General features: G+C 43.2%; 2 long non-coding RNA genes across 2 annotated transcripts; one reads left to right on the forward strand and one right to left on the reverse strand.

The window, feature by feature from the left end:
• Positions 1–43,836: 43,836 nt before the first annotated feature.
• LOC146025414 (uncharacterized) lies at positions 43,837–44,508 on the reverse strand. The gene is made up of 3 exons (XR_014454117.1): positions 44,453–44,508; positions 44,265–44,358; positions 43,837–44,087 (listed from the first exon to the last, which is right to left on the reverse strand). It is a non-coding gene; the product is annotated as an uncharacterized LOC146025414 (long non-coding RNA).
• Positions 44,509–46,268: 1,760 nt separating this feature from the next.
• Positions 46,269–47,045, forward strand: LOC146025403 (uncharacterized). The gene is made up of 3 exons (XR_014454106.1): positions 46,269–46,324; positions 46,419–46,512; positions 46,690–47,045. It is a non-coding gene; the product is annotated as an uncharacterized LOC146025403 (long non-coding RNA).
• Positions 47,046–60,948: the final 13,903 nt, after the last annotated feature.

The raw sequence follows: 60,948 nt of genomic DNA on the forward strand, positions 1-60,948 counted from the left end.
ACAGTGATCACCTCTATAGACAATGACAGTGACAATCTTTACAGACAATAACAGTGATCACCTCTATAGACAATGACAGTGACAATCTTTACAGACAATAACAGTGATCACCTTTATAGACAATGACAGTGATCACCACTATAGACAATGACAGTGATCACCTCTATAGACAATACAGAGGAAATAATATTGAGGCTCAGCAAAATCAAAACAAATAAATCTCCTGGGCCAGATGGGATTCATCCTAGGGTACTAATGGAATTAAGGGAGGAATTAGCTTTCTCTCTACATTATATATTTGATAATTCAATATCATCAGGAAAGGTACCAAAAGACTGGAGAATAGCAGAGGTAGTGCCATTATTCAAAAAAGGAAAAAAGGAGGATCCCGCTAATTACAGACCTGTTAGTTTAACATCAATAGTTGGTAAACTATTTGAAGGATATTTAAGAGATGGTATCCAGGAATATTTAGACCTTCATAGTGTTCTCAGTAATAACCAGCATGGGTTCGTGAAAAATCGTTCATGCCAAACTAATCTACTTGGTTTCTATGAGGAGGTTAGCAAAAACCTTGTTAATGGAAACGCTGTAGATGTGATTTTCCTAGATTTTGCTAAAGCCTTCGACACAGTACCACACAAGAGGTTGATAAATAAAATGGAGGACATGGGATTAGGGGCAAATATCTGTAGATGGGTAGGGAACTATCCAACTACGCATGGAATTGACTTTATATAGTGTGGCGAGCGAGCCACCGAGCCCGAAGCGTGACGAGCGCAGCGAGCCCTGCAAGGGGACGTGGATTACTTTACATGTATTCTGCTTCCCCTCACGGGGCTCGCTGCGCTCGCAACGCTTTGGGCTCAGTGGCTCGCTACACTATATAAAATCAACTCCATGCGTAGTTGGATAGTGGGGGTATGAAATCACCCATGGGTGACTATACAAATAAAAATCTGGTCTTTACAATGAAAAATCACATTGCATGAATTGTATGCCACTATATTGCATGCGATGTGATGCGATGCAATGCAATGAAAAAATCGGGCGCCCAGATATTACACAAGTACCCAAAATTCTTGCATGTATTAAAAGGGGCGTGGAAACTAGGGACTCAAAAGTAATTATGCCTCTGTACAAATCATTGATTAGACCGCACCTCGAATACGCAGTGCAGTTCTGGGCCCCGCACTATAAAAAGGACATCATAGAATTAGAAAAATTCCAAAGAAGAGCAACAAAGCTTGTTAGGGGAATGGAGAATTTAAGCTACGAGGAAAGATTAAACAATCCTGGACTATTTAAACTAAAGAAAATACATTTAAGGGGGGATATGCTCAACATGTATAAATATATTAGGGGCCAATATAAGGAACTGTCAAACACCCTTTTTTCTACTAGAAAGGAATCTAGGACGCGAGGGCATGAGTTTAGATTAGAAGAAAAAAGATTTTGTTCATCTAGAAGAAAACATTTCTTTACAGTCAGAGCAGTCAAACTTTGGAACTCTCTTCCTGGAGACACTATAAATACATTTAAAATAAGGTTTGATAAACATTTATTGGTTAAAAACATCCACGGGTATGAATAAGTAACATAATCTGTCTTTATAATATCAGAACATACTATACAACAAGTGATAAGCTACTATAAACATAGGTTGAACTAGATGGACGCAAGTCTTTACTCAGCCTCACCCACTATGTACAGTAACTATGTAACTATGTAACTACTGTATGACAGTGATCACTATAGACAATGACAGTGACCGCCTTTATAGACAATGACAGTGATCACCTTTATAGAATATGTATTTGTTGTTTTACCCCCACTAATTGTGCCAATGTATTAATGAATGGAAATCTAGGTGAAATGTAGTCAATATAATTTAAATGTAGCTTTTGCATTTCCTCTAAGATAAGACACATTGTATTTATCAGTAATTTGTATTGCATTCTCAATGTTACAGTAATATGTTTAATACACACAATAATATATAAAAGCAGATTAGTTGTACAGTATATATAAGATAAAATAACATTAGTATAATTAGCATTGCCCTATGCTGTAACCATGATATCACTTCTGAATGCATCTATTCTGATATTCCATAACAAAATATTATAATGAAACGGTTTAATTAAACAATATTCAGGTAATATACATCCCTTGTAATGTGCTACAGGACACTCGTGTTATAGTTTGGTCTTCTCCAGCATTATTTTCCTGGAGTTCAGTTCAGGCTTTATAAGCAGGATATACAGCTTTGGGAGAAATATACAGCCCAGAACCCCAGCACATGAGGCCAGTATGGCGAATATCTCCACAGCCACCGCGTCTTTCCCTTTGGTGCTCAGATAGGCTGGGATCATTGCACCCCACACACTGCAGAACACCAGCATGCTGAAGGTGATGTACTTGGCCTCATTAAAGCTGTCCGGTAATGTCCGCACCATGAAAGCCAGAACAAAGCTCACAGAGGCCAGGATCCCCATGTAACCCAACATAGAGTAAAACCCGATCACTGACCCCTCATTACACTGAATGATGATCATTCCCTGGTAGGTGTGATGGTCATACTCCTGGTAGGGAGGAGACACAGACAGCCAGACAAAACAGATCAGAGCTTGGACAGAGGAGAACACAGTGACCACATAATTAGACACTTTGAGTGTGACCCACTTCCTCCAGGGACTGCCGGGTTTGGTGGCTTTGAAAGCAATGCAGACAGTGACAGTCTTGGCCAGTACAGAAGAGACAGCTGTGGAGAAGAAGATCCCATATGACGTCTGTCTCAGCCTGCAGGTTATATCCACCGGCCAGCCAAGGAACAAGAACACACAAAGGAAGCTCAGCAAGATGGAGACCAGGAGAATTATGCTCACAGCCCGATTATTGGCTTTCACAATTGGGGTGTCCCAGCAATAAATAAAGTTCCCCAATATAAATAATGTTACGGCAGAGAAAGATAAAGCTGTTACTGAAGATATTAGCACCACAATGTCCTGGTCATAGGAGAGGAAGTCGTACCTCTTGGGAACACATCTCACTCTTCTCTCATCCGGCCACTCGTCATCAGGACACCGATGGCAGATCTCACTGTCTAAAATGAAAACAAAGAAATATGGGTGGGATGTCATGCGGAGCGAATCTGGTGACATTGATGGATGACATCTACTCTCGGTGGCATGGTTTTGCCTTGTAAATGATTGTCCCTTTAAGAAAGCCTCCAAGTTTCTCCGGCATCCTGTACAGTTGCCAGATTAACAATGCATTACATCCTGCCCTATATGTTTGCTGTACGGCTGATTATTTTTAAAAAGAACAATTCTTAAACATCCATAGTAAATAAAAGCCTAAAATATTTCTATCACTGTTGGGAACACAACAATCACTCCGGCACCATAAGTTCACTGAACTAGTGTATTCTTTGTTCCCCTACATTCAATCTGTCTCTCATCCATCATACACCTTTACCTTACACAAGACACTGCTAACACTAATCCATGCTCTCATCATCTCCCGCATTGATTATTGCAATAGTCTCCTTATTGGCCTTCCCCAATACAGACTCTCACCTCTACAGTCCATTATGAATGCAGCTGCAAGGCTAAACTTCCTATCCAGACGTTCATCATCTGCAAAGCTACTCTGTCAGTCACTTCATTGGTTACCTGTATTCTACCGTATTCAATATAAAACACTTTTATTTACACACATGCTCTAACATCCACCGCCCATTTTTGCTCCCCTTCACCAGGTTCCGCATTGTCAATAATCACATATGCTCTAACATATGCGAATATTAACACAAGGGTCAGCTCCTGCTAAAAGAGCTGTCCCTTGTGATGCAGGTCCGGTGCTGGACTTCCGGGTCTGAGATCCAGGAGTCCGTCTGCACATGCACAGAGCACTGGTGCTGGCCAGGGGGAATGCTGGAGGGATCTGTGATGGATCCCTCACCCATCGCAGCAGTAAGAAGCCCATAGGCTACTGCAGGGAATCGCCAGCTTTTGCTGGTGATTCCCTCTGCAGCGCTGACAGTGCGGAGGGGGTTAGAGCATACAGAAATGTGGTAAAAACCCCAATAACTGGGTTTTTACCGCATTTTTTGGTTTAGAGCATTCAGCCCAGGGCCATAAACCAAACTACACCTACATAAATCTCTTCTCTTATCTCAAAATACATCCGAACTCAACCTCTTTGCGCCTCATAAGATCTATGTCTCTCATCCACACACATTACTCACGATTGGAGTACTTTTTCCGGGATGCACCCTCTCTGTTGAATGCCCTCCTATGTGCAATTAGAGTCTCCTCTAGTCTCCAAAACTCACCTCTTCCTGAAGATTATAACACTCAAGACTCAGCAACACAACCTTCATATACCTCTCCTGCCCCATCACATTCCCCACTATATAGTCCACACATATCCTCTATCACTTATTTTCTCTGTTTTCACTTTCCCAATCCTCCTGACCACTGGTCAACATTAATCGTTCACTGTAGCCGATGGGCGGAACTACTGCCAGTGCAGACGGTGCTGCACACCAGGGCCCAAGGGGTCAAAGGGGCCCGGCGCTGCCATCCACCCAGGCAGCTGTTGATTGTTTGCTCTGTATTCCAAATGTGGCTCTGGCCACAAACTAATTGTAGGAGCTTGCCCTCCAGAAGCCCATCAGGCAGTAGTGCTTCCTGATAGGCCACCGGACTTAAAAATCTGATTAGCTTGTGATCAACGACAGTGCTCCCCATCCTGGTGCAGCTCGGTGATGGAATGGAGAATTAGAGGTGAAGGAGAGGTGCTGCATGCCCTTAGGAATAGTGGTTGTGAACCCCTGATGTGGGGAGAGGAGGGGATGTGTGCCTTTAGGGATGCTGCCTCTATACCCCTGCTGTGGGGATTGGGGCTTTGTACCCCTGCTGCAGTGGCAGAACCTGTGGGTGGGGAGCACAGGTGCAAATATATTTTTTGGGCCCCCTCCTCCACCCCAACCCAAGTTTCCAATATTCAAGATGGCAGTGGGTGGCAGGGAGAGGCAGAGGGTGACAAAGAGATGCAGGGCAGGCTAGTGTGACATGTATAAACTGCGGGTGGCAGGAAGAAGGTGACAGGGAGAGGAAAGGGGATGCAAAGTGTGTCAAGGAAACACAGTTGATAAGAGGTAAGATGGTGAAAGGGGCAGCAGTCATCCCCTTAGTCCTCAGGAGCCCCGGTGCACTGCACATGAATGGTATTTCCACCTCTGCACTGCTGTTGGGAGAGCAGCTGTGTGCCTTTAGGGATGGGGGCTTTGTACCCTTGTTGTTGGGAGAGGGGCTGTGTTCCCCTGCTGTGGGGAGAGGGTCGTGTTTCTCTCATGTGGGGATAGGGGCTGTGTACCCCTGAAGTGGGGATGAGGGCTGTGTTCCCCTGATATGTGTGGTGCACCATACCCATCTTGGAGCTGTCTAGTGGAAGAGGTAAAAGGGATGGTGTGTGTGTGCAAAGAACACAGAGTATGGGAGGGGAAAATTGGTAACTGCCAGGAGCATGGGATGAAAGGGATAACAAAGTCAAGGGTATAGAGGGCAAAAGGTACAGTTAAAAGGTAAGGTAAGTGGTACAGGGGGCATGGGGCAAAAGGGGTGTACAAATGCTAGTACAATAGGTGTGATACTGTAGTTATAACAGGGGCTCATGGGGTGTCAGAGTAGGCAATTTGTTTAAATGATATCACTCATTTTTCCCTTCTGAATGATGTCATATAAAATATTGCTAAATATCAGCAAGGAGGTGGCTCCCCAGGGTTGTGAATGTTGCATATACAAATAACTGACAACCACAAGGACATGCACAGCCACTGGGGGGAGGGAGGTTCATGGGAACAGGGGTGCCAGTGGTGCAGAGGGATAAAAGGGGGCATAGTTCAAAAGGGGTGTAACAATGCTAGGACAACAGGTGTGATACTGTAGTTATAACAGGGGCTCATGGAGTGTCAGATCAGCCCCACACACCCAAGCAATTTGTATAAATGATATTATTATAATTATTATTATAATTTTATTTATAAGGCACCACAAGTGTTTCGCAGCGCTGTACAAAGGAACAATACAGGGAGACAAAACTTGGCATAACATTGAATAAATAACAAAAATACAGTACAAATAAAGAGCGCCACAGTTCAATACACATTACAGCTTAAATGTAAGTAGTGAGGACCCAATCAACATACAACTAGAGGCTTGAGGCCAATGATGGAGAGGAGTATGCGGACAAAGATGGTCACTGAGTGTTGGAGTATAGGAGAGCTGTGAGTGACATGTGAAGAGAAGAGGGCTTTGACAACAGTAGGGAAGAGGGCCCTACTCGGAGGAGCTTACAATCTAGTAGGAAGGGGAGACAGACAGATTACAAGAGGTGCAAGCGAGTGGGTGGTGTTAGATAGCAGGATGTAAACAGGCAAGGGGTCGGAGAACCAGCTGGTTTATGCAGTGGAAGGGTACGCTTTGATGAATAGGTGAGTTTTCAGTGCCCGTTTGAAGCTTTGCAAGGTCGGGGAGAGTCTAATGGCGCGAGGGAGTGCGTTCCACTGAAGGGGTGCATATTGATCATTTTTCCCCTTCTGAGCAATAGCATACTGTAAAAAATATTTCTTAAATATCAGCAAGGAGGTGGCTCCCCAGGGTTGCTAATGATGCATATACTAATAACACTGAGAAAATTTTTAACGACAACCACGAGGACATGCACCAAAATTAGGGAGAGGATCATGGGAAGTTTGGGGGAAAATGACCTCACAGAAATAGTAGTGGAATAGTCTCCCATCAGAGGTGATGGAGGCTCAACGGGTGTATACATGGGGAGAGATTTAGTGGGTTTACCGTTTTTGAGAAAATGCGATTTTTTTCTCAAATCGCCCTATATCGTCGTTTTGTAAAATCGCATTTTTGCCGCGAATTCGCATATTTAATTAGGTGCGTATTCCGGTATGAAAATTGCGATAAAGTGCGATAAAGGGCGATTTTAGCCATGAAAAAGTGCGATTTTTTTTGTCTTGAAAAGGTGCGATTTTAGTAAAATGTGCGATTTTGTGATAAAAACAAAATGGCGTGAGGTCCCCCCTCCTGTACATAACCAGCCCCGGGCTCATTGAGCCAGACCTGGTTGCAAAAATACGGGGGACAAAAAGCGTAGGGGTCCCCCGTATTTCTGAAACCAGGGTGGGTGTAAAAGTGAGGTGTGTGTGTAATAAAGTTATACTCTGTGTGTGTCTTTGGTTTTAACATTCTTTTTATAGGTGGACTACATTAATGCCCCACATGCTGGGCTCTCCAAGTCCCAGCCTGCGGGGGAGGTCTGCTGGTACTTGTAGTTCTCCTGGATAAAGCAATGTTAGGATTGACAGATTTAACCCTATCAGGCCGGCATCCACTGGCCACGGATGCCGGTGACAGCCCATGCTTCAGCCCTGGACGGGTGAAGCCTGGGGGGGGGGGTAGACCCCACTCCTCAGAGTACCCCATCCAAGGCTGACCAGCCACGGTGATCATGTTTTGGCTGGGGAACCTTATGTAAAAAGTGGGTACTCTTTACCTAGCACGGCGCCCATCGCGGGCATCGCGGGTACATTTATGTCTGCCCGCGACGCGACCGACGCGATGCCCACGATTTCCCATTGAAACCCATGTTAAACATGGAAATCGCGTCGGTCGCGTCGCGGCCGGCCATAAATGTGCACACGATGGCCGCGACGCGATGCCCACGATTTGCCATAGGAATTAATGTTAAAAGGCCCGATGGACACGATTTTCATGTTAAATGGCTCAATGGACCCGATTTTAGCATAGGAAACAATGTTAAATGGGCTTTACAGCCCAAATACTTACCCTGAACTCTGAAATGGCCCCCCCAATTTTTTACGCCACCCCACGATCAACGTGAACCCGAAGCGTGGCGAGCGCAGCGAGCCCGCGAGGGGCGGCGGTACGCTTCCTACAACCTTTTCATACCCCCACTATCCACGTCGGCGTGGAGTTGAGAATAGAATAGTGTGGCGAGCGCAGCGAGCCACCGAGCCCGAAGCGTGGCGAGCGCAGCGAGCCCCGTGAGGGGACGCGGATACCTTCACAGGTAAACGCGTCCCCTCGCGGGCTTCACAGGTGTCCGTGGCGACGCGGACACCTGTGAAGCCCGCGAGGGGACGCGTCAAGCTGTGAAGGTATCCGCGTCCCCTCGCGGGGCTCGCTGCGCTCGCCTCGCTACGCTCGCCACACTATTCTATTCTCAACTCCACGCCGACGTGGATAGTGGGGGTATGAAAAGGTTGTAGGACGCGTACCGCCGCCCCTCGCGGGCTCACTGCGCTCGCCACGCTTCGGGTTCACGTTGATCGTGGGGTGGCGTAAAAAATTGGGGGGGGCCATTTCAGAGTTCAGGGTAAGTATTTGGGCTCTAAGGCCCATTTAACATTGTTTCCTATGTTAAAATCGGGTCCATTGAGCCATTTAACCTGAAAATCGTGTCCATCGGGTCTTTTAACATTAATTCCTATGGCAAATCGTGGGCATCGCGTCGGGGCCATCGTGTGCACATTTATAGCCGGCCGCGACGCGACCGACACGATGTCCATGTTTAACATGGTTTTCAATGGGAAATCGTGGGCATTGTGTCGCGTGCGGGCATCTTTAGCCCGCATACGACGCGACCGACACGATTTTTTACCTCACGATGCCCACGATCAAGATCGTGGGCGCCGTGCTAGGTAAAGAGTACCAAAAAGTGTCCCCGGCTGTGGCATGACACTGCGGGCTGTTGGAGCCCTTTGCTGGTTTCAAAATACGGGGGCCCCCAGATTTTTTGTCCCCCGTATTTTTGGAACCAGGACCGGTCCAAGAGTCCGGGGCTGGTTTCAGAAATACGAGGGACTCCTACGATTTTTGTCCCCTATATTTTTGGAACCAGGTCCGGCTCAATGAGCCCGGGGCCGTTTTTTTTAATTTTTTTATAACTTTTACACATATTTTACCAAAGAACCATACACAGATCGCAATGATCTGTGCATGGTTCTGTCAAATTTGCCAGTCAGGATCAGGTCTAATTTTTTTGGCGATTTCCAAATTCACATCTCATTAAATATGCGAATTGTATATTTTTTTAATGGGAAAACACCGGAGATAAAAAAATTGCACTTTCAAAATGTTTTGTGATTTTGCGGCAAATACCGAATTTTTTTTTGCCGATTTTTTTCATCTCATTCATTATGCAAATTCGGGAAAAAGCCGCAAAAACGGCGGTTTTTGCAGTAAAAATCGCCAAAAAAACGGAAAACGATCCCTATAAAATGTCACCCATGGTGCCATATAGTGTGTACACACGGTGAGATGTGCCATGCGATTCGATGTTCGATTCGATGTTTCATCCAATTTTTGCTTTTCCCTTTTTTTCTCTACTCATGTGAGATCAGCTTGAGATTTATGCTGTGTACACACGGTCCGATTTCCTTTCCGATGTTGACGATATAGTCAACATCGGATCGGCATCGGATCAACATCGGATGCAGATCGCAAGGGTTTTAACCCTTGCGATCCCGATCCGATCCCGATGCGCGTTCACGTATCGAAAGCCAGAAAGTCTTGGCTGCCTTGTCTATATAGTGCAGATCTGCACTATATAGTCAAGATAGGATGCAAATCGGATGTGCCTTAATATCCTATCCACGATCCTATCTGATCAGATCGTGGATAGGATCTTAAGGCACATCTAGCGTGTGTACACACCATTACACTTTTGTGCTTAAGATTTGCTATGAGATGTGCTATGAGATGTGCTATGAGATTTTCACTATGCGATTTTGTCTTATGTGTATATTTGAATAAAGGGTGTTCTTTACTTGCAGTGTGTCTATTTTGTGTCTATTTCTAGCTAAATAAAAGCATTTCTCAATGGAAACAATGGAACAGCAAAACGATGTTTTGTTGTCAAAGTGCAGGGACACGGAGCATCGCTTCGCTCCCCGTCACCCGCAAAGCCCCACAGGCCAATCGTTCAAACACAATGGATGACCATCGATATGTAGAAATATTGATGGTCATCAATTGCATAGCTTAGGACTATCGATGGCAGTTGCAGAATTGCCATCGAAGGCAACCACCGATGGCAATGGCAACGATGGACATCCCTACTGTGCATATGCATTCAATGAGAGCAGGGGTTTATGGAATTAAACAGATTGACTCATGACAGACAGTCATATGGTCGACCACTAATGGTCGACAGTAACAAGGTCGACAGGGTAACAAGCCTCCTATGGCTTGCTGCGCTCGACATGTCTCGGGCGCGGTGCCTCGTTACGCTCGGCACACTATTTTATTGTCCCACACACCCTAGTGGATGGTAGGGCATATACCGCCTGTCGGTACATGTCGGCTCAAAATACAGTAGAAAAAAACCATGTTGACCTTTTGCCTGTCAATCTTCCCCATGTCTATCTTATTCATGTCGACCTACTTTCCCTGTTGACCTAACCCATGTCGACCTAATGGTGTCGACCTAATGCTTGTAGAACTAAATGCTGTAGGCCAAATTACTGTATCCCCTAATAACACATTGGTGGGCAGGGGGAAGAAAAAACGGTACTTGTTTCCTAACACGGCGCCACCGATGTAGATTGTATGGCATTGGGTGTGTCAAATCGGTCGCATCGCAGGGCGGCGATACGCGTCCTCCGACCTTTTCATACCCTCACTATCCACGTCGGCGTGGAGTTCATATTATATAGTGTGGCGAGCGTGCTAGGAAACAATAGGGAGACTTTGTAATACAAGTCCCCCCGGCCAAAGCATTCATCCCTGTGACCGGTGAGCCTGGCCAGGGGTCCTGGGGGAGTGGGGACCCCCCCAATAAAGGGGTCCCCCCCTCCAGGACTTACCTGGCCAGGCTGAAGCCTGGTGCTGTCCCCGGTACCCCTGGGCTGAGGGTACCGGGCTGATAAAGTGTAAAAAAAATGATTAAACCATTGGGTTTTGTTGTGTAACTATGAGTACCAGCAAGCCTAGAATGCAAACTGGGATTTGTAGAACCAAGCGCATTAATGGTCTTGCTGGGACTCTTAGTTCCACAACAAAACCAATAGTTAAATAAAAACACACTAGCACATAAGAAAAATAAAACTTTAATACACACGGAGCACATACATACTGATACTTACCTATCTTGAGCCCGTAGGTAGCCCTCAATCCTGGTCTGGTATCCTGGGATCCTGGTCTTGTGTCCTGGTCCGGGGGTCCGGGCTGATTTTTTTTTTTGTAAACGATAGAAAAAAACATTGGGTTCTGCTGTGGAACTAGGAGTCCTTGCAAGCCTGCACTGCATACTGGGACTTGTGGGAGAACCACAAGTCCCAGCACGCGACCCATGGGCTTGCTGGGACTCTTAGTTTCACAGCAGAACCAATAGTTAAATAAAAACACACTGGAGCCAGAAAAATTTAACTTTATTACGTACACAGCCCATACATACTGAAACTTACCTATCTTGACCCCGTAGGAAGGTCTCCATCCATCCGTCCATCACCTGGGCCTGGGGCTGGATGATGGGGGTGGGTGTCGACTGGGGATGGATGATGCCACCGGGGGGGGGGGGGGGGCAATTGCTGCATTAAAACAATATGCCCCAGCTACCCCATGCTCAGCAGGCACCGAAAACGGGGGCATGGCCGGAGTTCGCGTCATCCCGCGGGGTCACGCCCCTTTCCTCGAGGCCACGCAGACGTCCCGTCCTCCCAACTACAAAAGTTGGGAGGTATGCACATAGGGATCTGTTGGATTCACTCGGCTTGCACTCAGAATGTGGGCGGCGCTGACCGCCACTGACAGCACCTACTGTATTACTCCCCCTGACAGAAGGAATAGTGCGGTGTGACTTTCACATGACAATCCAACATTGGACAGAGTCCTGGATCCCTGCAACATATCACACTTCACTCAATTGATTCCTGGCCCAATGTTGCATCCAAGATCAATAGCAGTCAGACAAATTTTCATTCTATTTTCTGTCTCTGATTTAAATTGGACATACAGTATACTGAATAAGCCGCCACAGCTTACAAGATGGAGCTGATTAGCACAGTCTCATCTAACTTCACCTGACAGCAGGAAAACAGTGTGGTCAGTATTCCCGCAGGGCATTTCAACACTGGACAAAGGGGGTTATTCTGGTTCACTCAGAAAGGAACAATCACTCTCTAATGGGCAAAACCATATGTACTGCAGGTGGGGCAGATGTAACGTGCAGAAATAATTAGATTTGGGTGAGTTATTATCTCACATTGAAGTAAAACCCCACCCAAATATAACTCTCTGCACAAGTAACATCTGCCCCACCTGCAGTGCATATGATTTTTTCCATTTGAGAAGGAATTTGCCTTTGTGAGTGAACCAGAAAAAGGGTCAAAGTCCAGGATCCCTGCAGCACATTATATTGTAACCACAAATTGTGACTGTGACCGGACACCTGCCCTTATGCTCTGGCTACGCCCTTCAGGCCAATAGATGGCGGTTTCTAGTCTCACAGGACCTGGCCAAGAGGGGATTCCCTGTTACCATCAGTTACTGACTCCACCCACAATGCAGTGGGCGGGGATATTGCTGCCACCACCAGACTCCTACAATGTGGCGTCTGGAACCACGGATACCTCCTCAGGCCCAACCGCTGACACCGGAGTACTACCTGCTGGGGTGTATCCGTCGATACACTGCTGCCACCCCCCCTCCCCCACACCCGACTGGACCAGACCTCTGCTTTGGTAGCTGGCAGAGCGGAGCTTGGAGATGCTGGATTTTTTACCCAGTACAGCTTGAGATCGGGACTACGTTTTGACGTATTCCTGTTAGTCGCAAGATGAAGACGGTCCTCTTGAGGCAAGGATAATTTATTGTTTAAATATAAGTCCTGAAAAGGACCCTTCCCTATTGCTAGGGAATCAGCATACAGATGTTTACACCATTCAGATACAGGCAGATGTATGAATACCAGGGAGCACAGGCCCTCTTTATATGGGCAGAAAACACACTGGCATGGTCACATCCTCCCACCATACCCTTAGAATTTGTATTATCTCCTGGATATAATTACATAAAGAAACACAAATGTCTGTGCATTACCAGCACCCCACACACAGGATGGCAAACACCAGCCCACTACCACTGTGCAGGGGTCACTCACAGACATTCCGGAGGAAACAACACAATTACCATCTAATTTCCTCCTCACAGAGGCTGCTGGATTCCTGCCTACACTCATTCACAACATGCATTCCTTAATACTCTCATATATACAGTATATACATTGATGTATATACGGTGCAGTCCCAGCTCAGTGCTGAACACACAGTTCATAAATACATAATACTTTGTGCCTTGCTGGGCCGTCTTTTCGTATGGGCTTAATGGGCACTTGTCCAGGGGCCCCAGGTGTATGAGGGCCCTTTTCTGATAGCTGAGGATCCCCTTTTTCCAGGGATACCAGAATTTTGAAAATCGGCCCTGGGGAACTGGAGATATCTAACTTCAAAGCAGCAGTCCACATTAACTTCTGCTAATTACTCATTTACTTCCCAGTCATATTTCTCAGGTTCTCTCTGACCTGGTTTTTCTGAGAGTATAGTCCAAAAGCTGGGACTCTCCCCTTTCTGTCAACACTAGCGGCTTGTCTCTATCTTTCTCAGAACCAGAGATATCAGCCTTCCAGCAGCCGGTCCCTGCTCCAGCTCCAAACGTCTGGTGTACAGTTTTATATTTTTGTCAATGGATTGCTCTGGCTCCTGATCCCCAAGTCCCCAGCACCTCCTGAAAGGTGGGACTCTAGGTTTTTATACTATTGAAGGCTAAGAAATCTATTTACAGATAATGGCGATAACTGCAGTCAAACAAGCTGCCCTTCCACCGAAAAATGACGAATATTAAGCCCACTCCATTATCCAACCCTCCTCTGCGTATAAAACACCCCCTACATCCCTGGAAGTCATTTACAAGGGTCCCTTTATTCAGCTCAGTGCCCCTTCCACACGTTAGTGTTCTCCCTCCCACCACCTGTGCAGTAAAGGAGTAATTAGCAGAAGTTACTGCTCCAGGTCCTACATGTTGAGTGGAAGATAGAGCACCCCCTGCCACCCGTGGGACATCAAAGCTGCTGCTAATAGCACCCCCCACCCCTAGGAGGGGAGAATGGGTGAGGGCCCCAGTGCATTGCTTTACCCAGGGGCCCACACAGCTGTTAAGACAGCCCTGATGGTGCCCCCTGTAATTTTCTCCTGGATCCGCCCCTGTATGAACATATACATATATATACACACATACATACAGTACAGCGGCACTCACAAGGTTGACTGCTTTGCCCGGGGGCCCATAATGCTGTTAAGATGGCCCTGGTGCCTTGTGCCCAGCAGCGGGCATCCCATATCCAGGCACCACAGCAATACATATAAAATGTTAAACCTGTCTAGTGCCCTTCTCCAAAATGGCACCCCGGCATGGAGGGTTAACCCCGTAAGTGCCTTGGCAGCCATTACCCACGTGTGCCGGGGTCTCCAGCCACAGTGACAATAAGCTACATTGAAACCACTAAGAAGAAAACCTTCCGTTAACGAGCCTGTGAAATATTTGATTGACTTTCTGATAATCTGCTGCTTAAAAATGATATTCTGCTACTCTACGAAAATCTCTCCACTGATGAATCTGTGATGTACTAAATGCTGTTGAACTTCCTGTGGGGTAACGAGTCCCATAGATGATTGGACTGCTGAGGCACATTGATTATTGATTTCTGTTTATATTGGGACTGAACTAATTATTCGCCTGCTGACATATTGTTGAATTATCAATGTTGAAAAAAAAATGTCATGCTCCAAATCATTAATATAGTATAGTATCTTATTTTATTACTCCTGTAATTGTATAGAAAGAGTGCACCCAAAAAGCACTTTTTGTCTTGAGTTTGCTTCTTGCAAACAAACCCTCGTATATCTGTTGGATTCATCCTGGGCTATTGCTGCTGGTTTGGTAGCATTGTTTGCAGTGGTGCTATCCTCACTTTCATATTAGGACATTAAGAACATTTTGGTTCAATAAACACAAGACAGAAGAACCTGAATATAATTGTGTCCTGTTCTCTGTGACTAATGGTGGCTTCACGCAGTACAATTTTGCTTGCTATTCGATCCTAATTCGATTAAGATCATTGGGTTCAAATCGAACGGCACACAAACCACTTTCGATTTGGACAATATACTGTAATACAAATCTGTGGGAAAGATGGAGCCGCTTTCTTTGTTGTCATTACCGTGTCAGCCGCTGGTATCTGGTGTGACGGCGAACTTGGACGCACGAGCATCTCACACAGTCGCGCATCCATTGCCGAGAATGGGCAGCAAAAGCATCTCCAATGTACACATGCCCCATTCGCCAGCAAAGGATAGCAATCGGCCCGATGGGAGCTGCTCAGATGAAACCTGCTCCATCGGTATATAGTCTTACCTGTACAGTCTATTTTACTGCTTGATTTATACTAAACGAGAGCTTGCAACAGGATCGAACTGGCATCAAATGAGGCTGAAAACCATTTGATGTCCATTCTTACCGTGTGCACTCTCATTGTATCCTTCATCTTCTATCCAGACTGCACTCACAGTACCATGACAATGAGATACTCTCATATGATGATTTTGTCTTGTACATAATACATCCATACCTGTAACGTTGGACATCTCTCCCTCAGAGCACGGGACACAGTTATAGCAGCAGGCATGGAATCCTCCATTGGAGGCTTTTCTGTACCCAGGAGGACATCTGTCATTGCACCGAGATGTGGGGACCTTGTACAGGGAGTAATGGGTAGATTATATATATATATATATATATATATATATATATATATATATATATATATATATATATATATGTTATATATATATATATGTACATTTGATTATTTGTACATCAAGGTGAGTTAGTTTATCGTGCTGAGTGCTGGGACCTCTGTATTTGTATTTACTAGAGTGTGTGGTCACAGGCCACTGCACCCCAACCTGGGAAGTGTGGGTGCTGTTTGCACACCCCATTCTTAGGAATGGCAAGTGTGTATTAAGGAATACAAACAACCTATGGTTTACCCGCTGTCCACTGCTTTCAACAGCTTCAAGCACAGACTGGTCAGTTTTTTTCCTCCAGCCGCTTTTCAATCTCAGCCTCCACCTGGTGCCGGTACCTCAGTGTGTCACTCAAGCTGACTATTGATTACCACTGGAGCCCGAGCACCCATGGACTAAGCACTCAGCAGAACCCGGCCAATCGCTTATGATCTGTGCACTCAGCGTATATAGAGTAGCTGCTCTTACTCGTGGGGCGCACTTGGGGTTACTGTTCGTGCATATATATATATATATATATATATATATATATATACAGTATATATATATATATATATATATATATATATATATATATATAGTAGAAGATTTGTTCGGCACTCCGGACGAATAGATAATGCACCGCGGTGCCTTCCTCCGCAATTGATTTAGGAGAAGACCAGGGGCTTGTGGTGGGGCTCCCCGAAATAAGGCGGCACTCACGGAATTTGATTAGAAGATATCAATGTAATGGGGGTGACAAAGTTACGTCATTCGTCAACGTTTCAAGGTCACGCAGGACCTTTTCATCAGGACGTGCAGGGGTGCATAAAGTGCTGTGCATGAAGGGGTGCAAGGCAGTCTCTTACCTATTTGTAGCCTTCTAGCGTCTGTGTCCTCCTCGCCGCCGCTGCATCACCGCTGCTGACTTCCGGGAGCTCTGTCAACGCCCACCTGTGACGTGCGGTTGTTGCCAGGCCAACCCTGGACGCCTGGTTACGGAGCTGCTGCACGGCCATGAAGGGGGGGTGTCAATCGGACCAACATACAAACTGTTGGATAAAGTGAAAAAAACGTGGGCAAACTAATAATAAGTGCATAAATTTATAGAAGGCTACTTATAACGCTAATGAATAGTGCATTTAAAGTGAAAAGGTTTATAAAAACGGAAAAAACGGAAAAAACTGCGCTAAAAATTATGAATATGGCAAAGAGGGAATACTTATAATAAATATATATTGTGCGCAACTAGATCATGGAGCACAGCATTATATGTACCACCAGCATAAAGACACTACAGATAGCACATGAGTAGAAGCTGATTTAAGCAAATTCTTCAAAGATGTTGAATGCTGTGGATAACTCGGGCTCAGATGAATGTTTTCCATAATAATTGTTCATTCATCCCATTGGGGACAAGCGTGTTCAATCTAAAGATCCACATCGCTTCCTTTTGTGTAAGCAGTTTTTGCCTATCACCTCCTCTGCTGAGTGGGGGAACATGGTCGATTATCTTGCTCCTGAGGCTGGCCAAGGTGTGTCCACATTCCCTGAAGTGCCTTGCCACTGGTTGTTCCACTGCATTACCTTTGGGGGCATTTGACAAGGATGATCTATGTAATGCCATTCTTTCCCTAAAGCTTTGGATAGTTTGTCCGACATAGAGCTTCCCGCAGGGACAGATAATGATATATATAATGTAAGTGGACTTACAGTTCAGGACATGTTTTATGGAGAATTTTTTGCCTGTTTGTGGGTGGCTAAAGTCAGAGCCGGCTACCATGTAATTACAGGTGGTGCAGGACGGACATTTGTAGCACCCCGGTTTCTTGGTTTGTATATTGAATAACGTCGGGGGGGGGGGGTTCTTCTTTATGTTGGTCTCGATTAATAGATCGTGAAGATTTTTACCCCTTTTGTAGCTAGACATGACCGTCTTCTGTTTTAGGCCGTGTAATTTTGTATCGCTCGTGACTATTGGCCACATTGCCCTCAGGGCTCGTGGGAGCACTCTTGTAGCGGGGGTATAGGTAGTTACAAATGGAACCTTGTTGAAAGGTTGAGCTTTTTTGCTCTGTAGTAATTGCCATCTGGGGATCTCCATGACCTGTTGTTTTTGGAGTTTGAGTGTCGGCAAATCGTAGTCCCTAGATGCAAATTTCTGGACCATTTTGTCCAGACTGGGTTCCAATTGTGTAACGTCACTGGTTGTTCTCGCTACCCTAATCATTTGTGACTTGGGTAGCCCTTTCTTCAAAGCAGGTGGGTGATTACTGCTGTATTGGAGAAACGTGTTTCTATCTGTATCTTTTTGATAGATGCCGGTGTGGATTTTGTTGTCTCTAAAGGTGATTTTAACGTCCAGATAATTTACCTCGGTATTGCTGAGGTTATGGGTAAATTTAAAGGGGCTGTCCAGATTATTGATGGTACTGATGAGATTTTCCAAGGTCTCACTGGAGCCGGACCACAGGAGGAGCAAGTTGTCGATATAACGGGTGTATAGGATGATGGATTGGCTGATGTCAGAGTCACTGAAAAAGAAGTAATTTTCCTGTTCGAACATGAAAATGTTCGCTAGGGAGGGAGAGACGTTGGATCCCATGGAACAGCCGGTGAGCTGTAGAAAGATGGATCCGTTGTGTAAAAAATAGTTCTTGGTTAGAGTCAGTTGTAATAACTCCAAATACAGTGGGATATCCAAGGCATCAAAGTTCACTCTATGTAAAAACCTCTGTACAGCTGTCAGGGCATGTCCATGGGGAATAACCGTATACAGGTTTTTTACGTCAAGGGTGCACATTACAAGGTTGTCAGGTAGCTGTTGAAGTGCCGCAAGTTTCAAAAGTAATTGTGTAGTGTCCTTAAGGAAGGTTTTCTGTTGCATAATATACGGTTGAACCAGATTATCCAAAAACTGAGATGGGTTGAAATAGAGACCCCCGGGCAGATATGATGGGTCTACCCGGGGGGTTATGGAGGCTTTTATGGATTTTAGGAAGTGTATAAATGACCGGAATGATGGGATGATCTTGGGTCAACGTTTTAAGGACTTTCTTGCTGAACAAACCCTGTGTGCTGGCTCCCAGCAGTACTGCATCTAGCTCCTTTTTGTACGCCATAGTGGGATCTCCACTAAGCTTTTTATATGTTACTGGGTCGGCTAGCATCAGGTCGAGGTTGTGGATGTATTCATCCGTGTCTTGAATCACAATACCCCCGCCTTTATCAGCGGGGCGTATTGTGATATCGGATCTCTGTGCTAAATCTTTAAGAGCCTTGGCTTCATCTTTGTTTATATTTGACCATTTTTTGGGGGTATTTTTGGACTGCTTCATCAATGATACGTGTGAACGTTTTGATGGATGCGTTCTGGGACGTCGGATCAAATGATGAGTGAGCGTGCTTAGTCAAGAAACTCTCATTCATGTGGATCAGGTGTGGCCTTAGGAGCATGTTGAAAAAATTATTTTATTCTGAGGTTCCGTTCAAATTTATGCAGGTCTATGTTCCATTGAAAGTCCTGGTGTTTATTTGAAGGAACAAACGATAGACCTTTATTCAGAATATTTTCTTCAATTGTTGACAATGGTTTGGAAGATATGTTAAAAATCAAGCTCTCTTTTTGTTGGTGGGAGGCTTTGTAGATCCTCTGTGACTGCCCGCCCCTTCTGGTACCTCTGGTGCCTTGCCTCCGGTTCTGGCCCGGGTGAGCCTGCCTAAAGGGACCGCCTGGCTGCCACCGGCATTGTCATCAGAATCGTCGACAATAAAGTCGCTGTCGCTGTTATAACGACTTTGTTCTTTATGTTTACAGTCCCGCCATGAGGGTCTTCCTTTATTTTTGTTACGGGGGGTGTCGGATCCATTAAGCCAACGGTAAACTCTTCCGTCTTCATAGTCGGATTGGACAGCTTCCCACTTCCTCTTTTTAAACTTCTCCAATTCCTGTTTGTATGCTAATAATTGGGCATCCAATTTCTCCCAAATAGGGAGGTGTTTTTTCTCGGCTAGAATAGTTTTATTCTCATCACGGATCTGCGAGATTTTTGCCTTGGTGGATTGTAAGGTGTGTCCTGACTCCTCAATCACCAGGATCATAAGATCCTGGCTACATTTGTTCAGGATGGAGATCCATTTAAGGCAAAACTGGGGGTTGTTCCGTCCTATGGTGGGAATGTTGTTGATGCGGAAGCCCCTAGGTATTTTATGTGCTCTATAATAATTGGATAGAGTGGATCCGTGAAGTTGAAAATCGGTCTTTTTTGTGGAGTTTATAGAGGATATTGTAGACATCGTCCGCCGACTGTGTCGACTGAAGTGAGCTTGGTTCCTCAACAAAAAGAACAGAATTCACATGCTCTTGGCTAAAAGTGAGTGTTTCAGTAAGGTGCTGCTGTATTTCCACGAAGGTAATTCCCTCTTGGTGCAGATTTTCCATTGTTAAAGTGCTAAGTGCTTAGTGCTTGGTGCTTTAAAGTGCTTGTGCTAATAACGTGCAATTTAAGCAATGTGCAAGAGAATTTGCAGGCACCTGACTCGATGGAGCAGCAACAGTTCAGATGAAAAAAAATAAACAAAGTAACAATGATTCCGGTGCCTTAACTCGTTGGGCAATCAGCTGTGTGATGTCCCGCATGTAGTAGAAGATTTGTTCGGCACTCCGGACGAATAGATAATGCACCGCGGTGCCTTCCTCCGCAATTGATTTAGGAGAAGACCAGAGGCTTGTGGTGGGGCACCCCGAAATAAGGCGGCACTCACGGAATTTGATTAGAAGATATCAATGTAATGGGGGTGACAAAGTTACGTCATTCGTCAACGTTTCAAGGTCACGCAGGACCTTTTCATCAGGACGTGCAGGGGTGCATAAAGTGCTGTGCATGAAGGGGTGCAAGGCAGTCTCTTACCTATTTGTAGCCTTCTAGCGTCTGTGTCCTCCTCGCCGCCGCTGCATCACCGCTGCTGACTTCCGGGAGCTCTGTCAACGCCCAATGAATTCATTAGCGTTATAAGTAGCCTTCTATAAATTTATGCACTTATTATTAGTTTGCCCACGTTTTTTTCACTTTATCCAACAGTTTGTATGTTGGTCCGATTGACACCCCCCCTTCATGGCCGTGCAGCAGCTCCGTAACCAGGCATCCAGGGTTGGCCTGGCAACAACCGCACGTCACAGGTGGGCGTTGACAGAGCTCTCGGAAGTCAGCAGCGGTGATGCAGCGGCGGCGAGGAGGACACAGAGGCTAGAAGGCTACAAATAGGTAAGAGACTGCCTTGCACCCCTTCATGCACAGCACTTTATGCACCCCTGCATGTCCTGATGAAAAGGTCCTGCGTGACCTTGAAACGTTGACTAATGACGTAACCTTGTCACCCCCATTACATTGATATCTTCTAATCAAATTCCGTGAGTGCCGCCTTATTTCGGGGAGCCCCACCACAAGCCCCTGGTCTTCTCCTATATATAGATATATAGATATATAGATATATACATAGAGATAGAGAGAGACTGAGAGAGAGAGAGAGAGACTTAGGGGGATATTCAATCTCCGGCGAGCACCTCCCATCGGGGAGATGCCTGCCTGGCCCTATTCAATGCTGTCTTCCCCGACAGCATTGACCAGGGTATCTTGGCAGAACGAGCCCGACATCACTAGCTGTCGGGCTCGTTCTGCCCAGAGCGGCCGGGAAGTGACGAGCTGCCGGCTGCAGCTCGCCTCTTCCTGGCTGCAACTCACAGCCACGCCCCCTTCTCACTCCCCGGCAGGCGGGACATTGAATCCAGCCTGCATGTTCTCGGTCGAGCTGACCGAGAACGGGACTGGGTCAAGGCGGTTAATCAAGCTCGACTGCCGTGACCCTCACATTGAATACCCCCCCAAAGAGAGAGAGAGAGAGAGACTGAGCGAGAGAGTAGCACTCACACGACTATAACGTTCTGGTTATAGTCATGTGAGTGCTACTCTCTCGCTCAGTCTCTCTCTTGTTCTGTTCCCGCTGCCATCTCAATGGAGAGACAATGTAGAGGTAGCAACACTTGTAGACTTAAAGATGAGGAATCACACTTCCAGTTGTAGCATTCAATGTTTCGGTTTATTTACAAAACCGTCATCAGATCCAAGTGGCCTAAAGGACCACCATGTGACCAGCGAACCCCCTCATCCTGAAGATGAGGGGTTCCAGCACTCCTGGGGAGGGATAGCAAAGTAGATAGATAAGGGTAATTCTTCAGGACTAGGTTCCAGTGCTCCCAGAGAGGGATAGGTATTGGGAGGGATGGATAGGCTAAGGGATGTGCAGGGGGTGTACAATGTCCTTTAGCCCACTTGTAATGAATATTTTAAAAATTTGTGTCTTTGTTTATAGTGTATTAAATTAATCCTTCTTATACTGTATGTGTGTATATATATATATATATATATATATATATATATATATTCGTGCAGGGAGACGCACACACTTCAATTTGAATAGTGGGAGTGCCCGGTCTATATAATATAGAGACTTATACCAGTGGTCGGAGACCAGTGATAGGACCAGCACATCCAAGTATCAACCAATTCAAATAAGAATGCAACACATATTTAATGTGAAATAGCAAAAGTATATAAGGCCAATATACTCATCACGGGCAGCAGTGGATCTGACATGAATATTCAAACAGCATGGATCACACAAGTAGCAGCAGCGTCCGTGAATCAACCACCAATAACCCTGACGGGCCGTTTCGGCGCTGGGGCGCCTTTCTCAAAGGGTATCAGTTGGTGCAGACTCAATTTAGACCTTAAATAGGGAGTAAATTAGTGCATACTCACATCCAGACGCGCGCCTTGGACGCCATCCCTGCTGGCGCGTCCTCCCACCGCATCATCCACTTCCGTCCGGTTCCCTATGCTAGCCGGAACTTCCTATCGGGCATAGGAACCAAAAGACAGGTTACAGGAGTGCGGGGAACCGGAAGACGTCCGCACAGCATCGGATGTTGTCAACCCGGCGTCAGCGTTGTCATGGAGACGCGTTGTTTCCATCCCTGTCACACAGAAAAATACAACAAATTCAAAAAATATCAACAACATAAATAATCAAAACGGATGGTTGCTGTATGCGTAGTGTGTACGTGTGGGGGATAAGTATGTAACAGAAGTATATGATAACGACACTGAAGGTGTCAAACCCCAGTCGTCACGTCATCATCAACACATACAGGTTCCATCAATAACTAAACATACAGAAAGGAAACTTACAAAAGATCTATGCACACATCAAGTGATTCAATACATCTAGTTGATGCATATAAATGGCCAATCGGTCCAGAAGACCAAGTACAAGCTCCATCCTAATCTCACCCACACATGATTAGATGAACATGGACATATTAAATTCCTCATTAAGGCCTGAGGGAGCAAGCGATTTCAAATTATAGATCCACTGGCTCTCGCGTTGGAGTAATCTCTTATGCCGGTCCCCACCTCTCCGCAGCGGTGGGATATGGTCCAGTGGCATAAACCTGAACTCATTCATTTGGTGACCACAAGTGGCATAATGTCTGGCGACCGGAGGAGTAGTACTCTCGATTTTGGTCAGAGCTTTTTTCACTGAAGAACGGTGAACTCCAATCCTCTCTTTCAAGGATCGGACGGTCTTCCCCACATACACTTTGTGGCAAGGACAAACCACTATGTACACAACGTACTTCGTATCACAGTCCATACGATGTTTTAACTCATATGTTTGGCCTGTTATTTTATCATGCCAGCTACTGCCCGTGATTATAAACTTGCAGTTGACGCATCCAGAACATTTGTACGATCCTTTCCTGCTGCTCAGCCATGTGTTTGCTCTGTCCACTCTGGGACTAATGTCTGAGTAAACGATTTTTTGTTTGATATTTTGGCTACGTTTATAGCAAAACAGGGGTGGTCTTCTACATACTTCTCCCAATACTGGATCTGTACTAAGGATGTGCCAATGTGTCAATATGGAAGCTCTTACTTTCCATGATGCAACGGAATATGTATTGCAAAAAACCATCCTTTCCATTTTATCTTCTTTTCTGGTCGCTGGTTTCAAAAGGTCAGACCTATTTAGTGTGAGACATTTAGTTTTAGCCTCATTTACCTCTTTAAGGCCATAACCTCTATCGAGGGAGCACTTGCCCATATTTTCCAGTACCCCTATGAGTTCCTCTCTCTCCGAGGTAATTCGCACAGCTCGCAAAAGCTGAGCATACGGGAGTCCAGTCTTGAGCGGTTGGGGGTGGAAACTAGACGCCAATAATAGGCTATTCTTATCAGTGGATTTTTTGAAAAGTCTCGTACAGAAATGTCCATCCACAATCGACACTGATACGTCGAGAAAATCGATAGATTCTCGACTATATGTGTGGGTGAAGCGGATGGAGCCTGGGAGGGAATTGAGTAATGACACAAACTCATCCAGCAAGTCCCCACTACCCGTCCAAACAAAAAACAAATCGTCTATATATCTAACGTACATAGAAATGAACTGAGAAAACTTAACATCAGACATAATGAATTTGCTTTCAAAATCATACATAAATAGGTTTGCATACGATGGGGCCATGTTTGACCCCATCGCAGTCCCTTTAAGTTGTAAATAAAAACTATTATCAAACAAAAAATAATTCTTATGTAAAATAACTTCAATCAGCAAAATCAAAAATTCAATAACTGGACCCGAGTAGTGAGGACTTGCACAAATGGTCCTACGTATCGCCTCAACCCCCTCCACATGGCCAATGTTGGTATATAAGCTGGTGACATCCATGGTCACCAGCATACTGTTAGGGAGCGGCTCACCAAACTCAGAGAGCTTATTCAAAAAGTGAGTTGTATCCCGTAACCAGTACGGGGTATTCTGGACAACGGATTGCAGATGAAAATCCACATACTGGGAGATCGGTTGACATAAAGACCCAATTGAAGAGATTATGGGTCTCCCAGGCGGGGACACCATACTCTTATGTATTTTGGGCAAAACATAGATGAGGGGTATCCGCGGAAACTCCTGGGTAAGGAAATCCGCGGTCCCCTCATCTATCCACCCATTGGTAAGCCCCAAACCAATGATGGAGTCAATCTCTACTTTGTAATTGGCTGTGGGGTCAAATCGCAACTTTTTATAGCAGGTACTATCCATGAGTTGGCGCATGACTTCACCCACATATTCAGCGTAATCCAATACCACTATCCCCCCGCCTTTGTCGGCGGGGCGGATAATGATATGCTTATTCTCACGCAGAGAGCGTAACGCCTCTGATTCTTCCCTCGTGAGATTGGATCGCTGAATGTGTGTTTTTTTCATGAATGGTATTACATCATTACGCACCAACCTCATGAAGGTATCAATAGAAGGATTGTTACATGGGGGGTCAAAAGATGATCGTACCTTGAAGGGGTTAACAATAGGAATGGAATCACAACTATTGGTCTGTCTCGAAAAGTGATCTTTAAGCCTCAGCTGTCTATGAAACCTATACAGCTCAGTCTCACAGTCAAAGGCCCTCTGTTTAAATGTGGGAACAAAGGTGAGGCCTCTGTTCAACACACTCAATTCGGCCTGTGTGAGTTGATACTGAGACAGATTAAACACCATTAGTTCCTTGCCCCCCTCCGATTTTTCTGCCTTTCTTTCTTTTGATTTTGCTGATTGAAGTTATTTTACATAAGAATTATTTTTTGTTTGATAATAGTTTTTATTTACAACTTAAAGGGACTGCGATGGGGTCAAACATGGCCCCATCGTATGCAAACCTATTTATGTATGATTTTGAAAGCAAATTCATTATGTCTGATGTTAAGTTTTCTCAGTTCATTTCTATGTACGTTAGATATATAGACGATTTGTTTTTTGTTTGGACGGGTAGTGGGGACTTGCTGGATGAGTTTGTGTCATTACTCAATTCCCTCCCAGGCTCCATCCGCTTCACCCACACATATAGTCGAGAATCTATCGATTTTCTCGACGTATCAGTGTCGATTGTGGATGGACATTTCTGTACGAGACTTTTCAAAAAATCCACTGATAAGAATAGCCTATTATTGGCGTCTAGTTTCCACCCCCAACCGCTCAAGACTGGACTCCCGTATGCTCAGCTTTTGCGAGCTGTGCGAATTACCTCGGAGAGAGAGGAACTCATAGGGGTACTGGAAAATATGGGCAAGTGCTTCCTCGATAGAGGTTATGGCCTTAAAGAGGTAAATGAGGCTAAAACTAAATGTCTCACACTAAATAGGTCTGACCTTTTGAAACCAGCGACCAGAAAAGAAGATAAAATGGAAAGGATGGTTTTTTGCAATACATATTCCGTTGCATCATGGAAAGTAAGAGCTTCCATATTGACACATTGGCACATCCTTAGTACAGATCCAGTATTGGGAGAAGTATGTAGAAGACCACCCCTGTTTTGCTATAAACGTAGCCAAAATATCAAACAAAAAATCGTTTACTCAGACATTAGTCCCAGAGTGGACAGAGCAAACACATGGCTGAGCAGCAGGAAAGGATCGTACAAATGTTCTGGATGCGTCAACTGCAAGTTTATAATCACGGGCAGTAGCTGGCATGGTAAAATAACAGGCCAAACATATGAGTTAAAACATCGTATGGACTGTGATACGAAGTACGTTGTGTACATAGTGGTTTGTCCTTGCCACAAAGTGTATGTGGGGAAGACCGTCCGATCCTTGAAAGAGAGGATTGGAGTTCACCGTTCTTCAGTGAAAAAAGCTCTGACCAAAATCGAGAGTACTACTCCTCCGGTGCCACTTGTGGTCACCAAATGAATGAGTTCAGGTTTATGCCACTGGACCATATCCCACCGCTGCGGAGAGGTGGGGACCGGCATAAGAGATTACTCCAACGCGAGAGCCAGTGGATCTATAATTTGAAATCGCTTGCTCCCTCAGGCCTTAATGAGGAATTTAATATGTCCATGTTCATCTAATCATGTGTGGGTGAGATTAGGATGGAGCTTGTACTTGGTCTTCTGGACCGATTGGCCATTTATATGCATCAACTAGATGTATTGAATCACTTGATGTGTGCATAGATCTTTTGTAAGTTTCCTTTCTGTATGTTTAGTTATTGATGGAACCTGTATGTGTTGATGATGACGTGACGACTGGGGTTTGACACCTTCAGTGTCGTTATCATATACTTCTGTTACATACTTATCCCCCACACGTACACACTACGCATACAGCAACCATCCGTTTTGATTATTTATGTTGTTGATATTTTTTGAATTTGTTGTATTTTTCTGTGTGACAGGGATGGAAACAACGCGTCTCCATGACAACGCTGACGCCGGGTTGACAACATCCGATGCTGTGCGGACGTCTTCCGGTTCCCCGCACTCCTGTAACCTGTCTTTTGGTTCCTATGCCCGATAGGAAGTTCCGGCTAGCATAGGGAACCGGACGGAAGTGGATGATGCGGTGGGAGGACGCGCCAGCAGGGATGGCGTCCAAGGCGCGCGTCTGGATGTGAGTATGCACTAATTTACTCCCTATTTAAGGTCTAAATTGAGTCTGCACCAACTGATACCCTTTGAGAAAGGCGCCCCAGCGCCGAAACGGCCCGTCAGGGTTATTGGTGGTTGATTCACGGACGCTGCTGCTACTTGTGTGATCCATGCTGTTTGAATATTCATGTCAGATCCACTGCTGCCCGTGATGAGTATATTGGCCTTATATACTTTTGCTATTTCACATTAAATATGTGTTGCATTCTTATTTGAATTGGTTGATACTTGGATGTGCTGGTCCTATCACTGGTCTCCGACCACTGGTATAAGTCTCTATATATATATATATATATATTGACAGACGCCTTGTTCCTACGATACTGCGTGTAGAATTTGATAATCTCTTACCGTGTCTTTTTTCCATTTTATTTTTTCTGGTGTAATATAGAAATAATTTTCTTCTTGTAGTGATTGTTCAAAAGTGGTCACAGACGTTACAATAGAATCCTGTATATTTCCCATTCTGTCTATGACCACGTTTGTTAAAGACCACTTAGTGGGCAGATCTCCTCTCTCATCAAAGGCCATCTCTTCCCCAGTGGGATCAGTGTAATGAAGGTTTTTCATATAGTGACGCTTCAAAGGCAAATAAAAAAATAATTTAATTATTGCACATTATATGTAACTACAGGATATAGTTTTAAGGCAATAATTATGTTATCCAATTTAATGGGTGACCTCACTGTAAAAGCAGAATTTATGATGAAATGCTGTGGTATAGTGTATGGTCACCCACCCTTAGTCGGCCTGGCTTAGTTAGACACGTAAAGATAGTCGGTGGCCGTTAGTTAGACATCAGTGGCTGATTGGCGAGACCATGGTCGACTGACTTTTTTTTTTAAATTTGGTGCTGAATGTCACAGTGGTGCCCAGGAACACTGTATATCTGCAGAGTGGCCCCTTGCATGGCTCGCTGTGCTCGATAGTAAAGAATGATCCAAGCACAAAAAAATCCTGAAAAGTCCTGATGTTCCCGCGATCAGCTGCCGGTGTCTGACTGGCATGACTTACTAGTGGCCGCGGACTATCTTAACGTGTCTGACAAAGCTGGGTTGTCTAAGGGTGGTCCACCATACCATGGTCGGTCTAAACACCATCGACCAAGCATCCAGATACCTTCCTATGACCAAGCACAAAATCTACAGTTACAATGGAACAAAAAAGTAAATCTCAATGTCACAGTAGGCGCTTCGGAAACAAAAGGAAAATTTCTTACTCCCATGTAAACGTCTTTTAGGGTCCTCTCTCCTCTCGTATGTTTTCTCTCTCAGGCATATGAAAGATATATGGGAACACAACGCACGTATCCTCGTGCAATACTGAATGGTGTATTCAGAGGGTGTACAATATAATTTTTTTATGAATACAATTCAAGTATATGAACCACCGGTGTGTGGTTTTAGAATGCGGAGGCAGCCCTCCTACACAATCTACTTAGTGTATCACTGGAAAAACAGCATATCATGGGGGTCTTTTTTCTCCACTCCACTCTTTTACTCGCAATAAAATTTCTAGAGTAGAAAGTAGGTGCTGAGGTAGATCCTTTAAAATGGTTTTTATTCATAAAATATACAGATAGACATGGATAAAGATATGATGGGGGTTCTTAGCTCTAAAGGTTTGGTCAGGTATTTTCCAAGGTGTAAAGTTCAGGAAAAAATTGGGGCCCTGATGTCCTTCCCGCTCCAATGAAAGCTAGTCCCCAACACTGTAATAACAACAGAAGAGTCCCCACCAACGCGTTTCGATCTGTTATAGATCTTTGTCAAGGTGTGTAGGTACTCTTCTGTTAGGGGTTTATATAGCACACTAATCATTTAATGTGTGGCAGCTGTGATATACAATGTATACATAATAACTTCCTCATAATAATAAAACATCCTGGTTTAACTTAGGCATGCTCCGGGGTCCTGGCAGCCAACTTCCTGGGTAGTTATACTCAGTCCGATGTATAAATAACAAGTCTCTTATGGAAAACAGCGTTCTGGTTTGCTTTAAACAGATTCCGTGGTTCTTGCGACGTACTTCCGTGTAGTTGCGATACGTCACTTTCGGTGACGTCATATCCGCCGCGGCTTTTGTTTCTGAGTGTATGCGGCTCATCACTTCTTAAATACTACGTTCCATTTCCAGATCACATGACTTGGTCCGGTCATGTGTTTATGATCCTCTGTTCTGGCGGCCATCTTTTGTTTGTCTATGATCCTCTGTTCTGGCGGCCATCTTTTGTTTTTCTAATGCCGATTCCATCTGAAAATGGATCTATATTCTTTCTAAAATTAAAGAAAAAATAGCAGTATAGGTTCTTGCAATATGTAAACATTTTATGAGCTTAATGTTTACGAAGTGACAAATGCATAGAGAAAAAATGGGTACTTGTTTCCTATCTGGGCGCCCACGATTTTAATCGCGGGCATCGGGGGTAAAATCGGGGCCATCGCGGGCATCGCGGCCGATAAAAAAATCGGGTGCGATGGGCCAGACGCGATGCCCGCGATTTTCCCATAGGGAACAATGTTAAATGCCTCAATTTACCCGCGATGACCGCGATTTACCATAGGAAACAATGTTAAATGGATCAATTTCCCCAAATTATCATAGGGAACAATGGGAAATGTGGCAAAAAACAAAAATGTCCCCCCAAAAGTAGTTTACGCCACCCCGCCATCAACGTGAACCCGAAGCGTGGCGAGCGCAGCGAGCCCGCGAGGGGCGGCGGTACGCGTCCTCCGACCTTTTCATGCCCTACTATCCACTAGGGCGTGGAGTGAGAATAGAATAGTGTGGCGAGCGCAGCGAGCCACCGAGCCCGAAGCGTGGCGAGCGCACGCGGATACCTTCACAGGTAAACGCGTCCCTTCGCGGGCTTCCCAGGTGTCCGCGACGCCATGGACAACTGGGAAGCCCGCGAGGGGACGCGTATAACTGTGAAGGTATCCGCGTCCGCTCGCCACGCTTCGGGCTCGGTGGCTCGCTGCGCTAGCCACACTATTCTATTCTCACTCCACGCCCTAGTGGATAGTAGGGCATGAAAAGGTCGGAGGACGCGTACCGCCGCCCCTCGCGGGCTCGCTGCGCTCGCCACGCTTCGGGTTCACGTTGATGGCGGGGTGGCGTCAACTACTTTTGGGGGGACATTTTTATGTTCAGGGGTGTTTTTGCCACATTTCCCATTGTTCCCTATGATAATTTGGGGAAATTGATCCATTTAACATTGTTTCCTATGGTAAATCGCGGTCTTCGCGGGTAAATTGAGGCATTTAACATTGTTCCCTATGGGAAAATCGCGGGCATCGCGTCTGGCCCATCGCATGTCATTATAATGACATACGATGTACCCGCGATGCCCGCGATGGGCGCCCAGATAGGAAACAAGTACCAAAAAAGGTATTCATATACTTTGAAAACGGAGATTAATTAATCATATACAAAAAGGGAGATGGAGAAACAGAATATGCATTAAATAACATTATGTTTTAAAAAATGTTTTAAAAATGATGAATTAGGTATTTCTAAAAATGGACTATGTATTTTTTTTTTATTTTTTTTTTTAAGACAGAGAGGGTCAAAAGGACGGACTAAAAGAGGGATGGGAATTTTGAAGGGCATAATACAGAGATGTATTGGTTTAAAAGCTTCATACAAATTCATTATAAAACCACTTGATCTCAAAATCTTGATTAAGTCCTCCTGGGATGAGGGTTTTGAGATTAAAAATGTATTTCATCTCTGTTTGTGCAAGGATCTTGGCAACATTTTTCTCTCCGTTGCTTTAGCTAATTTGATGCCCCAAAAACATTTTATTTATTTTACTGAACTCTTGTGGACTTTTTTAAAGTGTGTGGAAAGGGAGTGAGTCTCAAGTTCTTTCTTTATGTTGCGCAAGTGTTCTCCCATCCGAGTCTTTAATGGTCGTAAGGTCCGTCCAATATAAAATTTGTTGCAGGTACACTCAATTGCATACACTATATTCAAGGTATTACAAGTGATAAATTCCTCGATTTTCACTTGTTGTTTATTTATGCAGATTGATTCATATTTTGATGTTTGGCAGTTCGGAGTATTGCGACATCCCAAGCATGACCCACATCTATAGAAGCCTTTAGAGCGATTGTAGCTTTGTCGTATGGTGTCACTTGGACATAAGCTCCTTACTAGTTTATTTCTCAAGTTCTTTGAGCGTCTATAGATATGGACTGGTCTATCCGGTAAAAGTTTCCCTAAAACAGGATCCTGTTGTAGGATAGGCCAATGTTTTTTAAAAGCTTTCTCAATCTCCTTATGCTGGGAATTATATTTTGTGATGAATGCCCATTTATTTTTTCTGTGTCCTGTTTATTCCTTTCTTTAGGTTTGAGGAGTTCTTCTCTTTCAATATTTCAAGCTGTTTCCAGACCCTGGTTGACGATATCCGTTTTGTAACCGCACATTTCGAATGCTTCTTTCATTCTGATTGATTGGTCATTGAAAGTGCTTTTCTCCGTGCAGTTCCTCCTTATTCTTTTAAATTGGCCTCCCGGTATCCCGTTCAGCCAATTCTTATGATGGCAACTGTCTGCACCAATGTAGGCTGCAGAGTCTGTGGGTTTTTGATATGTTTTAGTGCATATGTTGCCATTATTGATATAAATATTTAGGTCCAGAAAGTTTAAAGTGCTCTGATCAATATTGAAAGTTAAATGAATGTTAAAAAGATTTTCATTTAAAAAGTCACAGAAGGATTTTAATTCCTCCTCACTCCCCTTCCAGATAAAAAGAATACCATCGATATATCTGAGCCATGACACCAGGTTTGCCCCATATGGGTTATTGTTCCACACCATAGTCTCTTCCCAGTAACCCATGAAAATATTTGCATAACATGGGGCAAACCTGGTGCCCATGGCTGTACCCCTCTGTTGAAGGTAAAAGTCTCATTTGAAGGTAAAATAGTTGTGTTCTAAAATGAATAAAATGCCTTCCAAGATAAAATTTTGTAAAGATGGATTAATATTTGTTCTTTTAAGATATTCCTTGGCAGCCACAGATCCTTGGGAATGTTCAATTATAGTGTATAAACTACTGACATCTGCACTAACTAAAAAATTGCCTTCCTCCCAAGTAATGTCTTTTAGTTTGTTGATGACATCACCGGCATCTTTAAGGTGCGATCTGTTGGTTAAAACTAATGGCTGCAGATGATGGTCGATCAGTTCTGACAGATTTGCAAATCTGTCAGAATTAATGATTAATTCATCTCCGTTTCCAAAGTATATGAATACATTTTTTCTCTATGCATTTGTCACTTTGTAAACATTAAGCTCATAAAATGTTTACATATTGCAAGAACCTATACTGCTATTTTTTCTTTCATTTTAGAAAGAATATAGATCCATTTTCAGATGGAATCGGCATTAGACAAACAAAAGATGGCCGCCAGAACAGAGGATCATAGACAAACAAAAGATGGCCGCCAGAACAGAGGATCATAAACACATGACCGGACCAAGTCATGTGATCTGGAAATGGAACACAGTATTTAGGAAGTGATGAGCCGCATACACTCAGAAACGAAAGCCGCGGCGGATATGACGTCACCGGAAGTGACGTATCGCAACTACACAGAAATACGTCGCAAGAACCACGGAATCTGTTTAAAGCAAACCAGAACGCTGTTTTCCATAAGAGACTTGTTATTTATACATCGGACTGAGTATAACTACCCAGGAAGTTGGCTGCCAGGACCCCGGAACATGCCTAAGTTAAACCAGGACGTTTTATTATTATGAGGAAGTTATTATGTATACATTGTATATCACAGCTGCCACACATTAAATGATTAGTGTGCTATATAAACCCCTAACAGAAGAGTACCTACACACCTTGACAAAGATCTATAACAGATCGAAACGCGTTGGTGGGGACTCTTCTGTTGTTATTACAGTGTTGGGGACTAGCTTTCATTGGAGCGGTAAGGACATCGGGGCCCCGATTTTTTCCTGAACTTTACACCTTGGAAAATACCAGACCAAACCTTTGGAGCTAAGTACCCCCATCATATCTTTATCCATGTCTATCTGTATATTTTATGAATAAAAACCATTTTAAAGGATCTACCTCAGCACCTACTTTCTACTCTAGAAAATTCATTGCGAGTAAAAGAGTGGAGTGGAGAAAAAAGACCCCCATGACATGCTGTTTTTCCAGTGATACACTGTGAGTAGATTGTGTAGGAGGGCTGCCTCCGCATTCTAAAACCACACACCGGTGGTTCATATACTTGAAATGTATTCATAAAAAAAATTATATTGTACACCCTCTGAATACCCCATTCAGTATTGCACGAGGATACGTGCGTTGTGTTCCCTTATATCTTTCATATGTCCTGAGAGAGAAAACATACGAGAGGAGAGGGGACCCTAAAAGACGTTTACAGGGGAGTAAAAAATGTTCCTTTTGTTTCCGAAGCGCCTACTGTCAGTGACATTGAGATTTACTTTTTTGTTCCATTGTATCTGTTTAGGGGTGTGGTGACACCTCTTTAATCTCTTTTTGACACCAGGCTGCAATCCCTTAGTGCAGACAGATATATATCCCAGTCTTCCCAGTATTACAAAATCTACAGTATTGAACCAATTCTCATGAAACTCCTAGAAATAATCAGCAAGCTTATAGGCTTTGACTCTATATTCTGTTGTATTTGAATCTAATAACGTAAGCTAATGACGAGCAGTATCTAAGCACCCATGCCGATGCTGCCCGGCTGTTCATCCCCGACTATGCGGCTCTCGGAAGTGATGTCATAACCGAGGTCACGCTTTGCAGCCTGCCGCCCAATGCTCTGCTGAGTCCACTCTCGCTGCACTGCTCTACTCTAGCCACCACCTGCTGCACCTCTCCTGCACCACAGCCACTGTACCACTCCAGCCACCACACCTCTCCAGCCGTTACACGCACTGCCGTCACACCCAATATACCATTATACCCAATATAATTATCTTTGTTATCTTTAACAAAGATAATTATATTGGAGCAACCAGGTCCTTACATTTCAGAAAAGCAAACTGTGGTAAGTTTGAGGAGTCCTTAAAGTATATAAACTGGATGGAATTGTTTAGAGGTATGGATACTACTAAAGGTGGCGAACTTAAAAAAACAAGTCTGGAGGGCACCGATACATTTATTTATAGGGTAAATAAAAGAACAGAAGGAAACATACTGTATGTGGCTCAACAGCAAAGTCAAATCTGAAATCGCTAAAAAAAGATGGGCATTCAAAATGTTTAAACAAGATGGGACACCCAAATCATTTGCCGCATATAAAGAATGTAATAAGAAATGTAAAAATACAATCAAGATGGCTAAATTAGAGACTGAACGTAGAATAGCCGCAGATAGCAAATCTAATTCCATAAAATTATACAGTTATATAAACAGGAAATGGTTAAGGAACTAAAAAATATTGGCCAACTAAAAAATAGGCAGGGTACCATGGTAATAGAAGGAAAAGAGAAAGCGGAATTATTCAATTCATTTTTTGCTTTGGTATTTACAAGGGAAGAATCTTCAGAAGATCTCCTACAGATTAAATACTAGGCTCTTGATTGCTCCCAAACTGTATGTTTGAGTGAAGAATTAGTCAAATATAGATTACAGAATCTACATAGTAATAAATCTCCTGGCCCGCACAAAATACACCCTAGGACACTAAAAGAATTAAGTTATGTCACAGCACTACCATTATATCGGATATTCGAGGAATCCATAAACTCTGGGACAGTACCAAGGGACTGGCGCATAGCTAACGTAGTACCAATATGGAAGAAAGATAGCAAAACTAACCCTAAAAATATAGACCGGTCAGCCTTACATCCATTGTGGGAAAAATATTAGAAGGAATAATAGGAGATAGTATCCAAAATTTCTTAGAACAGTAGACAGTGATAAGTAAGGCTCATTCGTCAAAAATAGATCATGTCAGACTAATTTAATTAGTTTCTATGAGGAAGTCAGTAGGGGGCTGGACACAAGGGAAATCTGTTGAGGTAATACTGCTTGATTTCCCTAAAGCTTTTGACATGGTGCCTCATAAAAGGTTATTAATAAAACTAGGTAATTTAGGGTTAGGAGATAAAATTTGTAATTGGATTAAAAACTGGTTGCACAATCGAGGACTGTCATGACCCACCCTCGGGGCACCCCCACCTGGATCATGAGGGGGTAGGCACCCCAAGATTCCTAAATATAGCCTAGAGACCCAGACACTCTCTTACCTGAATTAACAACATTTTCCCAATACAATACCCTGCCTGCCATCCCATGGGAGCCGTGCCTCTCACACTAAAAGAGCCTTCCACAGGACTGTGTGTTCTATAGGAATCGGTACATCTATCAGAATGAACTTAGGTCTACAGTCATTAGGTCGACTGGCAAGAAGGTCGACCTGACTTAAGGTCGACATGGGCCAAGGTCGACATGACTTAAGGTCGAATTTGCATAAAGGTCGACATGAGGAAGGTCTACTGGTCATAAGGTCGACATGGGTTTTTCACTGTTTTTTGATCCGAATGTCAACACAGACGACATGGACACAGTTAGCAATGAGAATCGGACCCTCGCTTCGCTCGCGATGCTTCGGGCACGGTGGCTCGCTTCGCTCGCCACAGCTTTAATAACCTCCTCCACGCCCTAGTGGATGGTAGGGCATGAAATACCGCCTGTCGGCACATGTCGGCTCAAAAAACAGTGAAAAACCCCATGTCGACCTTATGACCAGTCGACCTTCCTCATGTCGACCTTTATGCAAATTCGACCTTAAGTCATGTTGACCTTGGCCCATGTCGACCTTAAGTCAGGTCGACCTTCCTGCCAGTCGACCTAGTGGGGTCGACCTAATGACTGTAGACCTAAGTTCATTCTAATAGATGACCGCTTCCTGTTCTATAGTACTAGGACAGGACTTTATTACATACCAGATGACTGCCTGCGATGGGAAATAGTACCGCGTGTTTATAAGTATTGCGCCCATCAGGGCATATACTCCTGAGCCTGATATGTCTCTATCACAGTAATGTATGGTTTATTGCATGTGTGTAATATCTTGTTGTCTACTGCGGACAGCCGACACCCCCCCTATCTCATCCCCCTCACAGAAAGCATCAGCAAGCTGAATAGGCTGAGACTTCACAACCAACAATAGGGTCTGTTTTGACTTCACACCTGGGTCGCCCCCTTATCAGCAATGGTTCCTGGCCTTTTGTTCTCCCCGGGGACTTGTTATAGGACTGGCCGGCACCAGACCAGCAGGGGGCCAGAGAGTCCCAGAGAACAGCAAGTTGGCAGGGCTACAGCAGCAGCCAATCCCTACACAGGACTCAGGGGCATTTACATCTCAGGATTCAAGCAACATCCAATCCGGTCGCAGAACTCAAGGATAAAATGGGCTGAAACAGCAGCTCTGGGTTCTACATTCTGCATCCATTCAGGATCCCTGACCCGGCGAGGCAGGATCCCAGGGGAGGAGACTGAGGTCCCTTCAGACCCCACCAGAACATCAGCAGCGGGCATTCGGCCCTGGCGCAGTGAAGCCCATACCACCACCAGCGTTTGCATCCAGCGTGCCAACACCCCGACGGCACCCACAGGCCAAGCGGCTGGGATTCATCACCTGCAACATCAGCAGCAGGGATCGGCCCTGGCTCAGCGGAGCCCATACCACAGCCAGCGTTTGCATCCAGCGTGCCAGCACCCCGGCAGCACCCACAGGCCAAGCGGCTGGGATTCACCACCTGCAGGATCAGCAGCGAACAGCGGCCCTGGCTCAGTGGAGCCCATACATCCGCCGGAGATTTGCCCCGTGCTGTGCCCCAGCTCAGAGACTGCCCAAGGTGATTATTGACTATGGAAGGGAGGGGTTCATCTTTGTGTGGTTCTGATAATAGTTAGTGTGTGCTGTGTTATGTAGTAGTGCTACCTGTGTTGTGTAGTGTTAGTGGTGTGGTTATGGTTTTCATGTACTGTTAATATGAAATAAAGGTGCGTTTTGTACCTTCGCTGTTGTGGCCTTACTGTGTGATCCACGAACCGAGGTCCTCCCGGGACTGTGCACAGCTGTAAACACTGCCTTTCTCAAGGCGGATACGAGCGATAGGTCCCTCCGTGCACCCATGAGCCCGGGAGTCCTCACAAGGACAGAGAGTGGTGGTAAATGGCATACATTCCAGTTGGGGTAAGGTCCAAATTGGAGTCCCGAAAGGTTCAATATTGGGATCCACCTTGTTTAATATATTCATTAATGATATTGAAAGTGATATAGTGAGTAAAATTTTTATATTTGTGGACGACACAAAATTGAGTAAGATTTAACTCAGGAGAGGATGTGGAAACACTATAAAGTGACTTAAATAAACTGGAAAGGTGGGCTGAAAGGTAGAAAATGCAGTTTAACGTAACGTTAATAAAATGTAAAGTAATTCATTATGGGAACAAAAATTAACAAGCCACTTATAGGCTAAATGGAGTTATTATTGGGAATTCTGTTGTAGAGAAGGACTTGGGGGTCATCATAGATGAAAAATTGGGTAATAGTGCACATTGCTCAAGTGCAGCAGCATAAGCAAACTGTACACTGGCATGGATTAAAAGGGGCATGGATTCAAGGGATGCCAATGTGATAGTGCCTCTTTACAAGGCATTGGTGAGACCACACTTGGAATATTGTGCTCAGTTCTGGGCACTGCACCTTAAAAAGGACATACATGAATTGGAACAGGTACAGAGAAGGATGACTACGATAGTAAAAGGTCTTGAATCACTAGAATACAAAGATAGGTTAACCAGGCTGAATTTCTTTTTTTCAGCCTTAATTACTATGTAACTATGGGGCAGATGTATTAAGCCTTAACAAGAGATAAATGCAAAGGTGATAAACGTCCAGCCAATCACCTCCTAACTGCCATGTTACAGGCTGTGTTTGAAAAAAGTCAGTAAGGAGCTGATTGGCTGGACGTTTATCTCTCTATCACCCTTGCATTTATCTCTTGTTAAGGCTTAATACATCTACCCCTATGTTACTAGGTTACCTCTATGGCCATTGTACCCGCCACACTTCCCACACCTGAGCGGTAACTATGAATGGAAGGGTATGCAATGTATTAAGGATGCTTAATCCTGGGTTTCCCAGGGCAAATGCTGGAATTGAAAAAAATTCCCCCGGATTAGCATCTCTAGAAATAACCTGTACTTTGTTTCATCTCAATCCATCAAGTTAAATTTAACAAAAACTATTTTCTTTGGCATCATCGATACAAGAGATAGGCATGGCTCCTTAATTGCAGCCAGTATTGGATTAGGAGGAGACATTTTCAAACAAGAATTTGGGTATTTACTGTCTGCGCAGTTTAAGCCGCCTGTTTCAAATTGAGATGAGGGTACCACCTGATATCCCTATATTGTGAACCTGGACAAGAAAAGATATATCTCAATTGTAAGTATATGGGCGCTTTTTATAAAAGGGAACTAATACTCTCCTGCTTAAGTCACTGTCCCTTGATGTCCTCCGTCTCCTCTCTTGGCGATAATTTATGAAAAGACAAGAGGGGAGATAGAGAGCATATCTCCTCGTGTAATACAGTTATGGTAAGTGTGTATTTTCAAGTAAATTGTTTTGTTTAAACAACTTTGGTCTATCTGAGTGATCTTTTGTATATATATCGGGGTGTAACCCCCTTTTCCACACACTTACAATGGCAATCGATCAAACAGGCATATCAACCCTCCCTGGGGTATTACAAAATCCTTGGATAATAAAAGATGTAGTGGGGTGGACCACCCCTAAACCAATTACTCACGTGGAGCTATAAGATCAATAGCATATCAGGTAGGTCTTTATCTTTCCGTCTTGCACCGTTAAGGATACTAGATTCCAAACGCTTGTATGTATAAATGAGCAAAAACAAACGGATACTGTAATTACTAAAAACATATATGCTTTATTTGAACAGAGTGAAGTTAAAAAACAAATTGCTGGGACCTCATTTGTGGATTATGTCAGTTCAGGCTGAGGTGGCAAATACCTGGGACTCTGTTTGGGGCCCCTTCTAGAGTCCAGGTTGTAGTGCAGTCTTTGCTGGTATTTCAGTCCTGTGGTCTCCCAGTCAAATTGTAGAGAGAGCTCCCACCAACGCGTTTCAATCTCCTTTGGATCTTTTTCAAGGTGTAATTTCTCTCTCTGTCTATCCGGTTTATATAGGGTATCCTAATGATCCTATCCTAAACAGGTGTGGTATGCTAATTCCACCTAAACCTGAGCGCTGTATTTAGCACTCATTTTCAGTGTATTACTATATAAAGTTATTCAGAATCCATATTCCCGGCCGCCGGGGGTCTGACTTCCGGCCGCTGACATAATTTCCTGTTTATTCCGGCTTCTAAAATCATCCCCTTAAGTCTGAGTACTTCAACTTGGTTCCGGATCACGGCCTCGGCGTCACTTCCGGTAATATGTGTCTGCCGTGACTTCCGGTTTCGGCACTTCGTTCTGTCGGGAAAATGTCCCTTTAGGTTTAGTTCCTTTTGCCGGATATTGTGATGTCTCATGTTGTAAATACACCAACTTTTTTCAGTGATAGAGGACAATTATGACTCCTTAGACGATAATCTAGAACAAATTATGGAGAATCTAGAAAAAGACCTCACAAAAGAATGTCGGTTATGGTGGGAAATAGCCACGCTTGAGAAATATCTGTCAAGCAGATTAATTCCGAAAGGTCTAATCATAGATAAAAAAGCATAATTTCCCCCCTAATCAGAATAATTCAAAAAAGATTGGGAAAAGGTCACCCAGCAATGTTCATTCACCCTAATGGAACTCATCATCAAGGAAAGAAAAAGAGAACTCAAGGATCTGGAAGGAAGAATAGAAAAAATAAAAACTGACATTGCACCCTTCAAACATCTACCTGAATTTAAGGAAATGGAAGAGGAAATAGAAACTAATATAGGAAAAACTGAGAAGGTCATAAAAGAAAGGAAAATTAGAAAATACATCAGAGATAAAAAAACAACAGAGGGTGAAGCTATTGGAGAAGTAGCATACTACACCTGTTAAGGATAAAATCATTAGGATACCCGGTACTCTTTACCTAGAAGGGCGCCCATCGCGACCATCGCGACCATCGAATGCACTAAAAATCAGGTGCGATGCAATGCCCGCGATGGCCGTGATTTCCCATAGGGACCAATGTTAAAAATGAGATTGGACCCGATTTTAGTGTTCAATGCCTCAATGCCCGCGATTTTTACATAGGAAACAATGTTAAATGGGCCACAGAGCCCTAATAGTCACCGTGAACTCTGAAATGGCCCCCACAATTGTTAACGACACCCCACGATCAACGTGAACCTGAAGCGTGGCGAGCGCAGCGGTACGCGTCCTCCGACCTTTTCATGCCCTACTATCCACGTCGGCGTGGAGTTGAGAATAGAATAGTGTGGTGAGCGCAGCGAGCCACCGAGCCCGAAGCGTGGCGAGCGCAGCGAGCCCCGCGAGGGGACGCGGATACCTTCACAGGTAAGCGCGTCCCCTCACGGGCTTCACAGGTGTCCGTGGCGAAAAGCGGACACCTGTGAAGCCCGCGAGGGGACGCGTTTACCTGTGAAGGTATCCGCGGCCCCTCGCGGGGCTCGCTGCGCTCGCCACGCTTCGGGCTCGGTGGCTCGCTGCGCTCGCCACACTATTCTATTCTCAACTCCACGCCGACGTGGATAGTAGGGCATGAAAAGGTCGGAGGACGCGTACCGCCGCCCCTCGCGGGCTCGCTGCGCTCGCCACGCTTCGGGTTCACGTTGATCGTGGGGTGGCGTTAACAATTGTGGGGGCCATTTCAGAGTTCACGGTGACTATTAGGGCTCTGTGGCCCATTTAACATTGATTCCTATGGCCAAATCGCGGGCATTGAGGCATTTAAAATTAAAATCGCGGTCAATCACCGTTTTTAACATTGATCCCTATGGGAAAATCGCGGTCATCGCGGGCACCCGATTTTAATGTACCCGCGATTTACCCGCGATGCCCGCGATGGCCACGATTTTTTACCCCGACGCCCGCGATTCCAATCGGGGGCGCCCTTCTAGGTAAAGAGTACCGGATACCCTATAAGAAGCGGATAGACAGAGAGAGAAATTATACCTTGAAAAAGATCCAAAGGAGATCGAAACGCGTTGGTGGGAGCTCTCTCTACAATTTGACTGGGAGACCACAGGACTGAAATACCAGCAAAGGCTGCACTACAACCTGGACTCTAGAAGGGGCCCCAAACAGAGTCCCAGGTATTTGCCACCTCAGCCTGAATTGACATAATCCACAAATGAGGTCCCAGCAATTTGTTTTTTAACTTCACTCTGTTCAAATAAAGCATATCTGTTTTTAGTAATTACAGTATCCGTTTGTTTTTGCTCATTTATACATACGAGCGTTTGGAATCTAGTATCCTTAACGGTGCAAGACGGAAAGATAAAGACCTACCTGATATGCTATTGATCTTATAGCTCCACGTGAGTAATTGGTTTAGGGGTGGTCCACCTAACTACATCTTTTATTATCCAAGGATTTTGTAATACCCCAGGGAGGGTTGATATGCCTGTTTGATCGATTGCCATTGTGAGTGTGTGGAAAAGGGGGTTACACCCCGATATATATACAAAAGATCACTCAGATAGACCAAAGTTGTTTAAACAAAACAATTTACTTGAAAATACACACTTACCATAACTGTATTACACGAGGAGACATGCTCTCTATCTCCCCTCTTGTCTTTTCATAAATTATCGCCGAGAGAGGAGACGGAGGACATCAAGGGAAAGTGACTTAAGCAGGAGAGTATTAGTTCCCTTTTATAAAAAGCGCCCATATTCTTACAATTGAGATATATTTTTTTTCTTGTCTAGGAGGAGACATTGTTTGGACCCATGATCACTTTAATGGAGTAAATACGCAATGCAAGAGTTATATGCAGGTGGTGCACAAGTTGTGTGCAGGTGTTGTGCAAATTGTGTGTAGGTGGTGCACAAGTCTGGCACCATATGGCACATTGGTGGCAATTGTCAGTCACAAGATTTTAATCTTGATTGAGATTATTTTAGCAAAGATTATATTATTTATATACAGTAATCAGAGATTCCTGCTATTACTAGGTCTCATAAGAAAATATAGTTACAAAGAATTAAACAGTGTATGACATCTGTTTCTGTCTTCCTAAGCCTGAAACAGTTACCAAAAACTAAAGGAAATAAGTTCCAAGATTTTCCTAGAAATAACATAAACATAAAACAGATGGTAAGAGGCACCCTAGCTACAGGAAAACTGCTGACCACATTCCATAGGAAGTAACTGACCAAGTAAACAGCTGAAAAGAGAATATGCATTTCCATATAAGGGTTTCGAGTTTAATGTAAAGAATATTTTAAGGGGCAGTTACAGAGGAAATGTAACGTCAATCAGATTCTTGGAAGTTTAATCCTATTATTACGAAAGAGACGGCACGCAAAAGCATGTTGAACCAATATTTAGTTTGTGATCCCTCTTAAAGGGAGGATTATATTTGAAGAAGTATGTTATTTGCTAATATCCCGTCCTCTGAAGGGGATGTATGTATCTTTTTGGTATAAATATGTCATAGTTTTAATAAAGTTCAGAGAACTTTTTGAGTGTTCTTCTGTCCGGTCAGCAAGCTGTTCCATTGGTGTCTGAATAAGGTCAAAGGTTGTTATTCTCTTTCAAATGGGGGCTCATGCGGGATTTGAACCCGGGACCTTCTCTTCTGCTAGTTACTAATCAATACCAAAGCTTTGATTTGATTGACTTGACAGTTATCAGAAGAATAGTTTATCCACAGATGACTTTCTCAAAGGCACTTGCCTGTGGATGACGAAACGCGTTAGCCCTGCACACCCTATTGGACCCTTGTGGATTACGAACATCATATCTTACTTGGACCAGCTCTCCAATTCATTCATACCAACTGGACTTTTTTAAAAAAGGACACCACCACCTGCTGAACTCTTGGAGTCCTCCATTCCGTGAGATGTGTACCATCTTTCCTCACAACGGGAGTTTTCAACATCAGGCTACCAGTCAGGTATATGGACTGGTAGCCAGTAGCATCTGATTTGCCCAAACCAAGAGAGCAATACTAGGACCAAGTGAGACTTTACATTCATCAAAAATTCCACATTCAGGTCCATCTCCATAGGGGTGACTATTGCCCATTTTTATTATGTATTAATTATTATGGTTTTTTAGTGTGCACAATATACACTTATATATATATATATATATATATATATATATATATATATATATATATATATATATATATATATATATATATATATATATGAAGGAGAAGGGGGTATTCAGGGTGCGCTACAGAGACCTTATACAATTTAGGCTGTACAATTCAAACGTTTTTTTTAAAAAACAATTTATTAAAAAGGATGCTCACAGGAGCATAGCAGTTTAAACACAAGGTTCAATTTCAGATACGGTGAGCTGAAGATATGATGATCTGTATGTACACAGGATAGATGAATATTCATAAACGACAAATGAGCCCAACGCGTTTCGTCGTTCACACGACTTCCTCAGGGGCATGGCATAATATGATAGACACACTGTAAATCATAATACAAAACATCAATCATATGAATGTTTACATGTTGTACTAAAATTCATTAAAACGTACATTGCAAATAGAGAAAAGAACGGCAGGTGTAAGGAAGAGAGGACAGAAAGGACAAAGATATAAAAATATAAATAAAACGGGACAAAGATCCTTCTGGATCACATACCAAAATTGTGGTAGAACTCTAGGCAACTCCTAGGTAACGCAATATTTATTTGGCTGTAGAGGCTTGTTGAACCTATAATTATAGGCGTAGTATCCTACAAAGGAAACCGATAGAATCCTTCATAAACCAACAATCAGAACACAAATGTGGTTGGCGGGGGGGGACAAATTGGAAAAAATGATACATACCACTAGTCGTAGTATTTGCGGATATAGAAACAAATAGTCTTGATGAGAGAACAAATGATATCTGATAACAGAAATAAAATATAGCTCCTATTAGATGAAGAACACACAAAAGGGTTGCAGAATCTAACTGCTAAGGGTAATTTACTACCCAGCTGGCGTGTAAGAGTTAACAGTATGTAACATCCAATTAAGACGTCTGCAGGTTATTTAGTGCAGAAACAAATTCATATTTGATACAAAACTTTTTCCAAAAGAATACAAAAAATTGCATATAGTGACACAAGGTGGCCCTATAATGGCCAAATGCAAAAAAATAATAATAAATAGAGTGTCACTTGCTAATATTAAGCTGTGACTTCAAGGCTTCAGTCAGAAATGAGTACAAGTACTTACTTATTCAGTCAGTCTGAGTAGTGAACTGCTAAGCTCCACCAAAGTGAATGACTGAGGGAAGGTGGGCTGAGTATATATAGTGAATGACTAAAACGTCACTTCCTGTAAGCTGTGTTAGATCAAAATGTGTGGAATACCCTTATCGGGGTGTCTGGTGTATTATAAAAACATTCTTCTGCTAGGTGTTGCCGGCGCTACCTTAAGAATGTGAAAACCGCCGTGAGAAAATTAGATCCCTATGAGAATAGTTATAATTAAATATGCTGGAACGCATGGTGGAGACGCCATGCGTTCCAGTGACGTCATATCCGCTCCTGCGGGTATACGCGCATAGTGAGAGGGAGTGTAGGTGAGGTGATGACGAGTTGTGGAACGCTGTATGCGTTCCAACACTGAGCGCCGACGGCGTGCCTCTGTGAAGATCAAGTGACATAAGTGCGGAGCGCTATATGCGTTCCTGAATGGGAACGTGAGATGAGTGCTCTGCTGACTTGTATGAAGGTATAATGAGGTGAAGGGAAATGCGGACATCCGGTATGTGGAACGCTAATGCGTGCCACAGCATGAATAACTACTAAATGAGTGTCCATGGCTGACAGTGAATAGAAAAGTTCCCTAATTAGTGGGATTATAAACTCTAATGAAAAATGTATTGAAATATGAATGGAAATGTGTGAAGATGAATACCTATAAATGACAAATGATAATAAAAAATAAAAAATAAATGAATGAAAATAAAAATAAAAATAAAATAAAAATAAAATAAAAATAAAAATAAAAATGAAAATGTAAAAATAAAAATAAAAATAAAAATAAATATAAAAATTAAAAAAATTAAAAAAATTAAAAAAATAAATAAAAATAAATATAAAAATAAAATTAAAATAAAAATAAAAAAAAAATAAAAATAAAAATAAAAATAAAAATAAAAAAAAAATATAATAAAAATAATAATAATAATAAAAATAAAAATAAATATAAATAAAAAAAACGTTTTAGTCATTCACTATATATACTCAGCCCACCTTCCCTCAGTCATTCACTTTGGTGGAGCTTAGCAGTTCACTACTCAGACTGACTGAATAAGTAAGTACTTGTACTCATTTCTGACTGAAGCCTTGAAGTCACAGCTTAATATTAGCAAGTGACACTCTATTTATTATTATTTTTTTTCATTTGGCCATTATAGGGCCACCTTGTGTCACTATATGCAATTTTTTGTATTCTTTTGGAAAAAGTTTTGTATCAAATATGAATTTGTTTCTGCACTAAATAACCTGCAGACGTCTTAATTGGATGTTACATACTGTTAACTCTTACACGCCAGCTGGGTAGTAAATTACCCTTAGCAGTTAGATTCTGCAACCCTTTTGTGTGTTCTTCATCTAATAGGAGCTATATTTTATTTCTGTTATCAGATATCATTTGTTCTCTCATCAAGACTATTTGTTTCTATATCCGCAAATACTACGACTAGTGGTATGTATCATTTTTTCCAATTTGTCCCCCCCCGCCAACCACATTTGTGTTCTGATTGTTGGTTTATGAAGGATTCTATCGGTTTCCTTTGTAGGATACTACGCCTATAATTATAGGTTCAACAAGCCTCTACAGCCAAATAAATATTGCGTTACCTAGGAGTTGCCTAGAGTTCTACCACAATTTTGGTATGTGATCCAGAAGGATCTTTGTCCCGTTTTATTTATATTTTTATATCTTTGTCCTTTCTGTCCTCTCTTCCTTACACCTGCCGTTCTTTTCTCTATTTGCAATGTACGTTTTAATGAATTTTAGTACAACATGTAAACATTCATATGATTGATGTTTTGTATTATGATTTACAGTGTGTCTATCATATTATGCCATGCCCCTGAGGAAGTCGTGTGAACGACGAAACGCGTTGGGCTCATTTGTCGTTTATGAATATTCATCTATCCTGTGTACATACAGATCATCATATCTTCAGCTCACCGTATCTGAAATTGAACCTTGTGTTTAAACTGCTATGCTCCTGTGAGCATCCTTTTTAATAAATTGTTTTTTAAAAAAAACGTTTGAATTGTACAGCCTAAATTGTATAAGGTCTCTGTAGCGCACCCTGAATACCCCCTTCTCCTTCATTTCTTTACCCGGATCCCATCTAACAGGGGATCTTTTCAGGGTTGCAGCTTCATTCATCACTTATATTGAGCGCACTGTGTGGTCCCCCCTTCTTTTCCATATATATATATATATATATATATATATATATATATATATATATATATATATATATATATATATATATATATATATATATATATATATATATAGATAGATCAGGAAGGGATTCGCTGGGGCACTTGGTAGTAGCACCAGAAGAATACAGGCGGCACTCAAGGGTTAAATGGAGTATATCCAAAAGCAAATTTTATGACATTCAATAAAGTGATACAGACGGCGTCATGTCGACGTTTCAAAGCCGACCAGGCTTTTTCATCAGGACGTGTGCGTCTCAGGGGTGCATAAAGTGCTGTGCGGTAGAAAGAGCTCTTTCTACCGCACAGCACTTTATGCACCCCTGAGACGCACACGTCCTGATGAAAAAGCCTGGTCGGCTTTGAAACGTCGACATGACGCCGTCTGTATCACTTTATTGAATGTCATAAAATTTGCTTTTGGATATACTCCATTTAACCCTTGAGTGCCGCCTGTATTCTTCTGGTGCTACTACCAAGTGCCCCAGCGAATCCCTTCCTGATCTATCCATGTGAGGAGGGCACCAAGGACTTGTACCTGCTCGACGAGAGTGCCGGACAACACCCGCAGATATATATATATATATATATATATATATATATATATATATATATATATATATATAGACTTGGGCAAGGTGGCACTCAATGGTATTTTCAACAGGTGTGGTGCAAGGTCCATACAACAGGTTACAGCAGCACTTAATCCTTGGAAGGAAAGAAAAACCAGCACTCACGTTTTTGGTGAAAGAAAAGTAGATTGTATTTCAAAAGGTCATGGTGTTAAGCTGACAGGCTGGCTTAACACCATGACCTTTTGAAATACAATCTACTTTTCTTTCACCAAAAACATGAGTGCTGGTTTTTCTTTCCTTCCAAGGATTAAGTGCTGCTATATATATATATATATATATATATATATATATATATATATATATATATATATATATATATATATATATATATATATATATATATATATATATAGACATTGTAGGAACTCTGCACACACTAAATTAACTGATAATAAATAGTGGAGATTTGGTTCATGAATTGATCAATGCATTTAAGCCTGGAGCCTCCTTCACGGGACCCCACTGTTCTGCAGGCTTAAATGCATTGATCAATTCATGAACCAAATCTCCACTATTTATTATCAGTTAATTTAGTGTGTGCAGAGTTCCTACAATGTCTGTTTAAACAATGTGGTCACAAGCCATAGGGCACCCCAAAACTAGGAAAGGTGAGTGCCGATGTTAAGTGTATATATTTTATATATATATATATATATATATATATATATATATATATATATATATATATATATATATATATATATATATATATATATATATATATATATATATATATATATATATATATGTTGTGGTTTTACTGTATTTACGTGCTAATGATATATTAAAATTGTTTATCATACGTAATACCCAATTGGTCAAAATATATATATTTTTAAATTCCAGCGCTCACCCATCCAAATTTTATTTTCCCTAGTTCCAGCATATATAGGGGGTCTAACAACCCCCAGGTGTGAGCAGCTCAGCAAACAGATACTCATCTCTCTAAGGGGGTTATTCTAATTCATTTTTTCTGACAAAATCCTTCTTAGATGGACAAAACCATGTGCACTGCAGGTGGGGCAGATGTAACTTGTGCAGAGAGAATTAGATTTGGGTGGGGTTTTATTTCAAAGTGAGATCTATATTGCAGTGTAAAATAAAGCAGTCAGTATTTTCCCTGCACAGAAACAAAATAACTCATCCAAATCTATTTCTATCTGCACATGTTACATCTGCCCCCCTGCAGTGCACATGGTTTTGTCCATCTAAGAAGGATTTTGTCAGAAAGAATGAACTAGAATAAGGCCCTAAGTTCCTTTCTATATCCTCTGCCATCCAGGTGGTAGAGTATATACTGTATATTTTTTTTCTTCATAGTTGTATTCATGGCATATTCGTATTCATATTTACAAATACAAATGCATACACCATTTTCAAAATACGTATAGGAATTATATTCAAAAGAATGATGATTCCTAATTTACTAATGGCGTCTGCATTCGTATTGAAAACAGGATGTTTAACATAAACATCCATTCGCAGGCCAGGGGAAACTCTGACATCTTTCCATAGTCGCCAACCATTGAACGTTGTGGTGAATGCACACATTTCTAAAGTGACTCTCAGGCCACTTAGATATGCATGCACATCGGGAGGAAGGGGGCGGGCATCCGACATCCAGTGATGTCAGCTGCCCACCCCCACCACCCACATCATGGGCTGATTTCCATGGAAACGCCCAGCGTTTGCATGAGAATGCCCATGAAATGCTGGACTTTCACATGGGCGTGACTACCCGCTGGCGCCCCACACTCCTGCTCATTGTGGCCGCACACACCCAGTGTATGTGCAGAAATTTGCCTCACGTAAGGGTGATTTTGGCAAAAAACCATGATGAACTAATCAAACCTCTAATAAATAGCATCTCAAATGAAGCAAAAATGACAAAATAATTCCTTAAGTAAAAAAAATGAAAGAACTACGGTTGAATGTGTATTCATTAGTTGCAGATGGAAAACCAAACAAGGTAAATGTTAGAACAATGCTCACAATTCTGTATACACAAACATATGCCTATTATGAGGAGTGGGAGATACAGGACGAGGCATTTCTACAACATGTATGGATCCTTACTGTACCAAACATTATTTTTAATAAAATATTTCTTTGCTGCGGACCACTAAACTTTAACTTATTTGGCAGTGCATTCTTGCCATTAACTGCCAAATTGTTTAAAGTTTAGTGGTCCGCAGCAAAGCCAGAGCAGGAAGTGGGTCACTACCAAACACACCTACATCCTTTTACTGTAAATACATATAACTTACTAATTGTCGTGATCCATAAGTCTGATGACTTTTATTGAATTGTTTCAGCTTGTGCAGAGCGTGAGCCAGAGCGTATACTGCCGTGACTGTATAGTAAGGCTTTGTATCCATAAACCCAGAATATGCTGGTAGAACATGACTGGTGCCCGTACAGTTCACTCCGGAAAAGTTATAAATAAATTGATACAAATTATTTTTTAGTTTGTTTGGGGAAAGACAATGAAAAAGCCAGAGCCAAATATCTTCCAATAGGGGATCGTTTGGGTGATTAGACGGAGTTACATTATTAATATAATGACTAATTCTGGGGATATGTTTAGGGGGAAATATAAACATTAAACTACAATTAACTGATGTATACATTATTTCTTCCGTATATTTGATATTAACGGACGAGTCATGCAGGATTAGTGTGATATTTTCATGAATATTTTCTGATTTATCAAAATATTCAATATAATTTATAGACAATATGCCACATATCACTATAACTCTAGCAGTAAATGTATCAATATCAGTTATTGTCCTTCTATTCATGTCCACGTCATTGGTTAATTTAATGATGAACTCAATGCAAATTCCATTCCGGGCCATCATACGACTAAGTTCCTGTAGTTCCATGTCCCCACTGCCATCACCCGGTGTAATGACCCCAACCCAGTTCCATCCAAAATGTAGGAGACATCTAATAATAGCTACATAACGGTCCCGGTCATCTGGCACAATCCGGTGAAAGGTTGGATATAACTGTCTGTCATGTAGGGCAGGGTCCGTGGTTCCACAATTGATCTGGGAAAACAGAATAAAATATAAATATTGTAGTTATTTTAAAAAATAATATTTAATACAAAAATAGATTTAACCCTGAATGTCCCAAGGCAATTTGTCAAAATGCATGTGAAAATTGCCTAGGAAACATTTTTACCTCATATACAGTAGGGCCTTATTTTAGTTCACTCTTGAGGCAAATTCCTTCTTACCTGGACAAAACCATGTGCACTGCAGGGGGGCAGATAGAATTAGATTTGGGTGAGTTATTTTGTTTCGGTGCAGGGATACTAACTGACTGCTTTTTTTTTACACTGCAATATAGATTGCATCACATTGAAGAAAAACCCCACCCAAATCTAATTGTATCTGCACATGTTATATCTGAATAAACATAGGTTGAACTAGAAGGACGCAAGTCTTTATTCAGCCTCACCTACTATGTAACTATGGCCCTTATTCTGGTCGGTGCGGATATATCCGCGTGCGTTCGGCCCGCCGATGTTTTGTGTCTGCGCATGTGCAGAGGCGTCTCTGCGCATGTGCGAGCGGGGCGTACGGCTAAATCCCACATGATATGTGAACACTCCGAACAGGGGGTGGAGAGGGGCGTGAAAGGCTATTTGGGCTCATTACCATATGCATACGCCCCGCGTTTCATGGGCTTTCCCATGCAAACGCTGGGCGTACGCATGGTAATGCGGCCGTGACACACGTGTAGGGGGCGGACATATGACATCGCCGGATGTCAGCTGCTTGCCCAGATCCCTGCTTTTGCACGGAAAAATATCCGTGTGGTCTGAGGTTGCGGGAGCTGGTGGACCATTCAGTCCTGCATTCGATGGTCTGCGACCATCGAATGATGGGGGAGGTTCCCTGAGATGGAGGAGGCGTATTCCATGAAAAATACACGTGCGATCCGTTCGGCCAGCTTCTTACCGCGTACGGACGGAGTTGGCGATCCGTACGGAAGGCGGGTTTCGCACGCACGGTCCTGGCCGCATAATCGGATCCGGCCGCACCGATCAGAATAAGGGCCTATGTAACACACACACCAGAATAATAAAGCTTTACTTCACACAGAGCCCTTTCATACTGATAATTACCTATGTGTCCAAATGAGTTGGAGAAGGAGTGATAATTTCAAGGACATCTTAGTCCATAGTCACATGGATAAACCCACCATCAAAAGCACACTGAAGGAAGGCTCCTATAAATGTGGCAATGCAAAGCGTGCCCTCTGAGGATTCCTACCACATCGTACTCTTATAAATTCAACAAGGAAAGGAAAATCAAGAATCATATCACAAGTACAACATCTGGAGTGATATATAGTCTCAAATGTCCTTGCAACAAGAACTACATAGGAAAAACCATAAGGCCTTTGAAACAGAGGCTGTTGGAACACCTGTCGAGCATCAGAAATGCGGACAGGGATAAATCCAATATGAGAACTCTTACACCAGTTGCATGGCACTTTCTCAGATACCTTCAAGGCAATCCCATGGGATTACAAGCCTTTGGTATGATGGGAAGTCAACCTGGGTATCAAAAAAGGAGATAGAGACAGGGCACTGCTGAGGAAAGAGACCAGGCTCGTCTTCCTAATGTATACCATGGTCCCTAAGGGACTAAATGAAGAAACAGTTATGCACCCTTCCTTTGAGTATAAGCCAACTATTATTCATGGAAAGGTATGAGCTGTGTAGACGCTGGGAATCGATACAATATGTATAATCCAGAATTGCACATGTATAATCTATATACCACTTACGATATATACCACTGGAAACCAAACTCACCAATATGATGTAACACCAAGGGACACAAAGAGAGGTTTACCTTTCCCACCTCTAAGGGAACAGAAAACTTTAAGTCCAAGACAATCCACTTAACCATCAGTAACACACAATTTATGCAACACCGCAATTTTTTGATAATCTATGCCGACATAAGATACAGCCATACATTATCATCATACATTATTCTCAATGTACCGTCTATATCCCATGTACACGACCTATGCTTGGAAAACATTCACCACACATCATAGTGAAGACACACTCATACACAGATCAAAGGCTTACTGCACCAGCCCAAAATCTCTCTCTTTGCTCGCTCACTCTTGTTATAGTTCTCACTGAATGCTGCGGTTGCTGTTTAATTAGTTTCACATTATTTCTTTTAATTCTCACTCTATGTTCTTTCGTATGGATAAGACGCACGTCACTGACCTATAATGGATACTTTTATGACAACACATGCGGTACAATGCACAAACACATTTGATAGCACGTAAGGAAAATACCCTCCCACTTATGATATTTACCACCGATCTCTTCCCCCACACGGCCAGTAACACAACAGCCTAACAATCCCACTAATATTCAATCGCACTCCCTTATCATCCTCATATACCGATGCAATATACCCCGGTTGAGAGACACACATGTCACGAGCACTCTAATTCTAGTCCATCACATATACATGTGTCATCCTCCCCGGTCACCTTCATGTCCTACAAGAAACAAAAAAGAAAAGGATTGTCTTTGTTGCTGGCGCACTGAAGAAGATAAATTGTTTGTATTAAGATTTAACTTTTAATAATATCAATAAAAGAAAGCCGTTAAGGTGAAATAAGGATTACATACATGACTGACAAAAAACATTGAACAATAATAAAAGATGCACGTGCAGTGTGTGTGTCAATTTACTGGTGTGTTATGTAGTATAAATACTTCTTACACAGAAGTATTTATACTACATAACACACCAGTAAATTGACACACACACTGCACGTGTATCTTTTATTATTGTTCAATGTTTTTTGTCAGTCATGTATGTAATCCTTATTTCACCTTAACGGCTTTCTTTTATTGATATTATTAAAAGTTAAATCTTAATACAAACAATTTATCTTCTTCAGTGCGCCAGCAACAAAGACAATCCTTTTCCTTTTTGTTTCTTGTATGACCACTATTGTCTTTGGCAGCACCCCCAGTTATGTACTAATTGCAATTATAAACACGGCAATTTAATATTGGGGACACCCGACTCATTTTTAAAATTTATCTTGTGCAGAACTACATTCCCAACCCCTTTTCCCTTATTTACGTATTCACCTTCATGTCCTCAAAGGCACTTTAAATGCCCTTATTCCCATATATTCTCATATAGAAATTCTCCATGTCATAATCACAAAAGATAAAGGACCCATGCATCCTCTGGTTTAAAACGCAGGATGATATCCTTATGATATCGGTGATATCTCTATGGATACAACAGGATTATTTGATGTGCATAGTACACAGAACCAGAGTAGATTACCAGGTATGCCTCCCCATGAATTCCTGGAGGTACGAGTCCAGGTGATGGTGCGCGGCCCCCCTTTGGCGCTTATTGCGCCACTTACAGCTGCCCCACAGGTGCTCAATGTTTTGGGTGTGCACCCCAGTGTCCGGGTCCACAAAATTATACCTGTGGTTGACCTTCCAATGCAAGTAACCAGGCTGCTGGAGCTGCTGGGTGTTGTACGCCCTCCAACAGTCTGTGTACACGGTGGTGCCCGGTTCAACATGGGCCTCAATGGCAGCCATCAGGGTGGCCGCATCCCGCCACTCCACCGCAGTCATGAAGCACTGCCCAGTCTCCCTCGAGATGCCCCCGAACACCCACTGCTGGGGCAGGAGCCATCCCACATTTCTCTTCCTCTTCACATAGAGGCTCTCGTCCACCTCCACGATGTGACCCAGGCCTCCGATCAGCTGCTGAGGCTGCGCCAGCGCCACATGTGCTCTTTGACGTTCAGCCTCATGGGGTGGCCATTGGGGCAGGTCTGGTCTGCGGCAGAAACTGGTGGGCCTGCAGGAAAGCCACCGCCTCCTCCTCCGTCTAGGGCAGACTATACAGAGTCAGACGCTCCATCGCCATAGTCAGGTTCGCCACTGCCATCATACACTTCCGTCTCTCACACAGTGCTACTACTGACTGACTACGCTAACTGCGTAGCACTCTGACTGACTACATTACGCTGTCCGCGCGGGGCTAAGCAACAGACTGTGCGCGCAAAGTGCCAGGATTGTGAATTCAGACGCTAAAAGCGTCTAAAAGCGCCTAAAAAGTTAGCGTCTACATTGGGGACACCCCCTTTGATAGCGGTGTGCCGGGGTGTGTAGTTTAGAAGCCCCGTTTGTGTCCTGTTTACACAATACATTTCATTACATTACAGCTAGAGTGGCACGCGCAGCTCTACGTTACATTACATTATAGCTAGAGTGGCACGCGAACCTCTAGCAGGCTGCCAAGTTTCAGAGATAGAGTGTGCGCGCGGCGGCACCGTGAAACTACACAAGTACCTAGATGCCTTTTGTAACTGATCAAATAATACTAAATTGAGAGGCAGAGGGTATGCATTTTTAACTGTGATGATGTTAAATTGCATGTAGTCAATACAGGGACGTAAAGAGCCGTCTTATTTTGCCACAAAAAAGAATCAAGCGCCAACTGGGGACTTGGAAGGCCTAATAAAACCCTTCCTTAGCTTTTCATCTATATATTTCTCCATGGCCTTGGTCTCAGGTAAAGACAAAGAGTATAATGACCCTTGGGTAGCTTAGAATAAGGAAGAAGAGAAATAGCCATTATGGATGGTGGGGTGATAAAATGTCAGCCTCTCTTTTAGAAAAATAACATCAGAAAAAAATAGAATATTAAGGAGGAAGAAGAGAAGTGTCAGACATTCAGAAGCACACGCTTTACCCTAACATAACAAATCCCCTGTTTGCCAGTCAAAACTAGGTTTATGCTTTATTAACCAGGGAAAACCGAATACTTCCAGAGCTAATGGACTATGAACAAAGAAAAAAAGAATTTTTTTTCTGAATGGGTAGTATCCACACTCATATCTATGGGTATGGTATGGTAAGTAATGCATACTCTGGGTAAGAGATTGCCATCCAACCCATACACAGAAACTTTAGAAGCAAGATGAGTGAGAGGAATTCCATGATCCTGAATGAGCTCAAGATCAATAAAATTCCCTGCAGCCCCACTATCAATAAATGCTTGACACTCCCACTTGTCCACCCCAATACCTACATTTATTGGAAGCAATAAGGAGTTGCTGGGAGACAATACTGATAGGCCTGAGATGATGTCTCTCTGCATCCCTAGGCCTTGGCATTTCCAGGCCGCTATGGGCAAGCATTTACCACATGGCCCCTGCAACTGCAGGAGAGGCAGAAACTCTGCGATTGTCGACGGCCTTCTCCTCAGAGGATACATGAGTGACCCTGATCTGCGTGGGTTCCTCCTAGTCCACACCAAGGTCCCCAGACACACTAGGGCAGGTAGGAAATCCCGCTCAGAGCGTCTTTTGCAAACACGCCTGTCAATGCAAATGGCTAATTGCATTAGCTCCTCTAAAGAATTTGGTGCAGGATACTGTACCAAAAAATCTTTAACTTGGTCAGCCAAACCCATCCAGAACTGACTCAGCAAATCTGGGTCATTCCAGGCAAAAAAAAAAATTGGAATATCACCGGAACTCTGATCAATAAAACACTGCCACATGATGGCCCTGCTTGAGAGCCCTGAGATGGTCCTCAGCTGAAAACGCCTTGTCTGTGTCATCATACAGAATGCCCATTGCCTGAAAGAAGGAATCCACAGAACAAAGAGCTGGATTGTCTGCCTTCAGACCAAACGCCCATGTCTGTGGGTCCTCCTGCAGGAGAGAGACCCACTCTCTGGGTTTCAGAGCAAGAGGAAAGAGATCGTAATTGAAAATACAATTTGCAACTTTCCTTGAAGTTAAAAAACTGACCCCTGTCCCCTGAGAACCAGTCAGATAAATTCACCTTTGGCTCTTTAACCATAGTAGACACAGCAGGAGTAACTTTCCTAACCTCTTCCTGTAACTCCACCCTCATGGTGAGATCCTAAAGCTGCTGGGTCAGGAGGTGAAGCTGGTCATATAATACCTGAGCTGGATTCACTGGATTGTGATCCATAAAGAAAGCTCAGCAAGGGAAAAAAGAAAAACTTTTCTTTTCCCCAAAATATTTTTTTGGGCTTGTTATAATATTAGGAATGATGTGCGCAGGCACCTTGTTGCCGACACCCTGCTAGTCTGTTTGTCTACTGCAAACTAAGGCTTCACCTATAACAGCCATGTTTGTGGGGGTTAATTAATTCCACCCCCATCCCGGTGCCGCCAGGTCTTTATGGGTGACAAGGCTGCTGCAGGAGGCAAAGTGCTGCAAAGTGCTGGAGACTAAAAGGCCTGAAAGCACACACATTCTAAATGAGCTGAGAAATGCAACAATGCACAAATATGTTACCAGGGATACTATACCACAATACAAATATATGTAACACTACACAAGATGGTAACGTTGTAAAGAAATACCATTTACAGTGGGATTCAACAATGCAAAATATGACACCAGAATAATAACCAAAGACCAAGGCAAATTTCTTCTGACTTATCTGAAGGGAGGAATGGTAGACCAGAACAGGAGATATGCACTGCAACTGACTGGGAGCTAGGATGCTGTAGTTGGAACCAGGAACAGGACCAGGAACATGCAGACTGAGGGAACGAAACAATGATGGGGCTCAGGATGCCTACAGGCATAGGTGAAGTACACTTGCTGCTGCTGGACGCTGGGCAGAAGTTCGGGGCATTGCCTAGCAATGTCCCAACACTTGGCCACCATCAAACATGGAGAGGAAGTTTGGGGCATTGCCTGGCAATGTCCCCAATGCCTCCATGTTGCCTGCCCAGAAGTCGCCTTCTGACACCAGAGCTTTTGCTCTTGCAGGTGGTGGAGGGACAGGTGCCGGCGGCTCCTAACAGATAAAGTGCAGTCTTGTATTGTGGGGGAAAGGCAATATATCATTCCGAAGCCTATTGCATGGGAAATTACCCCTGAAGCATGAGATTGTGGACACAGTGTCTAATACATTTTTCATTCCTAATGGACCCTGAAATTTCTGGGATCTAACAGGGCTAGATACTGTATGTATTGTGAGACATACCTGACTATTCTGCTACATACAGAGTTGCCGATAGCCTGTAACTGTTCACAAAGGAAAATACAATAGGGTGCAACTTCCAAACAAATCTAAACTCTCCTGAAACCATAGATCATAAACTTACTGAATGTAATACAGAATGTAATATGCTGTCCCTGCAACCTTCTGACATTGTGTAGCGGTTTATTTAGAGACTTACGAGCCTCCTTTCTGCTTCTTTATCTTCTAGACATAGCAAACAACCTGCAAATTTAGCTTTGTGTGGCTGTAAATGGGTGTTGATTTGCCTGAATGTGGGCTTTTAGGCACTGGGCAGGATGACAAAGTTTTGCAATGACCAGGAGTGAATGTGCTGGTAGGCTTTGGATGACCTCTGGTGGTGACAGGAATTTTTGGTTTACTGTGAACACTGTCATCTGTGATTTCTGTGAGCCTATCTTCACTGGGGGCCTGCCTGTTACTATGATAACTATGTATAGCTGATAATAAGTACAACCAGCTCCCCCAGTTACTTACAGTGACCCATACATGCAATGTGTGTCTCTGTACATATCTATTGTGGGCACTTACCTGTGGGTACTGGTACAGAGCCAGTAACTGGGCCATCGCATGACTTGTATGGAACCCAGAATCACCTATAAATCCGGCCACTTCCCCGTGTCCCATACAGGAGTAATTAGGAGCCTCTCTCGCTTCTCCTGATAATATCTGCAGGACATAGTGTAAGGTTTTCTTGGCATCTGCACAAGTATCATACACATGATAACCCAGAGTCACATTGGGAAGAAGGTCGGGGTCCTTGTTAATCTCCTCAACAGCAAAGATAAATGCCAGGATGCTTCTGTACTCCTCAATGTTCATGCTGCAAGATTTTGGATTTCAATCAAACATCATAAAGTTTAATTATATTATTGCACAGATGGAGCCCCTCTTATCCAGCTCCAGGGCTCGCCAGAATGTCCCTGCTGGTGAGGGCTGGTAGAGAGGCGCTCCGTCTGACTGGTATGCACGAACATCTCATACCTCTCAGCCTTCATGGCAGAACATAGGGGACACGTGTAATATCAGAATGTTGTGCAGATTCTAATTTATTATAATAAAGTGCAGGTTGTGTGTAATATCCTCTCTTTCCACTTAATATTACATTACATGTACCAGTCTATTATTTATTGACACCAGACCAGTTTTTCCCCAGGCCCTACAGTAATCACATGCAGTATTATCCGGACTCCAGACTTTTCTGACTTTCCCATAGAGCAGGATTTCCCAATTTTGGTTAATATGTATGTAATAGGGTTGATGTGTGTGTGTGTGTGTGTGTGTGTGTGGGGGGGGGGGGTTCTCTATTTAACCCACTTCTCCTTATTTCACAAAACAAAAAGTATCTACCATGAATATATAAACTTTATATATTATTCAGTAAGATGTAACTTAACTGGGACAAAACAACATAAAGTTAAATAAAACAAATAACAAAAAGAAACTTACTATGCACACACAGACAGTATATATCGGCTACTGATTTTGGTGTCCTCCATAGTTCTGGAATGAGCAGATATTAGTCCTCCGATAATGACGTCTCCATCTTGGTAATACTTATACTCAAACACAGACGTATGTGCAGCCAGGTGACACTGGAGTCCGGCATTACACCCCCATAACATGTCACCCACAGGATAAGGAGGAACAGATAAGAGGCAGAGTGTACAGGAGACCAGTCCATGGTATATGCAGGATCTTCTCATACTGTGGTGTCACTGGCAGAGCTGCAAGTCCTCAGTACAGGGAAGGTATACAGAAACCAGCAGCTTATATACTGTATCTGGGACTGATATAGGCTCAGTATCACAGTAAATAACAATTGACATAATTATAATTCTCAAGAACACAATCTACATTTGGTTTTGGTAACCGTGCAATCAGCCCACAATATTTTCTCAGATGAATTTTGGACATTTCACATTTTAAAGGCTACAAGTAAAATATAAAAATATTAGGTATGACCAAACACAGGGCCTGATTCAGGTCTGATCGGCCCCCAGCGCATTTGCTCCAGGGACCAATGTTTTTACACTGATCATGCGTATATGTTAATATACATATGTGCAGGGCCACTGTGTTGATGCCTCCGGTTAGGGGGATGGACCATTGGAAAGCCTAGGGTTCCCATGGGTATGCGGGTGGACCAATGCCTTCTAGCTGCAGGCAACTGGCATCACACAGTGAATTTATGCCGCTTAGCAAGTCGACTTGGATAACAAAATCATTAAATGCAGGATATTTTCATTTATGAACATTTTAGTGGAACACCAGGATATTCAATTGCTCTTCACAGTTATTGCCACAACAATAATAAAACAAGAGTCTATAATAACACACAAAGAAGTTAGAGGCCCTGCTGGTGATCTTATAATGTAGGAAAACCGCAATTTTTTGATACACGATAACGGGTGTTACATAATACAAATGTGGTCCTGTAACCTCAATGTCAGCCTGGGATAAGTGGGATGACATGTATAGGTGAGGTAAGTAGTAGTATTGTAGTATATCGAGGTTGCATGGGTAGTTGTAGGAATGATAAGCTGTCTGAGGAATTGAGTTTTCTGGATGATTTGGAAGCTAGAAGAAAGTCTTGTAGTACATGGCTGGGCATTCTACAATGTGCCGTTTTTATCTCTATACTGTACATCCTCTTTAGGTGATCTCATTAGTCTGACTTTCAATATAATTTCTATGCTGATAATTCTCAAACCTACATTTCTCCCCTTGACCACTGCCCCTCTCTCCTCACTCAGATCCCCAACTCTCTTCTTGCTATCTCTACTTGGATATCTACTTGAATAGCCCCCATCTTAAAGTTAACATGTCTAAGACTAAGCTTCTCAATTTCCCACCCTTGTGCATAACCTCACTTTCAACACTTTCTTTATCTATTGATAGCACAAGTATTTTCTTAGGCCCCATAGTATTCTGCATGAGAGTTATCCTTGATTCAGACCTCTTAATTAATCCAAACATTCATGGACTCTCACAGTCCTGTCATTTCCACCTCAAAAATATTTCCAGGATCAGACCCATTCTAAACCTGCATGCTACTAAGAACCTTGCTGACTCACTTAATGCCTCTCTCCACTCCAATCTATCCTCAATGCTGCTGC

The sequence above is a fragment of the Crinia signifera genome, chromosome 1 (assembly GCF_055691185.1).
Source record: "Crinia signifera chromosome 1, ASM5569118v1, whole genome shotgun sequence".
Lineage (NCBI taxonomy): Eukaryota > Metazoa > Chordata > Amphibia > Anura > Myobatrachidae > Crinia > Crinia signifera.